General features: G+C 38.2%; 1 protein-coding gene and 1 long non-coding RNA gene across 3 annotated transcripts; one reads left to right on the forward strand and one right to left on the reverse strand.

The window, feature by feature from the left end:
- Nucleotides 1–10,596: 10,596 nt before the first annotated feature.
- Nucleotides 10,597–14,432, reverse strand: six2a (SIX homeobox 2a). The gene is made up of 2 exons (XM_080868428.1): nt 13,332–14,432; nt 10,597–11,928 (listed from the first exon to the last, which is right to left on the reverse strand). The coding sequence occupies exons 1-2, from the start codon at nt 13,889–13,891 to the stop codon at nt 11,616–11,618; spliced, it is 873 nt and encodes a 290-aa protein (XP_080724554.1). The 5' UTR covers nt 13,892–14,432; the 3' UTR covers nt 10,597–11,615.
- Nucleotides 14,433–15,207: 775 nt separating this feature from the next.
- On the forward strand, nt 15,208–59,885 carry LOC308387999. 2 transcript variants are annotated; one of them, XR_013970024.1, is made up of 6 exons: nt 15,208–15,347; nt 25,608–25,779; nt 30,555–30,666; nt 32,501–32,643; nt 52,085–52,304; nt 55,927–59,885. It is a non-coding gene; the product is annotated as an uncharacterized lncRNA (long non-coding RNA). The 2 variants fall into 2 exon arrangements; XR_013970025.1 differs by lacking the exon at nt 30,555–30,666.
- The last annotated feature ends 1,063 nt before the right edge of the window (nt 59,886–60,948 follow it).

A 60,948-nucleotide genomic window follows, 5' to 3' on the forward strand; every position in this document is an offset into this window, starting at 1 on the left:
ATCATCTAAGAGAGCATTTAGTTAAGATGTTCGTGTAACATGAACCTTGGTTGTTAATAACTGGCTCATGTGGTAGAGGCCCTCAGCTGAAGCTGGCTGTTTTGTTTAACCACTTTTTCTATTTTTAATAACTTCCTGTACAGGACTCGGTTGTGGAGCACCTTTAAAGCGCCCTTTTTAAAAACGGCCTCTGTCCTGAGGTGGCCTCCAAAACACATGCATTATTGATGCATACACCGGCCTTGTCCTCTGCACTCCCTTCACTCAGTCCAGTTCATCAAGCAACAGCAGCTGCATAGCTCCCATAAGAGACAGAGAGGAGAAAGAAAACATGGCCAAGTGTTCAGAGCTCAGAGACCTAATGTACGTCTGTGGAGGTGGATGAAGCAGGAGCAGTTACAGTTCGAAACAGCAAAAACCCTTCACAAGTTCACATTTTTAAGGAAATTCAGTGATTTTGGTTCAGCTAAAGAATGAACCAAAATCATTCATTCAAAAAACTATTTAAACTGACTGGGTATTGATCTGTCAACAGATATAGCAATATGCTCTCTTCTTTACTCCATCATCAAATATTTACCTTTAGTTTCCGTATCTTCTCTCTGACTGCTTTTATGCACACACACACACACACACACACACACACACACACACACACACACACACACACACACACACACACACACACACACATTTGCAAACAGCATCAGAACTGAACGTGAACAGTTGGAGAAAATCGAGTGAGGCCAAAGGGAGAGGCTGAGAGCCATGTAAATGGTCAATTGGCTTAACCCAGTGGTGTCTGTTCTTGGTGTGACAGTGTCAGTGGGCGATGCGCAAATGTGCACTCTTCTGATTTCCCTGATGTAATCCTCTCTAGCATATTGGTTACCCCCCAGGGAGGAGAGATGAGTGAGATGTTTGATAGTGTTTGCTCTGGGATTAAGATAGCACTTCCTCACATTCATTCATTCATTCATTCAAATGTGAATGAGTGAGAAAAATATATATATATATACACACCATCTTCTATGAGTGCATCAGCGTCTTGTAACTTTATATACTTGCTAGCTGTCTCATTATGTTATACTGCCATCTAGTGATTCATCCACCAGAAAAAACATTCGTGGAGTGAAAACTCTAAACTGCTTCCATTTGCATTACTGGGAACATTCATGAAGTTGCCTGGAGGGATTCTTTGCCTGGGAATAGCTTTATAAGGCAGCTGCATGATCTTTTCTACTTCAGCATGCAACACTGGCGCATGTCTTGTAGCAGTCAGATTTCCATTCAGCTGACTATCATACCCCTGACAAAAACGAACAAACAGGAAAAATACTTCCGAAAACATTTAAAGTGTTATATGTTTATTTTGTCACATAAACTGTTCTTTCCTTTGGTTGTGTGTAAGGAAGTGGAAGTGTATTTTTTTTTTTTTATCTTAAGATCAAATTGCCATGAAACCAGATTTTATTATGGGCGTTAATGTATTGGCAGGATGGGTTCAATCAATATATTTTGCAAATAGCAATATTAGAGTCAGTTTGTGATCTTATAAAGCCAAAGTTTATGGCCGTTGCTGCAATTGTTAATTGGCATCCATGTACCATGTAATCACATGGTAATATCTACAGTAGGATGTCCTGTTTCCCTTTCCTGGTTTGAGTTTAAATGGACCTGTGGGAATAAGATAGGAATGAGATGCTCCAGATTAGCTGTTGTATGGATAGGAGTCATTATGCAGAAAATGAATTGCTACGAGATGCCAACTTTAACCACAAGGTGTCATCATGAGCTCACTCCTTTTATTCATGAGATGACAATTGTAGATAAACCATGGGATGGAAACAAAAGGTATTAAATGATCCAGCATACTTTCACTAAAAATGTATCACATGTAAAGCTTTCCACCATCGAACTTTATGCATTTACTTTAAAGCACATGCAGCATTTCTTGCGGCCTATTCAAGCTGCTAATGGCATTCATGGCTTCCAGATCCATTCCAGTAGTTACACGTGTGTGTGTGTCAAGTCAAGTGTGCAATAAATTACAAATGATGTATACAGAAGCTTTAAGGTCACTGACACATACCCCCCATCTACGTCTACCTCTTATTGTGTAGTGAAATTATACCCGTGGCATGTTTTCTGCATTTCGCACTACAAAATTGCTTTGGCTGAAACCCAGGGACGTTTGATGTGCAGCGGAGGAGCTAATCAAGCAGCAAGTTAACGGCAACAAAGCAAAAACGACTTCAAGCAGCTGCCACTGCTGTGGGTGAGGGAAAAAATCACAACAAGATGAGTCCACAGCTCGGGGACCAGTCTAGTGTAAGTTATTAGGAAGAACTGGGCAGATGGGGAAGAGAGTGGAGAGATGAGAAACAAGGGGAAGGCTGGATAGAGAATCAGAAAGCTGTAGTTCTATGTCTTCCTCCGTTTTTTGTACAGACATGTGGGTTTGAAAACCATTGTTCTACCAGTCAAAATGTGCCTGTCATTGTGAAGCATCACCCCTTACTATTACATTGCCCATGTTTCAAAATAACTCTAAGTTATCACAAAACAGTGTATCTCTGTGCAGCAGTAAGACACCACGCCCATGAGCTCAATCTGTTTAACTTAACCTAAAAGTAAACGTCATACTTGGGCTCTAGTTACATATTTAGCCGCATAGCATGCTTGAAAATATATTTTAAAAAAGTTCAATATAGCCACAAACAAACATATTATTGAAATGTGTAGTTAACTACAGGTATCATTGTAAAACTACTGTTGGTCATTCATGCTGTCTTACTCATGTTTGTCTTAATGTTTGCTCATGCAACTTTTGGTTTCCTGTGTGTTTGACAGTTATGCAAAATAGGACAAACGATACTTACTTTTCCTAGTCTGTGCAAACACAGATGGGTGCATGAATGATTTCACCTGTCGACCTTGATGAAGACGTGTCATTGTTTTCACAGTTTTCACCTAACTGTTAGTTATTATTATATAGGTACTTTGTTAGAAGTACCCAGTACTCCTCATTTTGCTGTTATGCTTTTACCTGCTTATTGCGCTTCAGCCCATCTGCTGGAGTATCCAGTTTGCGCACTGGTTTTATGGTCTATTATGTTGATCAGTATGCGGTTACACATACTGATCGCTAGGTGGCAGCAGCGGTCATGATTTCCAGGCCTTTTGCTCCAGTCGTTTCCCCTAAATTTTGAAGAGAGTCAAATAGTTACCCTTCATCACTTCTGTTCTGAGGTTTTGTTACTCTTCCGACAAATCTGCACAGTACTGAGTGGAGTGAATCCGTGGCAATGAGTGTTTTAGTGAAACTTTGAGAAGCTCTCCTTCTCTGGTGCATGGAAAGCATATTAGAAGCAACAAGCTGTCTTTTGTTTTTTCTTGTTTCTCTCTTCTTTGTAACCATGCTTAAGTTTGTGGTTACATTTACAGAAATGATATGAAGTAAGAGCAACTAATATTAAAACTATAACCTGCAAATTACATGCTATAATGTACTGTGCACCATTACTCATATGCAAATTGTTTTTAGCAGTTTCTGAAAAGTTCCTTCATATTTCTGCACAGTGCCAACATCAAAGCATGTTCATGCATACTGTAAGGTGAGTCAACAGTCTGGCAGGTTGAACCCGTTACTGCGTTTCATTGGAAACAGACAAACCTGCACTGTACACACTTAGACATACAGGTCTAGTGTGCACAATCAACACTAATACTGACTGACCGAAATTAGAAGGAAGTTCCTGCTCCTGACTTGGAACAGACAGACTCTGAGCAGGATGTGAATAAGTTGCACAACCTTTAATCCCTTAAAGCAACAAATAGTTTTTTGAACAAAGCATAACATTGTTCCTGTGTCAAGACCCATCTTCACTTCTTTCACTCACTCATTTTTGTGTTAGTTGTCATCCTTTTCTGTGCAATATTCAGGAAAACATGATTCAAATTACAGCAAATTGGGCAATGTACAAAATTCAGTTAAAATACACCAACAAAAAGAAAACTAACAATAATTTTTACTTTTAAAAATTGGAGAGAGTGCCAGACTATCTTGTCAGGCAGATTATCTTATATGTGCAACCCACATTCATGCTGGTAAAGTTCAAAGCTACCGAAGTCAGATCATTTATTTAAGTTGATACAAAGTTCTCTCAGAATGGCAGTTGTCTTACGGTTAGCTGTCAGATGAGACTGAATACACTAGAATAATATGCAGAATTTGTCCTATACTGATGTCTTGGCCATTCATAACAGTTACATAAAGTAACGTATGCAAAGCAATGTATAAGAAAGTCTTCAACTTTGTACCATTAAAATTTAGTGATCATGTGCATCATAATGATAAGAACGGCTATCTAAAGTCAGAGTGTACTAATGGACTCGGCAGCATAGCCTGCATCTACCCACAGAAGTTCTCATCTCACAAATGTAAATGTATTTTAAATTTAAATGAATAATGAATAAAAGTACCATTTAATTATTACTGGACTAAAAAAGACACACACAGGTTTGATCATAATACAAGCTGGTTACTACTAACAAAACAGAAAAGCTGGGCTGTGATTAATGAACTTGTTTTACTATAATTTATCTGTGTCACCGTGCACTGCTAGCTGATATAACATCAAGTAAAAAGGCTAGATAGGCTGAACGTAAAACACAGCACACTATGAAAATCTTGTGCATGATTTAACCTGCCCTTTGGCGTTCAGAGTGAACACCCAGTGAAAGCATAAAGAATGGTGCTGTTAATCTTTTAGCTGGACAGATTTAATGGAATGGTGTCAAGTGACAATAGCTGGAAAAACTATCGGAGTGAACCTAATGCGATCAGAATAGCCTGTGTCTGTCCTCTATCTTGGAATTTACAGTAGGGGCAAAAAGCCCAGGTGAGCCTTCTTTAACCCTGTAGTGTGCACACTCATATACATTAGTACTACAACCGTTTCCTCCGTCTCAGTGAAACAAAGAGACTGAAACCTCCTAAAATAAGTTCTTTTAGTTTTCAAACCAACTCTTTAAATCATGTCCTCTGTGCATAACTGGTTTATGACATATTACTTAATGCATTAGTGGTGACTCGTGTGTAATTGCACAATAATCAACAACATAATTAACAACATAGTGAAATATTGCCTATATGCTTTCTTAGAAATCTACATTAAACAGGAATCCTGTAGTGCTTTAAAACCCATTGTACTGTATATCTTTTGGAAGTGCTGAAAAGGGGATTTAAGGTATAGTGTTCCTGTTTTCACTTTGTACCGTTTAATTGTGTGTTACTGAAGTGAAAAAGTGTAGTGGTTTCCTCTAACTGAACTTTATTTCCTGATATGCCTCTCCTTGTCTCAGGTCTCAGGATGGAAGTCAGGACTCGGTCTGCCAGGTGACCTTTTACTTGAGCAAAAGGCACCCGCAGTGTGCTTATGTGTGTGTGAGAGCGTGTGTTTTGTAATAGTACACGTCCAGCACACAGGGAGTGCATTAATGCTCGTACTCCCCTCGCCATGTCTCTCTCTTTCTCGTTTTTGACCGTAACTAAACACCGCGCACCCCGCCGCCCCCCTCCTCCTCCTCACTCGCCAGACCCCCTACAGTTTTATCCTGTTTTATGGGACACACCTGATACACCAAAAATGCATAATGGCCGAGGAGAAGGTGAAATCAATGGGTTCATCAATAATGTTAACACTGCGATTGAGCTCAAAGTGCTGTAAACTAAAAGAGAAAAATAGCTAAACAAAACATAAAGATGCATTCTAAAACAAAGTATATCAAATGGTCTCACTCTATCAATGTTGATGGTTTTTTTTACTAGTATTTATTCAGTATTCAGCATTTATTCCAAAGTCCAAATATGCTTTTCAGTATTTTAGAAGTTATAGTTTCACAACACAAAATAATTTATTCAGCCAAACTAATTATAATCCCAAATATGTATTGCATTTTTTTGCTCCTACATATTAATCATTACCAACATCAGAAATAGTTAGAATCTTTGCATTTTGATTTTGTTGCAACTAGCTATGTTTATTTTGGGTAAGCAATGAAGAAGGAGGACGTTTTTATACAAACCACCACCACACTGACGATGAACTTTAATCTCTGTGTCCGACCTGGGCAAGTATTCTAAAAAAAATTTATGCCAGTAAGTATCTCAGATTCTATCAATATCAATGTTATAGTTAAAAGAAGGCCAAAACTTCCCTCATTCATAAAACATTGGAGATTTATTTTAAATATAATACCAGTTACGCAATTTAAAAATATTTTCATAAAATAACAAAGATTTCTTTGAGAATGATTTATGTTGACATCCATATCATTTTTAAATGCATACAAATAATATTCAGGCCATGCATTATATTTATACTTAAAAACACAAAATCGTTTGGTAAAACTTATCAAAGGTGAAGGATAATGTTTCTATTTTTCATTTTTTTTTCCAGCTTCTCCTCTTCCTGACAGTGACACATGTTTGCATTCATTTTTTAAAGGTGGTTTTCAAATTATGAAAGAGGAATTTCATTCTGAAATATGTTCTTCCCATTTCACGTGACTCTTTTGTGTGCACTGATGAACAGTCTGATGTCAACTATAACAAGAAGAGAGGGAAGAGTATGTCCTCTTCGCTAACTATTAACTGAGTCTGACAGTTTAGATCCAGTAAAGTTACTTTCGGCTCTTGTCCTATTCAGAAAGAGCCACCTCAGCAGGTAGTGCAGTATATTTTATTTGACAGATTTTTACTTAGGATGTCCTTCCTGATGTAACCACCGAGGGATTTGTGTCTCCTCAGGATCAATAAAGGGATCATTTACTTGTTAGATGTGAACCATATGGTGTACACTATGTATCCACTAAAAATATATATACTAAACTCAATCAAAAAGACTAGACCCTGAAAAGAATTCAGACCTGTATGCAAAATGTAATAATAACTTTTAATGATTATGACTTCATTCAAAACATATGGATGCTTAAATAAAGATTTAACTTTTTTTTTCTTGTTTCTGTGCATATGAGAAGAAAGATGTAATTGTGTATGCAATTGATATTTTTTTCTGCTGTCTGATTTAGACTCCACATTACAGTGGCAGTGTATCAGTAATGTAAAACCCAGCTGTCTAACACACTTGTTAGGACAGCTACCAACCGTTGCAGTCAACAAGTGGGGTGAATTATTAACTGGTTACATTAATGCGATCCTTTGTTTCAATATATTAGTTCTGTATTTTGTCTTCCTCATGGCCACACAAAACCTTTCAAATTGCCAACAAAATCAAAGAGTCATCATTTGCTGCACATTTTGTCCGTAATTATTTTGAGGGTCATTTTAAAAGTGCTCATGACTCAGAGGACCTGAGTCTAAGCCTATCTGCTCTGCTGAAGTTTCCTTGAGCAACAACAGTGAATCCCTTCCAGCTCTGAGGCCGCTGCCATAAAAGTTTGACCTCTGACCTCCCTGAAGGGGGTCTAAGTCAAAAGACAATTTCCCCACTGGGGCCAATAACGTGTCACATTATAACCACCGTTTCTGTAGCTGACATTTCTATTAAGTGTGTTAACATCACTTAACAAAAGGTTCCGGATTAAATGTGTATTGAAAGAAACCTTTTATATTCAGATTTGGTGAAGTATGTGGATTAAATAGGTTTGATTAACTCATCCACAGAGAAGAGACAGAAATGCGGAACAAAAATCTAAATCTTAAAGCTTCTGTTTTTATAGTAACAAAATACATTTTCGCAGTATTTAATTATAACTCATACAATAATAATTCAGCGGTTTTATCTTCTCAATAGTTTGCTAATACACGAGCAGAACATCTTTATCGCGTGTTTATCTGAAGGATATTTCATTACAAAATCTCAGTCGATGATGAAAGAAATCGTCACTCAAAGTCCTAAATGACGACAGCGTTTCTTCTCAGATTGCTGAAAATGTAATGGAAATGTATCCTCCTAATCTGCACTATAAAATAATAGATAAACATAAAAATCTACACGTGGAGATGATAGATTTTTAATGAAACTCTTAGGTACTTTAAAGAGTGTGACAGCATCAATAACAATCAGTGCTTATAGATTAATAGGGTAACGCGTTGTTTTTTGCGCCGTTACTTGTTTTTGTGATATTATGAGTAAAGGACGGCTCGAATACAGAGCTGATAAATCAATCTTTAGAAAGAGAAAATAACTTTTTCAATTTTAGTTTAACAGCTGAGAAACTTTCAAATCAGACTGTTTCATTCGAAAATTGAAAAAAAAAATCAGTGCTGTTTTATGTCGCACAGTTAGTGAAAGTTGTGGAAAAGAGTCCAAAAGTATATAAACATATAAACAATGATTATAATAAATAAATAATCACTACTAAGTATTTAATGTTTAATACAAAGTCTGATGTTTTTAACACCAAAGAGTCCGTATTTTGGCTTTTCTGTTTTTGCTTCTTGTTTTAATCGAGAAAACCAAACAGAATGAATAAAAATCACCACCCTACCATTCACTAAATCGGGCAAAACGCGTGTGTAAAATGCCTTTTGCGCTAATGACAGTGCGGAGATGCAATAATAACAGCTAAAACTGATCTTAGGTCAGAACCGCTCTGCTTAGTACATGCATTTTGCTGTGAAATTGCATGGATGTGATCTTTACGAGGCCAGGACTCAGCATTCTCTCCTGATTGTTTCAGGATTTTGGTCTTGGGGCAAAGTGGCATTCGCTTCTATTTTACGGCGTTGTTTACATGGTGAATTGACAGGCGATTAAATACCCTACAGATGAAGAAACCAGGACAAGATACATCTGTCGAACAGTTTTTCCTCCCTCATCTGTTGCTTTGGTGGGTCTTTACCCCCATAAGCCAGCCTAGCAGAATCACGTCAGTGCGCCTCGTTAGGCGTTTTCTTCAATGCTGGCAGATTTTTCATCTTCTGTTTAAAAAAAACCAAAAAAAACATCCAAACAAAAAAAAAAAAGTTTAATAGCCTCCACTTTCCGGGCACACATGGCGCACTTATAATACCAGTTCAAGTTCACATTTCAAGCCTTATGGGAAACAAGAGAGTGAAAGAACGAGGAGACGAAAATCACAGCTCTTTGTAGGGTTGTAGGGTTGGTTTGGTGAAAGGCCAAACATTCAGTGTTATGTCTCCTCAAAAGCCGCTGTTTTGGGCTTGTTGTGAATAGACCCATGTGTACTTAAATCCTTGTTAATTACAACCTGTGGGCTTTGTGTTGAATATGTAATTGACCTTCAGGCGCAGGAAGCTGTTCCCAGGAAGCTGTGACCGATATTTCACATCTACAGACAGTTCGCGCACTCTCTGAGAGCACTTCTCATATTTGCACTCCCATTAGAGCCACCTGGGTCTACAGGATAACTTATTAACGAATAAAAGAGTGTTTCGCCCTTGTTTCAAATATTAAAAAAAATGTTTGCAACCCATTAACATGTGAACCAAAACACCCACTTAACAATTAACTATATGCTGGCATCGTTTTTTGTTTTTAAAATGCGAGTAATATTGTAAAATAATATTATAGTATATCATGCATAATGTGTAACATTTATCAATATAAACATGCAATATGTAAGAAAATTATGAAACTATAAGCTACTGTTATATTCTGATATGAAGATACAGAAGACACCAGAAAATACACCGAGCACGCGCCGGCCTGTCGAAACCTGAAATAGGGGAGGTACTAAAGCCTTATGATGGAAATATGAAAGGCAGAAAAGATGTTTTTTTAGGTTTATTCTGCACGAACTGATCAGGCAGCAGAGGGGAGGAGGGGGAGGGAGGGAGGCTGGAGGTGTTGCGCGGCTGAAGCTGTTCAAACAAAGTGTCTTCTTTCAGCGGTCGTTTCCAGTTCTGTTTTTTTCCTACTCCAAACACTACGGTACTTTTGTTCTCCCGGACTGAGCGCGGAAAGATAAGGTGTCATCACTCGAACGTCAGGGTTCCCAGTTGGAGAAGCACTGCTAAATTTCGCCCAGCTTTGCCTGCCATGGCCACATGCCACATGCTTCGAGTGATGTTTTTACAAAACATTGGACTGCGTGCGGAGCTTTTCTTAAAAAGAAACAAAAAATCGGCAATAATCACTTGGATGAACTTTGACCTCATGTCCTTAAAATTGAAAAACCTATCTATCTATCTATCTATCTATCTGTCTGTCTTCTTGCAGGAGATATATGTGTCAGAGGCTAACAGCTTTTGATTTTCAGTAATATCTGATCATGTATTTTCCTAACGTTGGGAAGTGGTGGCTCAGAGCACATTTAAAAAGCCTGAGGAAATAAGGCTGAATACATGGTTTGTGCGTTGTTCTGCATTTAAAATGACATAAATGAGCTGAAGGGAAAAATATCTAAGTATCCTCAACTGAAACTACAAATGATCATAAATCCTAAATACTATCGTTCAAGCAATATTTCTGTAACACTGTAAATATCGACGTTTACGTGCAGATTCTCTAAAATACGTTTTATATATTTTGTCCTCCAGCTTATATGGTTTTATAATATTATAAGGAGGTGACCCGTAAGAGACAAAAAAAAATGCCAAGAAAATGTCAAGAATCATTCAGAATCAAAGAAATTCTCGACTTTATTCCACGTGTTTCTTTTTTTTTTTTTTTATTGTAAAGGGTATATGAAACTATAGGTGAATCGTTTTATGTTTCATCATTTATCGCAGAGTTTACATGCAGTCTCTCCCCAAATTAAAATGCAAATAATTATAACAATAATATCAAGGGGTTAGAATATTTTATCTTATCACAGCCCCTATGAGACACGTTTAACTGGCATACTCCATCAGCCCACCCTCCCCCAGACAAACAAACAAACAAACAAACAAACAAACAAACAAACAAACAAACAAACAAACAAACAAACAAACAAAAATAACCGTTTATGGCTCTCTTTAAAAACCCCATGTAAACAGAAAGGCGATGGGTACACGTAACTTTGTGCCCATAGAGTCTGGTGATAAAGGTTAATCTAAACCCCTAAAATAACAACTGTAGGCTAATAGTAACAAGAATTAAGACACTTTATTGTTATTGTTTTCAACAATATAACATATTACGTTTTTACATTCCGGTAAAGTTTTCTTTCTTTCTTCCTTCTTTTCTTCTGTTCTTTCTTTTTATCAATTTTTTATCCCCAGCCCTGCAGCAAAACAAGCCATCTCAAAAAACTACTACTTTTACTTACTTTTTCCAAATTATATTTTCCTCAAGCGAATTAACGGGGGGGAAAAGTTCGGTAGGGTCCTGTTTAAGTATATTTGGAAAGTTCTTAAGTGCTCTGCTCTGAACTCTTGATTCTAGAAAATCCCCGAAACAAGGGCTCGTTCAGTTTGGGGATAAGAGGAGGTGTTGCGCTCACTGGCAGGTTTTCCTCTCTCCACTTGTTGAAAAAGATTTTAAAGGTTGAATATGAGACTAAATGATTTGTTACGGTGGCTGTTTTCGCAGTGTTCCAGTCTGTCTGCCTTGCACCGTGCCGCAAGTGCTTGAAGCTTAACTCACACCACCTCGTAAATTATTTTCCCCAAAAAATGGCGCTCCATTCAGTGACGGCTTTTAAGAGCCGAGGTCCACTAGATTAGAAGACATAGGGTTCAGTATGGTGTCATGATGCAATGAGTGGTGATGGTGCATCGAGTCTGGGCCGCTGGGTACCGGGATTGCGCTGGGTCCCGGCGGGGGCGCAAGGCCATGCAGGGACGGTAAACCGGGGTTTACGCCGAGGAGCTGAGCCGGACTCGGAGACGTATGATCCGGAGTCCCAGAAGGTGTTTTATCGTCGTCCGAGCTCCCCAAAATAGTTTTATTTCCATTAATAGAAGAAGTCAATGGGTTGTGACTGTTGCCGTTGGAGTTCTCGTTGTTTTCTCTGCGAACAGAAACCAAAGTCACACATCAGTTTGGTACAAATGCGGAATTACAGCACATCTGCGAAAAAGTGCATAACAACCAGGAAGATTTAGGTGAACTGAAATTTTCATATCTCGGAGTAAAACCTACAGGAACAAAGACACCAGCTAATTGTAGCTTAACATGTTTAAGATTGCATTAAAAATATGAACATGAACACACACTTGAATTAAAGTGGCACACACAATTCTGTTGTGTTTACTAGAATATTTATTGGGTTGTGACACTTTTACAACAGCCATAATAATCTCATTAATGTATCAGTTCTTAGTCTGGTTATTTATTAATGTTCACACGAGAATACGTTGAGGCACGTGTGCCCAGATGCAATCACTTAGCCAGCAAAAATAATTAGAGGGTCAATTCACTACAGAAGCGCTATATTAAATATCAGTAGTAGAGAGTGACTGGAAGATAATAAATCCATCTGACTACTGAACTTGCATGAAACTTTTAGAGCAAGTTAATTTAACCATAGTGACCCGTGGAGAAGCTCAACCTGAGGAAGTCCTCGGCCACTCGAGGAGAGCTTGTCCACAGCTCTAAATAAATGACAGGCCTAATCATTCTGAAACGCGTGCGTACTGCGTATGGCATAGTTCATAGGTTTGCTGTGAGGCTTTTCTCAGTGGGAAGACATGATTTACGTGGAGCTTTCAGCCCAAATTAGTGGCCAGGGGGTGAAAGAAGACACCGACCCAGTGAACACCTGACAAAAACACATCTCCCGCACCTCTCTACATGCCTGGCTGTATAATTTCCAAACTCTGAAATGTGCAAACGACTCATAATGAAATGTCAGCCTGGCTGATATGAAGACCAGACAACAAGCCACATCAATTACACCGCAAAACATCTTTCATACGTGTTCTGATATGTTTCCTTGCATATACCATGTGTTCATCCAGTGTCTGTGATTCACAGTAGTCTGCATATATTTCTTCTCTGATCTTAACGTGAAAGTCAAGTTTCATGTTATAATCAGTGTGGTTACTAAAACATAAAAGTGGGGTAAAAGCAACTTTTATAACCTTGTAATTTACCTGACAACACGTCTTTCATTTCGTGCGTTTCAACTTTTAATAGGGGCTTATACAGTTATCACAGAAATACACACAGTGTAACTTTAATTTGTGGCGATTGAATAAGATCTGAGAATATGTCCATGCTATCTACGTTAAATAAATTTCCAGATGTAGGTCAGAAATTTATTTTTGCATACAGAGTCAGCAGTGGCAGTCCGTGACTCAGCAACAGTTTGGAACTACCTCCTATGTTTTGCTTGATGTGACAATGATAAAAAAAAATAAGATAATCTAATCTGAGATTAGCGTCTGTTTTAAGAAGTAAATATACTCCTACCTTTCCTTTGCCTCAGCCGCTCGATCTCTCTGCCGTCGGTTTTTGAACCAGTTGCTGACTTGCGTGGTCGTGAGTCCCGTGGCCTCGGCCAGCTCTCTTTTCTCCCGTGGGGATGGATAAGGGTTGTGGGTGTACCACTCTCGGAGGATACTCCTGCTCTTCTCTTTGAAGCAATAGCTCGTCTCCTCTCCGTCCCAGATAGAGCGGGGCAGGGGGAACTTTCTCCGGACGCGGTACTTCCCTACGGCGCCGAGCGGACGGCCTCTCAGCTTCTCTGCCTCGATGTAGTGCGCTTTGAGCCACAGCTGTTGCAGCTTCGGGTGGTTGTGCGGCGAAAACTGGTGGCTCTCCAGGATCTTGTAGAGCTCTCGGAAGTTCCCCCGATGAAAAGCAACTACGGCTTTCGCTTTGAGAACACTCTCATTTTTGTGGAGGTGCTCGCACGCCGGGAGGGACCACAGAAAGCGCCCAAGACGCTCGATGTTCCCCCCTTGCTGGAGGACTTCGCAGACACAAGCCACTTGTTCTTGCGTAAAACCAAACGTCGGAAGCATGGACATGGCGACAAGTAAACCAATACAGATTATATTGTACCTTACTTCCACGTCTCTCCTCTCAGTGTCTCATTAAATCAAAACGCATTAAGTCCATAAGCGTCAAAAAGTCCCCAAAAGAGTTACCTAAAACGTAAAAGTGCCCAAGGTTAGGCAAAGTCCAACTGCGTATTATGGAATAAGCTCAAGTCCGTTCAGCCATGCGAAACCCCAGGCGACTATTCTCCATAAAGTTGCTAAGAAAGAAAGTTGCTACTCCTTCCACCGTCCTCCACCTTTTCTATGCCGTTTCAACATAAACTACTCCCGGAGACCGGGCTCGCTGGCTCGTTTTAATAATATTATTCTAAGCTGGCAAGACAAGCGATTATATGAACTCTGATTGGTCGGTTATCTGACCCACGGATGGTGAGGATAAGACAATAGCCTTAGTCAAATTATTTGCCATGGTTACGCTGTCACTCAAAGTAACCCGATATGCTTTGAGGTGGCTCCCTGGCAAAATCAACCTGATTGTTCCCTTCACGACCAGCCCGCCTACCAATAGAAGAATTGCTCAGATTTTTCCTTCTAAAACACTTTTTTCTTCCCCTTCACGTTGACAGACACCTCAGGCAGCCAAAGAGCGTAAAGCTGTGAGGAGCGTGGATGAGAAGAGCGGCGTTGATCCCACAGCCCGGGGAAGGATGGCGCCAGAGTGCACGGAGCCTGCTGCAGTTTGTCTTCATGTCCCTGGCAGCTCTCACAAATCAATCAAGATCTCCTTAATGCTTGGAACTTTAAAGTTAGTGTCTTCATTATTCCAAAGACGTGAAATAACTGTCAACAAGTGACAGATTGTTAGACGGGTTTGAAAAAAAATGCTGCCACTTTTTTATAAAGTATATTTTTCTTCGAGTAAACGAAAAAATATAAATATGACCAAAAGTGAGTCAGACTATTTCTGCTTCCGAGGATTGAAACGAGACTTAAACTCTAAGGTGCTGATGTGGGAGTGCAGTGAACCATCACCCGATTTGTTAATTATAATATTCACAAACCGGTATTCTATAGAGAGGTATTTAAAATAACAAAAAGACGTTAGAATAAAGTTTAAAAAGTTATTTGTTAAACAAGTAGACTTTGTCATACTCTCAAATACGTCGTATCAGTTTTAGACCTAAATAAACGTGAAATTTCTATATTAATAGCAACTAAAGAAATCTTTTAATTGTTTTGCGAAGTATGTGTTGAGCTGAACTGGATTATGCATGTGATGACAAAGATTATGAATATCTAAATGAGTGGCGAGGAAGCAGCTGCAGGAGCGCACAGATTGGCAAACAATCTCAAGGTGTGCAGCCGCTTCATGGGGAAATAAGGTGGTCGTGTGCGCAGTGGAGTGTGCGGGACAAAGAGCGGAGAAGAAGGAAAGTCTGGCAGGCGACATCGAAGAAGAAAAACGGCTTCAATCAGCACACCGGTGAGACAAATATTTTCGTCCGTATTTCAGTCATCTGACTCACGAGGTTTAGCGCATCAGCGAGTAAATTATCTCAAGGACTGACATATGAGATCTGAAGACAAGACCTAAGTAATCATTTTAATATGACGATTACATTTTTTTTTTGAGAGTATGGCTGTAAGGAGGGGAGCTTATGTGAAAGTGAAAGGTGTTTAAGGGTAAAAGGAGAGGAGGCTTTATAGTTAATTGAGGAGAAGTGAGTGATGTGAGGTACTTGTTGAAATGGTAGGGCGACCTAAAAGAAACCGGGAGCAGCCCGATGTGCGCAAAAACTCAGGTTTGTAGTTGGACTCAGGTACACGAGGGAATGCGTGCGTGTTACTGACTGCTGAACCAAAGATTGACCAGTTGGTAGATTTCTATCGCCTCACCATGGGACCGCTTCATTAGAGATACGATTGTCAAGTACACCCACACTCGGTGTCACATCACTTCACACACACACACACACACACACACACACACACACACACACACACACACACACACACACACACACACACACACACACACACACCATCATCATCCTCATGTCCTCATCATATATTATCAGTGTAGAACTAAAAAGCTCGGAGAGATTATTATTATTATTATTATTATTATTATTATTATTATTATTATTATTATTATTATTATATGTTGTTGTTAATATGATTTAATAGGAGCAGTTTCGTCATAGGCTTACTTGAATTTTAGAATTTTGGAAAGGTTGCAAATAAATTACAGCAGCTACCTTAAATCGCAGGCATGTAAAATTAAAATGGTATTGTCGGTCGAAATCATTTAAGTAAGTTACCCAATCCACAGTCCACCATCCATCCAATCCATTGTCAATATTTCTCGCTAAGGCAGTGAGGCATCGCAGTCGCTGCTGTTTTTCTGTTATTTTCTCTTTTTTTTAAATTAAATTAATAAATTATTAAATTAATAGTGTAATTGTGAAATTGGTTCATCACCACAGACGAAGGCTCCTGTAAGAGAAACCTCATTCCTGTTTCCGCCCTGTGTCCTCCCTCAGTTTAATAAATTGACTTTGGTTTCGCCTGAAGCCCAGTTCTCAGAGTATTACGGCATTAGGCTGACTGACGGTAATCGTCAGGGGACCGGCACCGACCTGGCTCGCCTGGATAGTGAGAAAATTAAAAGGGCAATTTAAACTTATAATAATAATAATAATAATAATAATAATAATAATAATAATAATAATAATAAGATAAGATAAGATACGATAAGATAAGATAAAACTTTATTAATCCCTCGGGTGGGTTCCTCTGGGAAATTCGGTTTCCAAAAGCACAGCACCGATAATAATAATAATAATAATAATAATAATAATAGTTTACATATATTATATTTAAATTATAATTATATTTATATATATATTTTAACTTCACCCTGCGCTTGCACTTTTAATTCAGACTATTAATAAAAATCATTGTGAGGCCTGTAAACAAAATTTGACTGATATGAAATTTTAAACCGATTTCAGATAAAGCTTATCATCTCAACTCATCTAACGCAAACACCCAAATGCCCCGTAATCGAGTTTGATGATCGAGGTTCTCCCAGTGGCGAATGTGCTGCTGCGATTACACCGGCAGCAATCCAAAGAAGTTACTCTGTACACTCAAATATTTGTGATGAGGCTAAATAATTTGTTCGCTTGTCCTTACAGACTGATGATGCTCCCTATTGAACTCTTTTTATTTTCTCTTTCTCTCGCTTTTTTTTTTTTTTTTTTTTTGCTCAAATGTCTTGATCTCAGCTTAAACTTCAGCACTGAAGATTTAACGAGAATAAGGTCTGAGGCTACATGTGAGCACCTGTTCAGTTCAGTTCATCATAAGTCTTTGTGTTACTCTCATATGATCATACCTTCTTACAGGTATTCAGTCTAATTTCCCATCTCTGTCAAAATAAGTTTACATGGTATCAGATCTTTGACATAAAATTCTTTCAGATAATCTAACTGTCCCACTTGTGTTTTTGACATGCTCCTGCTCACACTGATATTTGTTATTTTTGAAAATGCCTGTTACATCTTATTCACTGTGCATTTGATAGGTTAACGATTAGAAATGTCCATAGCCAAATCAGAGTAGAGTTAAACAAGCACTGACAATATGACTGCATATACAAAGTATCTTCATCGCAGTGGGATTGGCCAGGTCAGATCTGTGTCTATATATTGGCAGTGACAGGGGTCCAATGTCTGGCTCTTGGCAGTGTTTGTAAACCACTTGTTTCCAGGGATCAGTTTGATCAGAAGGATCTGTTTCTGAAATGGTAATTATTACAGCTGCTGATGAATAGAGATCATGTTTCTCCTAATAGCCAACCCCCTATTTTCACAGCCTCCCACTGCTCACCTCAGCCACTCTCCACCACGACCTCCTCTAATTGAGCTGATTATTGCAAGATGTATGCATGTGTGTGTGTGCGTGTGTTGTATAGACTGTGTTAACGTATACAGGAATAGGATGTGGCTTGGATTGGGTAAGACTGCTGCTGAATACACTGACCTGAGACAAGCACAACACAAGCTTGATAAGTATCAGTTTTTTGGGAAAGACATCCAAATGTTAGATAGAGGGAAAGAAATTATTAAAGCCAGAACCTCTGTGTCTATACTGGTTAAGGGGATGTGAATGAGGGCCTATCCAATAATTGGTTGTTTACATCTATCTTGTTACCCTAGAGGCTAGGGCTATCCTATAGCACAAGGAGGAGATTTCACTAAACCACACATGCAAGCAACAAGGAGGGGGTCGTCATTGAGGGGCGGGGCAGAGAGGGGTGGGTGAATTTGCTTGTGTGGGGTTCCTGTGTTCATCTCATGAAAGGCTCTGACCGGTTGGCAGGTTCATCAGATTGGACGGTTTACATTTCAGGCCCTCCCTGCACTATACGGGCCTGGCAATTTAAATGGCAGTTAAAAGGTGAGTCAAGCATCACCTTCAGTTGATATTCATCACAGAGTGCACACACACATAGCAGCATAAACAAAATCAGATAGGAAAGATTTTCTCAAGCACCTTCTTTTTTTACTTGAAGCGCAAGCTATAGTAGGCCTCTATGAATTTATTATGACAGCAGTATAAATAACTATAAATGTTAACTAAAAGCAAAAGATTCGGTCTTAATTATTTTGCTTTGTTTAGGTTGTAAAAGCTTTTGAGACATCAAGGTATTATTGTAATCAACCATGGGCTAAAAAATGCTTTGAGTATTCAACAAGTCTGCCATATTGTCAATTGATTACCTTCCTGGATCTCACATAAAATAATCAAGAGGTCGTACTCAACCAAGATAGTTCGTGAAAAACAAAACAAAACAAAACAAAACAAAACAAAACAAAACAAAAATTCCTACAATTAAAATCATTCTGTGCCTCATACAGTTTGATGTACCATATTAATCACCTAACACCCCACTGTCCCCTCACCACCACCACACTGCTCTGTAACATGCCTATACCAAAACTGGAGCTGGTCTGAATACTGGAGCAAATCGCTACAAGTGTGTGTTTTTCTGCAAAGCTGGTTAACAGAGTTTGTATATATGCATCTGTTTTGTGTGTGTCTGTGTGTGAGAGAAAGAGAGTTGGTTGCTGCTGAAAGTAATTTATTCGATCAATCACTCCATTTGATTCCTGTTTATTTTCAGGAGTTGCATGGTCACTTCAGCCACACACTGAGCTCTTTATGCACTGCCAAGGCTTTTCCCCTCAACCAATAAGACTGTATTTGGCTATAATTTGGAGAGGAGAGCGGTTCCAGCACTTCTCAGATATTTCATGGTTCCCTGCCTTTATGGTGAAATCCCCTCAGATCTGTTTCTTGTCAAACTGGCAGTGTGCAGACATGCAGGTATACCAGCTTCATACATACACTGATTTATATCAGCGCTGTGGGCTTGTTTTAAATGACTGCAAACACGCTCCTGTGTGGAACTAATAGTTATCATCATACATAATTTGGAAAATAGGGCAAAGTATGCAGCCTCGTCTTTTAAAGGCATTACTATGAAGTAAGGATTTTATTTCTTTTCTTGTTTTTATTTTGCCTACATTGGATAAGACTAATAAAAAAGCCTTTTTAGAGTAAACTTTTTGTTTAATCTTAAAACCTACAGTTGATATGAACTTTCATGCATAGTTGGTGCATCTTGTGATGCTGGTTGTTAACAATAAATTGCAAACCTAGCAAGAAATTAACTCGCTCCTTTGCAGTATTTTGTTACACCAAGCAACTAAGAAACCACCATGGGACCAATATGTAGGATCAGATAAACTTTGGTCTGCTCTGCATCAAAGTAGACAGAATGCTGGGCGGTATAATTGGATCATGATAACCAAATGCTTCTGATCATGTAATATTTGCAGCAGAACACAAATACCTCTTTTGCCAAGAAATAGGAGGGAAGATTTTGCTCCACCCCTAAAATAAATATAAAGGGGACTTGAATGTGATACCACAAATGTTATTTCAGTGTGAATAAGGTCAGAGCTTATTTTGGAAACTGGAAGCAGTAACACACAAAACAACATTTCAAATTACCCACAGAAATCTCTATAGCTCTCTGCAGGTTTTACAGTCCTGTCTGCTTGTTAAGTCTTTCAGTAAAGATAGCTTGGATGGCCAGGTTTCTATTTTTGTTCAAGAAAATATGTGAATTCATAAACTGAGTTTTCTCTTTGGGTTGAACCTGGGAGACTGTAAGATTCCTGTGTGAATCTTTGAGTTCTTACAATTGTATTTAAGCTTTCTACTTATGGCGAAAGTCTGCAGAATTTCCTTAATGTTTTTTCCTCATGCAACATTCTTCCTTTTTTTACAGTGCTGGAACTCGTATGTCAGGAAAGAATTTATTAAAAGCAACTGGAGTAATTAGCAATGTGCTAATGCTTGAATTTGTATCCATTCCTGTATGTAGGGTTTTTTACAGCACTTCGTGGTTTTAGTTGAAACACAAGGCCTGACCCCATGTCACTGGCCATATGGGCAGTAAATACTTCCATGATAGAGTCAGTGGTTGTACTGATACTGTACCAGAGAGAAATGTCTTGTTATATCACGCCACACTGTGTATTTTATTGCATGGAGATGATAGACAATGACTTTTTAATGTGATTGGTGCTTTGTTTAACTGTGTTCTGATACACTGGCTTGAAAAGTTTACTTATTTTATTTTTTCTACAAACCTCAGTTGCATTTGCGCTTAGATACTAAATGCTAATGCCAGCATTGCAACATTCTCGAAGAAGCAAATCCATCATTGTCTTGTTTAGCAGGATTAATGCTAATAATCGTATACAATCTGGTGCCACTCAATAGCCCATAATTTTCACAGTTCGTATTTTAACATTTGTTGTGGGAAATGCACAACTTGAGGATAAATTTCATTTCAAAAAGTACTTAATTTCATTGAGATTTCAAATAAGTCACAAAAAACACAAGTGCTGGGTTACCTAAAATGAATGGGGCTATTTTTAAGGTCCTTAGCCACACCTGTTCATTTCCTTCTAAAGATTCGAAAGATAAGCAAAGTCAATAGGACTTATCCTCTGGGCACAGTAAATCTGCCAAGTTTCATGGAAATCTATCCAGTATACCTTGAGACTTTTATCTCTACATACCAAATCTGTAAGAGACAGACAGAGAAATACCTAAAGTCAAGTCAGTTTCACCTTCTCGACACCATGGATAGCTGTAACAAATGAAAAAAAGTTGGCAATTCAGTGACTGAGATATTTCATTTTGAACCAAAGTGATGTACTAAATAACCATAACAACATTCCCAAGAGCAATGCTGTAACCATGGATAATGATAATAAGAATGCAAACATGCACAAAGAAAGATAAATTCTCTCAGACATCTGGTTGTTGTTTTCACAAAACACAAACCTCATTTGGGGACTTATTCATGGTGTCATCACTGGTCAGATCACCCCAGAAAGAGAAGCGTATCCTTTGGATAACATTGTGGTGCTGTTGCCTTGTCTTTGCAGTGTAGTTTTTTTATCTTTTTTTCATGCATTCAGTAAATCTGAATCCTTCAAAAGAGCCCATTAAATGTGTCTACTTTCATCATCTAAATGACTTCTCGGACTATGATTCAAGCCATCCATCAAACCTTTTGTTGCATTCTGCTCACTATTGAGGATAACATGAGATATTGTGGAGATGAAGGCAAGTGTTTACTTTGTAAATAGAAGTGTGCACAGTGTGCCACTCATTTGTTTTTATATGGAAGCATTAGATTTCGTGATAGCTTTTTAATCCTGCCTGCGGGGTACATTAAATGCCTGCAAACCTTCGTCCAGGAAACTAACAATTATACTCAATTGGAGCATATGGAAACCGCAGCTATTCAAAAAAAAAGAAAGAAAAGAAAAGATGGGGCCTAAGCTGAGGAACTGCCTCATACATCATTACACAATATTGCTTATAGTGTTCCTGTTTATGCCCCTAATTCAACGTCTTACTTTCTAAAACTTTAGTTCAAATTAAATCTGGATTTGCACAGCTGTAACATTATTAGATTTCTCAGTTCAAAAATGTCTCTTGAATCGGTGCATACAATATAGGTACTAAAAGCAAAGACTTATATTCTGAATTATCTTCATATGTATTTTCTCTCTGGACCATAAACTTTTCAGCTCCTTTAAGTCTACAATCTGCTAAAGATGTTTTTAATGGCATTTGCAATTCTTCAAAAATCACAGTCTTAGAATATTGTACTGTGTTTAGGGGCTATAGCTGTGTGGGACTAGATCAGATTTAAGCCATTTCTTTACATAATCTTTCGACTTAAATGTTCATTTGCAAATATATATTTCTAAACATACAGTTTTACATTCCCTGTATTATCTGCAGCCTTAGCAAAATTACGGCTAGATGAAGATCTTCCTGTTCTTCCTGTTCTGTGTTTTGAGGCCAATGTCACTGTGACCTTCTCACCCTGATTTCTATATAGTAGCCACACCTCATACTTCCTGGATGAAAAAACAACAAAGCAGTAAATACAGCGCGGCGGCTGAGCAGCAGGCTGAGTTCACTCAGACGCTCACTACTCGCTAACTGAATCTGACTCCAACTGCCACTCACACAAAACTTATTTAAGTATCTTGTTCTTTAGTGATTTCTCGGAGGTGAGGGAACTGCCCGCTGAACTGAGAGTTTATTTTGTGGGCCAACTCTTTTCGCCACCATAAGCCACTGCAGTATGTTTAGATTTGCCCCAAAATCAAACTTTAGGTAAATTCTTCCGTAGCTCAGAGGAGAAAAGAGGCCATTACTGTATTTGAGTTTGCTATACACCAACCTACTGTGAAGCTATTTAGGATTTCATGATCAGGTTGCTTATTCTTATTACTAATGGTTTCCATATATTAGTCAATACAGTAGAGCTCATGACTTAAGTACACGTACGACTAAGTTGCCATTAGTGGATCTGCACGTTTTTTTCATCGAGTGTATTATTCTCTGACGTGCCTCTACAGACCACCCCGATAAAGAGCGAGACGAGCAGATAATGATACAGAACACGAGCTACGACGTATATCAGCTCTGGAGGTCCGTTCTAGTGAAGATGCGGCTGCTGGACGGTGAAGGGATGATGAGCTTTCACATAAGCAAGAGGGGGATTACTGTCAATTGCTCCTAAATTGCAATAATACCCGCTGCGGGGCCACCCACGCATGTGCTGAGAGACAAGTGATAAATTGCTACATATGTCCATTCCACAGTGGCAACTACTGATACCAGCACACTGCCCTCAACAATCTCCATTCCTTAATGCTGCCTGTCGTACGGAAACAAGCTTTTACTGTAAGAGGTATTAAAAATCTAAAATTTAAACTTGGTTATGCGGGTTCAAAATATTGGGCTGTCTCGTTTCCTTAATATGTATGGCAGGCTAAATATTTTTGTGAAAATCATAAAAATATCTCTAAATAATTAAGATCTGAGAAGTAGTTGAAAGTGCGCCTTTTACATTCACCTTAAAAATCCAGTTAAAGTTTAAACAGGATATATAAACAGCACAGGACCCCATTTTAAAGAATTCCTCCACATAAGGAAATTCTTTGCCGCTCAAGATAAACATGGCCTATCGTGTTTTGAAACTAAAACCTTCTGTGTGTTCTCATGAAGGAATAAATGGTAATTATTTCAGATCAAATCATTCCTCTGCCAAAGAGCCAAGCAGATGGCTAATCCAGTCTCAATATCTAATCAGAGCAGTCATCCTAATGACAGTATAATTTCATAAGAGGCCTTTGTCTCAGAATATTCAGGAGCAGCATGGGGAGATCGGAGATATTCATCATCAGCACAGATTGGAAACAGGCTCTAATAAATGACACATTTGCTTCCTGCCTGTCTGTGTAAGAGGAATGGTAGAATGCAGTGAATGTGGTACAGTGGGCTTGATTGTGTTGGTGTGTGTGTGGAGAGGCGGTGGCATGGTTGGAGTGTGTGGGTGGTGGACAGCTGCTGCACGGCTCTCCGTGTGCTTTTCTGAATATGCACGTGTATGTGTGATATGTGTACTGGTGTGTGTGCGTGGATGTAAAGGATGTGTGTGTCTGCCTGTGTTGTGTGTGTCCTTCAGAGTTTGGTTTAACTAATAGACGAGGCATTAATGTAGAATTTACACCTTGAGGTCAGGGCAGCAAAAACCTAATGAGTGCATGCCATGCAGCTGGTGTCTCAAACGTGTGCGTCTTTTCTTGCAGTTGTGTTTTAGTGCACTTTGATCATTTTCACATTTGTTTTTCTAGAGCAACAATGATGAATGTCTAATTCAAGCAAAAAAAAAAAAAAGGAATAAAGAGAAATGACAGCTATAAAATCACATGTGGCAGTAAAATCCAGTCCTGTTCCCGAGTGTGCATCGCATGGAGACATCCACCTGTGAAAAGACATATTATTTACAGCACAGCGGGAAGTCACAGCAGCCCAGCATGGACAGATAAAAAATATATACACGCATGAAGGCAGGATATTCTTTTAGCCAGCTCAATGCTCTGTGCTGTTTATCATGTCGAGTCTCAGCTCGATATTTCCGGCAAACTGCATGAAGCCTGACGTTGTGCTTCTACCTGGGGAAGGAGTGTCCTGGGGTGAGGAAGCGATTGCGACACACACACTCACACAAACACTTGTACACAAACACTAATACACAGTGAACTGGGGCCTGACTTCCTTACTCGTTCGCGCGTTATAGACGAGCAGACGTTAAATTCATTCACCTCCACACGCACACACAAGCACAGATGCGAGCTCCAGGTTTGCATTAGGATGACAGAGGGTGGAGGCGGAGTCATATTTACATCAGCCAGTGTAATATTATCAATAAAAGCCAAGAGGACAGCAGCTTGCCATAACTCACTTAGGCAGGGAGTAACACAGCTGCTCAGAGTTCATCTTCCTCTGACTCAACAGAGGGGATGAAAAGTTACAGCGGTGACAAAGAAGCAGTGGGGAAGGAAAAAGCAACGACACAGAAAGGATAGATTAAGAGAGTGTGTGATACTAATTTACAGACTGATATCCAACCTAAAGCTATTTTACCAAGTTGGAAAATAATAATAACTAATTGATTTGTGTGTACTGTTATTAGTTCAGGAAAAATGAAAGGCCTACAAATGCCTTGTTTTCGCTAAACGCTGATTTAAAAACATAATAAAACAGACAAAAATAAACAAGAGGAAATCAGAGCTATAAAACGATCTGTTGTAGGTGATCAACTGATTGTCAGTCTAAGTCCAGACTAACCTTGCAATCAACTTTTTCCGCTTTTGGTTTCAATCTTTGGTGATGTAGTTCATGGCTACATTATTATGCCATATTGTTGCTCAGCACAAGTTACTTGTCCAAATAATTTCACACATTGCTGTGAGAATACTGTAGCAAACATACATCATGCAGTTTGGAGCACAGGTGATTCCACTAAACATTAGTTTGATCACATATCGTATTTGCCATAAACATAACAATATGTAAGGATTTCACACACACTATATCACCCAATCATCCATCTAATTTAAAAGGGTGTTCATTTTAAAGCTTGTCAAAAAACATCTGATTGCATGAAGAAACTGATTTTTTAAGTCAAGGACTGCGGTGAGCTGTTAACTTCAATGCAAGTCAGTATGAGTTCACTCTCATGCATGCTGCTAACTTTTTTTCTTTCTTTTTTATGTGAAATTAGGTGTCACGTCTCATTTTGGAAAGCTGCTCCTCAAAAACTTCATCACTGGCCTCCTAAGATCCACTGCGGACGCTGGCTGACCTCAGCGAGTGACCTCTCCAATCATAGATCAAAGCCGTCTGCTTCCCAGCTAGTCGGGTTAATCAGAGGACCACCCTGAAGAGCCAATCAGGTAACATCTTACTGGACTTTAAGGAATTATGCTGCATTTGACAGGCATACGTACATTTCCTTCAGTGATGTACTGGAGCACATGTTTGAGGTTTATAGGTTTTTTTCTAAGCATGTCAGTGAATCTGTTTTGGGGATCAAGTGCTTTGTTTTCAATTACATCAGTCATAAGTCCTTTTAATTTGCTTACATTAGGCTTTGAAAGACAAGGGCATGCACACAAAAGAAGAGTATGTGACCCAACTGTAGCAGAAGAAAAATAATTAGAGGCTCATACATAAAGTAAATAACTCTAGAGGGCTAAAGCCTCATATTGTAAAATCACAAATTGCTTTTTGTTTTACTACTTAGAGTAGTTTCAACAACATTATTGAAATACAAATTTACAGTCTGAAAATAATGTCCAAGAACAAATATTCCAGTCAAAATGGAGCCCGAATAGTGTGAGTGAAATGTGTGTAAGTGTCCATGCAAGTGGTTGTGTGTGTTGTGATGCTAAGAATGGAGCACTTGTATCACTTGCCCCTGTTTCAGGGGAAGTGACATGAGATACTTAAAGACCAAAATTGCCTCACTTAGCCAAACAAACTGGCTCTCCTGACACACACACACACACACACACACACACGCACACACAGACACACACACACACATACACACACACACTTCAACACACCAACACAATCTTACATGCACACACACATCTAGAGCTCTCTAATGGCCAATAAACTCAGGATGTTCGTTCCTCCTCTCAGGCTCACAAAAACGAACAGCAAAATTATGAGAGTAAACGGATTCCACTGTAGCTCTGCCTAATGACCACACACACACAAAAACACGTACACACAGTTTGTGTGTGTGTGCGTGGGTCAGTGAAGGCTGAGGCAGATAGGATGTACATAATAACCCTAACATGGCTTTTATAAGCCTTCAGCTCTTTTGAAACGACCTCGACTGGGAGAGAACCCAGGCCTGCATATAAAAATACTGAACATACTAGAACATGACTTTGAAGTTCCTTCTGCTTGACATCAACAAAAGAGATACCCATGGACACATGTGTCCAAGCTATTATAGCTAACAGGAATACCTTTTGAGGTAACACTTGATCACAACCTCTGCTTATAAAGTCCAGATAATAGTTAATTGTACTTTAATAAATTTTTATTTTGCTTCTTTTTGAATGATTTTTATTTATATCATTAGTTTATAATGCATGTTTATCTATATCATCAGTTTGTGTAATAAAATAATAATTTATGGATTATAATGTTTTATTACCACAGCTATAACAAATACACTTTACTAGTATCAACATTTTATATTCTCAGTTATGCGTTTTTAATGATCACCACATGTTATTACCATTTAATAGCAAATATTTCATTACTGATCAGCGAGCCAGTTCTCATACCTAGAGCTTCAAATACTGCCAGTACTGCCTGTAATTTAGCATTGGTTCTGCGACATGGCAATAGCCAGACTAGTGTTATTTCCAGCTGACAGTATTTTTATCCAAATCACAATCTTTTCCTACGCCTAAACAAACGTGGTCTCAAAACCTCACGGAACCTCGAGTAAAAGTAAACAAAAGTGAGGGAAATAAAAAAATAAACAACAATCTACATGTGATTCACCCCAAACTTCTTTTTACAGATGTAAACACAAGTGACAACTTTGTAACATTCTAATAACCAGTTGATAAAATTATTATCACTTCATTATTTGTTAACAGTAACAACTATTAAATACAGTTTAATTATGAATTTAACAATTTAGGAATTAAGGTCATTTCAAAGTGTTTCCATTCAGGCTGGAAGTGATAACGAACGACAAAATGTTAAAGTCTTAAAGAACTCAGAAACTCAAACATCTTACTAAAAGTCATGAAACAGACGATTGTAAATGGCATACCAACACATATCTACCCTACTAAAGTCTGCACATAAATAACAGTATAAATGTTATAGAGAAGTACAAAAAATACACCCATGGAGTTTTGATACTGAGAAACAGACATCACTCCCAACAATTTACAGGGCATTTCCTTCCTTGTGTTAATACTCCCACCTCTCCCATTTGCAAATTATTGTCCAGTCTCAGCTGGTAAATTCCCTTTACCTCCAAAGGACAACTTTTTTTGCTCTAATCTCACCACAAATTTAAAGAATTCTGTCATTTTATATGGATGGGGAAAACATGGAATGGGTCATACACACTGGAATTGTGTGCATCTCTGTGTGTGCGTGAGTGAGTGTAAGACTGAGACAGAATTCAAGCACCACCCCCCAATACTTCTAATGGTTTCTTTCAGGACCATATGTCCTTTGCGTCAGCACAGCAACAGTACGGCCTCTACAATTACAGTCGGCTTCGGTGTGAAAGACAGACATGTTGTATAATAGGAGGTGGGAGGTGGAAGGTGGAGGGCATTAAGTTATGTGTGTAGAGCAGGAGGGAGCTGCAGAGCATTTTTGAAGAAGCAGATCTCCCTGTATTGCCTTACCATCAATAAATCTTGGAGCTCGCTATAGTGCTGACATAAATTAGCCTCCACCTACCCATCTAAAACCTAACTACTACCTAACCCCCCCCCCCAACCACCACCACACACAGGCACACAGACACACAACTAAAACACCACCTCCTACTACACAAACCCTGTTTGAAACTTTCTTGAAGCTTTCTTCTTGCACGCACATGCAAAACTCACAGCAGCAGAGACACCCACGGAGTTTGGGGTAATTAGTAGTATTTCTCGGTGGTGAGTGCATTTCCTCCTCAGGGTCACTGATAGCAAAACGCTTGTTAAACTTTATATTCCCTGATGGGGTGAGAAAGAGTGAAACAGAAGGAGAGTACACTCTCATTAACACAGTCCTCTGTGTGTGTGTGTGTGTGTGTGTGTGTGTGTGTGTGTGTGTGTGTGTGTGTGTGTGTGTGTGTGTGTGTGTGTGTGTGTGTGTGTGTGCATGTGTGTGAGTTTGAGCGTGCATCTGCAGCTGTCTGGCTGATGTCTCCATGCTTATAACAGGTCTTATAATGGTGAAAGATACTCATTAAGGTAAATTATCAAAGTCAGATTTCATTAAAGCAACAAGCAAACACAAAATAAATTATTCAAAGGATTTGTCTCAATTCTTAAATATATATATCGATAATTATTTACAAAGTTGTTTGGAAAAATAGATGGGAAAAAGCTATACAATTATTTAAGCCCTATATTTTAATTTTAAACAGTAGAAACACAAAATATTAAATGCTGAAACTGAGAAATGTTTTTCTTTAAAAGGCAAGGATATAATCATTAATTTAATGAACAACCTTTCAAATAGTTGTGCCGGACAACAACAGAAAATATTAGAGAAGTGGAGTCTCTTAAAACGTTGTGGAAGGATTACCACTTTTTGGGAGACTGTAAGAATTCACAAAGTCAACATTCAGATTTTTGTGATTTTATCATTATCAGTAAATATTATCATTAAAGTATTGTTATCCCAGAGAAGACTCTATACAAGCTGAAAACTAATACAGAATGGCTGCATGGCCCTCAGGCACCATTGTATTTGAAACAGACTACAGTGGAAATTATTGCATAGGCTCAGGACCTGTTTTAAAAACCACTGTCAGTGAATACAGTTTATTTCTGCATCTACAAATGTAAGTCAAAACTCTATCATACAAAGACAAAACTAAACTGGTACAAACAAGATCCAGAAACATTGCTGCCTTCTCTGGGCCCAAGCTTATTTTGCATGGACTGAGGCAGAGTGGAAACTGTCCTGTGGTCTTATGAATCAAAATTCTTTTCTAGACACCTCATCCTCCAGACTAACGTGGAGAGAAGAACCATCTGGCTTGTTATTAGCACACAATTTAAAAAGCCAGAATCTGTGATTGTATGAGGGTGCATTAATGCTCATGGCATAGGTAACCTGCACATCTACGAAGGCGCCATTAATGCTGAGGAATATAAACAGGTTCTGGAGCTATATATCACTGAGAGAAGAACTGGTTTATTTTACCAAGATAATGCTCATTCTAAATATATTACAGCAGCATGGCCCAGCAGGAAAAGGTCCAAATGCTAAACTGGCCTGCCTAAACTGGTCCAGAATTGTACCCCATTGAAAATGATTTGTGCATTATGAAAACAGATGACAAAGGAGGAGATGATAAACCGTTGGGCGACTGAAATGTTGCATCAGGCTGTTTGCAAACATTTTAACAGCTCTTGCAGTGTTATTTAAAGAAACAATGGAAGAAATCAGTGCAAAACATGCAGATGCCAAATTCAACATTAACATTTTTTACCTTTTTTATATTGTCTTTATACTACATTTAATTGTGTAAAGGCTTGAAATTGTTTACAAATTATTGCACCGGTTTATTGTCATTTAATAAATTTTGTTATATTGTAGCAAAGTCAAAGAAATACACATATAATAATTCTGTAATGACTATAATAAATCTGCCTATAAGTGTTACAAAAAGAAGGAATTTGAAAGACATAAAAATGAATAAATTATTCCCAGAGTGAGTACCTCTGTGTACACTGGCTAACTCCATCAATATCGAACAATTTTTGTGTTTTGCAAAAGAAGGATGTGGGAAATTTTAATGGACTCAGCAAAAAAGAAGCTGCACTGAGGCACTTTGACATTTTAAAACACACACACTTTTGGGGAATTAAAGAGATTCTATAGATAGGTCTGAAAGCTTATCCTGTGCACCTCAGCAAATTCTAAAGCTCTTTTTCTTATGTGATCATTTTAGGTAATTTAATAAATTCCCAGAGCTCTGGGTGGAATTAGAAGAAGCTAGACTTTGGTCAGAGGAGAGCTTTTAAGAAAGCTGGGATCGTACATCAGAGGCCCAGCAGTCGATGGTAATATAATGAACGTTTACATTTACCTGCTTCTCACCTTTCCTGTTGGTATATACCCACAATCTAAACTGCACTTGTCAAAGCATCAGTCCAGTTTGTTTTCATAAATATGCTGTATCTCTTTTTTTCCATCTCTCTCCTCCATGCTCCTGCTCGAAAAATTAGATATTTGGTGTTTTAGTGAAGGGCTTGAGGTGTGGTTAGCGTACACACGCGTGTGTGTGTGTGCAAGCACGTTGGGGTTGGGGTTGCAGAGAGCTGCTCACGATGCCAGAACTAGCACTTCTGGTTGGGAAAAAAGGAGTCTGAGTTTTCGTCAGACGTGTAGGGAAGACAGACAGGGCGAGGGAAAGGCTTTTTGAAAGTGCAGTCCAAAAGCAACAGAAAACACTCCCTCTTGACCATGTGGTCAAAAATGGGTGTAGAGGGAGAGGCGGCATCTGGCGTGATGCCTGGAATGAAAAGAAGCAAATATACCCTCCTCGTCCTGCAGTGTGCACCTTATATTGCCAGCTGCAAACCGTGTGTAGACGAAGAGAGACAGGAAGGTAGAGGGAGAAACAGGTAGAGTCAAGAGCAAGACGCAGACAGACAGATAAAAAGCGGATCAGCAAGAAAGACAGACAGACAGACAGAGAGACAGATTCACATATAAAAGCGCCAGGTAGGAGTATACTGAGAAGCGTGGAGGCATATCATGAACAAGGTCAGAAAGACATCGCTTGGCAGAACAGGAAATGATACAGGATATATCTTCTCTCTCTCACTCGCTCTCTGTGCTCTCCAAGGCCTGTGCTGTAAGTGACAGCGCTGCAGAGGGAAGTTGACATTGCTGAAGTATGAATTTCACCCATTTGTGTTTTGCGGAAAACACGGAATCGAGGCTGTCTGTCTGGATCAGGGGCTAGGCCCTTGACCTTTTAATGACCCCTTCTGAGCAGACGGCAGGATTTTATTGGCCAGTCAGATTCAATTTATTAAACACTATGCAACTCTATTTGAAACTTCTTAGTTATTCTTTCCAAATGTGGTTGTGATATCCATTTGGAAATGGATGTGAAAGATGTTCAGCGTCTTTTATGACCACTTTTGGACCTCTTACTTTACTTTACGTGCTTTGCTTACTGCTTTTTTAGATAAACCAGCGTGGTCATGTATTTAAAAATAAAGGATATTTTTAAATACTGTATATATCATTAATCAGCCTGAAATGCTTTTTTAAGCCCAGCACAAATCCAGCACGTGGCCAGAGAGTCAAAACAGAGCAAAGGGGAGATTACTTGGAAATAATTGGAAATAAATCAATACAAGAGCAAGCTTCACATCAATGTTTTTTAACCATGCGAGGCAAAAACTGCTCTAAATATTACGTTGAAATAAATGACTCATGCAGCAGAACCCAGGCAATAAGAGGCCTTAATCTGGAGCCCAAATAAAAAGCACTAACATATCTGCATACACATGTATATTGACACACATGCACGGGCAGAACAGTGGGTAATACAATACACACAGCTATGGAGTGGTGGGGTAAAGTGAGACCTTCCTGTAATCAAAAGAAACGGTGTGCTATAATAAAGCCCATTTTGAAACGGTCTATGGCCTGAGGGATCAATCCTTCTGTTGGAATGAGGAAGAGAAAATGGACACTAAGCTGTGTCTCACAAAAAGAACAGAATAGAATAAAGTAGAATAGAGCGCTACAGAAGTGGATGATTGTACCGTCTTAATAACACTATGTTTTGTTGACTTGAGATCTCGTTTCTGTTCTTCCTTTGTCCTCTTTTACCTTCTTCCCTCTTCTTTTGTGGCATCTTCTCTCCTGATGTTGCAGGTTGCACTTCGTTTGCGAGTCTCTTGGGCGACATCCATCAGCTGAATGGATAGAGGCTGTGCAACAGCAGCGCTACAGCAAAAAGAGGGCAGAGGGTATTACCTTTCCAAAAACCACAGAAACACCAGTCTGGAATCAATCTGGTATCACACTACTAGTTCTAAAACACACACAAAAACACACATTTTAATCTTTAACCCTGGTGAGTTTGCTCGCTGCAATTTTTCATCTGCGTGAGTTTATGCGTTGTAGTATCGTGTCAGGCCCGGGATATGGTTCTCTGCTATATCTTTGACTTCACCTGCTGCTGAAGCTCTTTACCAGAGCACTGAGAGTTAACTGCTGCCATAAATAGTCAAAGGAGTGTGTGCAGTGATCTGCGGGGCAGTACAGGGCAAAGATATATCTGACAGGAAAAGAGCAAATCATCTCTCCTTGCTACCTGCTGTAAAAAATCCAGTTTCAATGCTTCAGATCAGCCTTCAGATCAGAGACCAGTTGATTTTGAAGAAATCCAAAAAAAAGGAAAGCATGAGGTGTCTCTGGCATACTTAATTTGATTTGTAAGGCTCTGTCTCAAAAATAGATCACACATGGGCAGAGCGTTTACACAGGCAAGTTCATCATTACATTACATACTCTGAAAGCTGTACTATTTTCCACCTTTGCTGCTGTGGAATTTTACATCAATTTCAATTTAGGATTTCTTCTGTATCTCTCTTTTTTTAATTTGTCTTTGATGTGGCAGCTGGTCAGTTATTGGATATAATATCACCATTAGCTATACTAGAAGGACAAAAATATTATTTTTAGAAGGCTAACTGTTTTATTTATTATGTGTTTCATCAAGCCATATGAAAAATATATTTTAAGCAAAGTCATGTTTACTGTATTTAACAGCTTTCATGATGAATGCTGATCATTTTTGTTGGCAAACCTCCATAAAGCTCATAAGCAGGAATTATTTCCTAATTTGAACATGCTCTATTGAGTATTGGGTGAGACTCTGGGGCCGTAACACTCCAATAAATGAACAGACAGTGTATTGTTCCTCTGTGGCTCTTTGCTGCCTTTCCTGCTTAATTAAAGGTTAATTGCATAGAATAAGTCCGCATTTCTATTTCCATCGATGCAAAGCTGAGTTTGTGAGAGGGCGGCAAGGATATCTGGAATTTATCAACTTTACCTAACTCAGTGTGTGAGCAGGCACAAAACATGTGGGAGAGGGTATATGTGTCACACAGCATATGCACACGGCACACAAGGCACACAGACACACACAGAAAAATTCAGAACTCCCTCTGCCATTTTTAATCAAGAATTTGATCCCTCATTCCATCTGGGTGTTCTGACTTGGTGGGCTGCAGTGTGCACACAAGAACACATGCATACATGAAGCAGCTAAACACACACAGAGATACACATATATGTACATGGAGATGCAAACACTGATAGATAATCTGTGGGGTGGCTAAAGCGGGGACCACCAACTGCATGCTGAGAATTTTGCCTGAGCCATCAAGCAGCAGATGGTACTAGTCTATTATTCGACATGGTTTGCACACACGGAAAGATAAACGCATGCATATAAAGTTGCTTAGAAGCAATGTAATTAGCAAGTATTGGAAGAGCATGCACGAAGAGCTCTAGTATATTTCAGTGCAACTTCAATATGATCTCCCTGTTTCGTGTCTTTGTTCTGTTTGGGCTGATTTAGTGAGTAAATCCTTGTCCTTCTGTCAGAGGCCTCCTTATCCTTTCGTGATCACCTGTGCTCATTTAGCAAATAGGCTCTTGTGTGTTGCATGTGCATGTACGAGGACACAGGTTAAAAAGATAACATTTGGTGGACCACCTGCCAGGAAGCTCAGTTTGCTAAATACAAAGTCTCATCTTACCCAATACTGTGAGTGTGTGCATCGAGGGTTTACAGTTGACATGAATGGCTGAAGAGCAAAAGTGTTTGATTACTGATAAATGTTATGGAACAAGAACTACGTAAAGAAGATGAAGTGCAAATGACACATGCTGTGACTTTTTAGCAGTAGAGCTGACATTTGAGCACAAATCAAAACCAGACACAAAACCATGCAATTTCCATGCACAAGCCCTGTCATCACTTCAGTAAGATGTTTTTCCATACTGCTATAAACCCTAATTGTTACTGTAACTTCAACTATTAAAAAAAACAAACTTAAATCATCACTTTATAGCGACCACGTTATTAACTGATTTGAATTCTTAAATGAGGCCTATGGCAGGATCACTCAACCACTTATCACCTTTGCTTATCATTAGTGCAGTGCCGCAAGGCAAGTGTTACTACTAAAATGGCCATTAACAAGTTCTGCTACCAGCTCTTTGCCCCATAACCTGGAGTGTCTACATCATTAGGTCTAACTGGCTTCACTGATCATAACTCACAGGGAGGTTCACGTGCAGAAAAAAAGATGGAGACAGGTACAGATGGAAAAGGGGAGAATTAAAATGCTCAGTCTTCTATTGCTAAATGGACTGGTTCTCATAGTCAACTTGCCTCATTTACTTTCCTTCTAGGCTCTTTCTAACTAACATTCACACACATTCGTCCATCAGAGAGCAACTTGGGGTTAGCATCTTGTTCAAGGATATTTGGCATGCACTGGAGCAGACAGGGAACGAACCACCAACTGTCTGATTAGTAGGTGACCTGCACTACCGCCTGAGCTACAGCCATTCCATGTGTGCATATGTGCATTACTGATGAAGAGTTAAAGACATTAAGGATGGAATTAACAAATTTTTTGCTTTGGCGCAAATGTGTAAGGGTGTGGCAACATGTACGCTCTGTATTTGTGGGTCCACATGACTTAGAACCAGAGGAATTTTAATTGTCTGAAACAAAGGAGGATTTAATTTTTTCCCAGTACATCTATCTTTCACTCCTTCGCTCTCCTTTGCTTCTTTTTTTTCACCGTCCTTTCTTCCATGAAACAATAAAATCGTCTGGCCTCTAAGTTATGGAGAGCTTTTGAAGTGGCTAGAGGAGCCAGTAAATTTAGTGGGCACCTTTGGGAGTCGGTTCAGTGGTGCAGTGGCTGTACCTATATTTCATGTGTTCATGTGCTCGTGCCTATGTGTGTGTGTCTATGTGTATGTTTGAAAGTGTATGCGTGCTCACATGAGTCACGGCTGTGCCTGCGTTTCTGTGTGTGACACAAATGTGCTTAGATTTGGTGTGTGCACTTGAATATGTGTGTGTGTGTATGTGTTCATGTGGCTCTCTATTTCATAGTCATGCTGATTTGTAGCCGTCTACATCACGTTTCCCAGGACACCATAAATCTCACTGGGCAAACTGCATTGGAGATAGTGTGTGTGAGTGAGTGAATAAAATAGCATGAGGTCTATGTATTGTGTGATCATGGGCACACCACTGACCATCTGTGCCTGTAGTATTTGCTATATAGTGATAGTTGGCCTTTAATAGAGGTTACTCAGTAAAATTGATTGGTAGCAGATGCATTCAATTGGTGAAGAGAATAAATGAAACCTAGACTGAACAAATGGGGAAAATGCATTTCTCTGTCTACCTTCTTATTTCTTTACTTTGGCATTTGCATCTCTGTTTTACAAGAAAGTGAGTTAAAACAACAGTGCAAGGAAAGGCAAACTATTTAAACATATATTTTGCATTTTCCACATTTTTGTGACATTACCTACATACTAAAGTGTTCACAGGACATATGTGGACAAGTATATAAAAGTGAAAGAATAGGTTGTTGGACAAAGCTCACTGAATTCAAGTATGGTAGCAATGGAATGCAACCATTCAAATTTCTTGTCTCCTACATATACCATGATCGGTTGTAAGGGATATTATTGCAAAGTTGAAGTGTTTGGGAACCACAGCCACGAGGAGCAGATCATGTAAAGTTACAGAGCGGGGTCACCGAGTGCTGAAGCGCATAGTGCGTTAAAGTTGCCAACATTTTGCAGACTCAATAACTGCAGAACTCCAAACCTCCTCTGGCATTAACATCAGCACAAAACTTCCCCGCTAGCAGCTTCATGGCATGGATTTCTATTGCTGACCAGCTCCTGTAATTGTGATGTGTAGGTGGACCAATACCTTTGTCCAGTGTTTCAACTACTATTTAATGCTAATGAGAAAAACAGCTGAGCTTTTGCAATATACTGAAGTACTGATGCGTGGTATCCCTCCCGTTGTTTGTTGCATCCCCAATACAGTGAATTTATGATAATGTATAAAAAAACTGTTTACTACAAGATACTACTAGAAAACATAGGTTTATGAAAACAGAATAGAAGATGTGGACACATAAATATGATATTTAGTGGTAAAAAGTGTGTTTATGTTGCTTTTTCTCCTCTGCTCCTTGTTGTGTCTTTCCACTCCTCTCTATGCTTCTCTCTCTCTCTCTCTCTGTCTTTGCTCTCTCAGTTTTCCTAGACACCTGTGCAGGTCTAATGTTTCAGCCGAGTCCCTGAAAAATAAATGCGGCGCTCCAATCTCTTAATCCACTCGGCTCCATGTAACCACGTCACATGACACCACGATGGACGCCACCGTCTTGATGCCTAGACAACACTGGAGGGAGTGATTGTTTTGTGCGTGTACATGTGAGTTTGTATGTCGAGTCTTTTAGGAAACAGGGCCAAGGAAGAAAGAATTCAAGGATACAGTATGGAATTGCTTCCCTGACAGTTTTAGCTGTATATTAGGTTTGTGTTTGCATTCTAATACTGTATATAGGTGTGTCTTTTTCATGTGTGTGGTTTAGGGATTGCATACTTTATGGCAGAAAATAGGTAAAGTTGGAAGACCAATCTTTTCTCATTTAAATCAAGGTCCATGTGTATGTTTGTAAGTGTGTGTGTATGCGTGTATGTGTGTTTTGGGATGATACCCAATCCACAGCAATCAGTCTGACCTCCACTCTGGAGTGAACTGCTCTCAATGATTAATGGATCTGCCTCCGTGCTTGGTTGCCAAGGCAACCCGAAACCGGATAGCCCTCAGGAATTCGCTAGCTCGCCCTCAAACTTACGTTGTGTGTGTATGTGTGTTGCTAGGCTGTGGGTGGGAGACAGAGTGAGGCTAACAGTGACTCTTTGGAAAGATGGAGTTGGCTATGGTGAAGGTGGGAAAGGAGGTCCAGTTCAGTCAATAAAAGAGGGTGATTTCCATTCTGCATTTTTCAACGCGTTATTGTTTTCTTAAATTTATATTACACATTTTAATGTACTGTCAACCGTTCAGTCTTAAACATTTGTGTCCAAAGCAAGTATTATTTTAGGCCAGAGATACCATAGTATGTAAAATTACACCATTGTTATGGGCCACCTCTGTGTCGGTATGTGGTTTAAATTACAAGGACCATTATTCACTTTCAGTGATCTGTAGTTTCGGCCAAATAGTTATTTATACAACTAAAGGTTCGTGACAGTAATTAAGATTCGTGCATAATTATTTCCATTTGCGTGTGTACATTACTATTTACTATGCTATGTGAGTAGAAGGTTGGGCAATGCCCTTAGTCCATTTGAAACTAGTGATGAGTAAATCCATGTTAACAAGATGGCAGCTCTTAAGTTGAAGTGCTGCTGCCCAGCTTGTGGATTGTATGCTTGACAGACCAACTTAACACTACAGTGTTATTTTCAAAGGGCCTCTTAACACTTTATTGATCTGGAGACCATGGGGCCTCATTAGATGAAGGCTCTGGGTTAGCGCAGTATGCATGCAGTGTGTAGTGGTGCTTTCATTACTGATGGACTAATGATATACATCTATATATATATGCATTTCTTTTTGGTGAGGAAATAACCAGTTTCAGCAACAAGGAAACGCTTTTTTTGTCATCTTACATTGTACTGTGGTCAATTGTTGTTGTTTTTTTAAACTATAGACTCAGTATCTTTAGCGTATCTGCCCTGATTAACACATTTACCTTCCAATGAAAGATCCCTGGTTCAGGAGAAGCCACAAAGCCAGTTCCCCCCACAAACTCGCACAACTTAAAGTCTTCAAACACTAATCACAAACACTGTTGTGTGTTGAGGCACAGATCAATAAACAATGAGGTAAAAAAAAATCAAAAATTAAATAATTATTATTAAATAAATAGAATAACAAGATCAAATTCAAGATCAAGTGTTTTAAAACCAGTAATCATAGAAAAATAATCTAAATAACCCCTGTCTGAAAGGTTTTCAGTATCTATTGGTTCTACACTGTGGTGCAAGGTAGCCGCAACCTGAACTCACATGACAAAATGTGGTCAGGACGGTTGATGGCTGATGGCTTTTTGCTTTCTTTATCACCTGATTTTCCCTCATGCTGGTGTACTACTAGTGCCAGTCCTAAGGTCAATTAATAGGAGGGTTGTGTCCAGAAGGACAAATAAAACATGCAAATCCATCTGGTGTGACAACCATTTAGGAATGTAGGAAAGTAAGGAAGGAGCCAAATGTATCTTTTTCTGCGCTACAGTGTTACATGTATGTTTTCACATAGAAGTAGAACATAATAAAGAGTTTACCATAAGTGCATCCAATGCATTTGTTCAGATGGGTGTCTTGAATCTCTGGCATTGTGTTAGCTGAATGATAACTCTCTGGCATACACATATCGCAGATTTAAATTTTCTGCCCTGTCTTTACTCCATTAGACTTAATGGAGGAACCAGGTTATCAAATTCAGGATTAAATTCTGACAAATCTAGTGATGCATCTGTGAGCTTTATGAGTTTCAAGGCAATCAACATTTGGTGTCTGTTACATAGCTCTAAGCATATCAGACTGCTGGTGGATTTAGTTGTGTGTCATCAGCATAGCAATGAAAGCTGTTCTTGTTTCATGAGGAAGTTACTTTATGTCAACATATGATATATGAGACCCCACCAACGTTTGTAACTATAGACAGTATAAAAGATGGACTTAGCCACCGAGACATTTTTGTGAAGCTCCATAACAAGCCCAGCACCATTTTGGTATTTTGAAAATGGATGTGATGAGCGAGGGGTGAAACTGCACACTCATCGGCAAACAACCACAATATAATTCTCTATATGGAGTGAATGTTGTATTGACTGGCAAATTTATATGGTGTCAGCAACAAACTTTCATTTTGCTGGTTCACCTATTTTCCTACCCTCACATATGTTCATGAGATATGGGCAATAACCAAAGAATTCAGACAAGTGCCTGAGTTTCTTCTCTAGGGTGGCTGGGCTCAGCCTTAGAGATAGAGTGAGGAGCTAGAAGTAGAGCTGCTGCTCTTCCGTGTTTAAAGGAAAGGTTGTGCATCTGGTTTGGATGCATCCTGGTTGCTTCCCTTTACCTGAAAGTAGATCCAGAACCTGCTGGAGAGATTATATACCTTGTCTGGCCTGGGAACATTTCATGATCCCCCAGGAGTACCTTAAATGTGTTTCTGATCAGTAGAATAACTAGAATAACCTGCTTAGCCTGTTGCCACTCAAAGTCATCAGGAAAGCGTTTATGAAGGTCACAGTGAAAACATGCAGATACAGAAAAAAACAATTTAAGACAGAGCATTACTTTTTATTTCACTGAGACAGTAAATTTTAGGAATGCTATTTGCATATATTTGTTTGAGAGATAAGAACGGAACCTCTTGCATTGCATGCAAAATATAATGCTAAGCAATAATTATTGGTCAGTCTCACTAAAACAGTCACAAAGCTATAACTTAGAGACTGTCCAAAAATACTGTGTAATGTGGCCTTGTCTGTGTATCGTTCATATGTAATCTTTGAGAATTGGGATGTGATCTTTGAAGATCTAAACTTATCCCATCCATCCATCCATCCATCCATCTTCTGTTTATCTGTCTTAAAGAGAATATGATAAAATGCCAAAAATGCTAAATGTTTGATCGATCTCTTATAGAGTAAAATGGAAGATCTACTTGACATGAGGAGTGGTTATAGTGATAGAGTTTCTCCAGGAATGCTTGGAGAGAGAGAACTTCATAATAGCACTGTAGAATTGTAGGTTGGCAATCTTAAGTAACAAAACTGTGGTATTCTAAGTTACTCTTTTAGTTTTATAGTTGTAACATTGTTGAAAAGATTTCATACATCTGAGAATAACATGTTAATAAACTTTTTTTTTTTTTTAATTTAATCTTCTTTTGAATGAAAATGTGGACTGTAATTTCTTGTAATAAAACAGGTGGTGTGAGCAATTTTTGGTGAAATTAATTTTTTGGCTAAGAAAAAGACACTTCACAATAACAAATAAGTCAGGTAATTTACATGATAATACGTCTGCTAAAATAAACATTGTCTACATTGTCTACAATGTTTATTTTACACAGATCATATATCTATGGATATGAATTTCATGGGATTTCAAAGTGTATCTACTTCTCAAAGATCCCACAAGTTATTAATAAAAATCCGCAAACTCAGTAAAGCTGTTAAGTTAGAAAAGGTTGAATTCATTTAAAGGTTTTTAAAGTAATTTAGAGTCCAAAACAATTTTCTGATAAATATTTTGTTTTTACCGACTATACTCATTGCACACTTAAAATTCTTCATGTTTTCATGTACACATGTGTGTTTGTATGTTACTGTCTAGGTTTATGTGTGCATAAGCTGAGTGACAGACGCAGTGGGGGTATCTGTGGCAGTGTGTCAGGGATGTAAACCCAGACTGACCTGGTCTTCTATTACCCTCCAGCTCTGTCAGCACACAAACATACACCTGCAGAGAGACATGTTAAAAAGAATAAAAATAAAAGCATGTTATGCTTTTATTTTTCTGTTACTGATGAAGCTTCCTGTGCACTCACACTAAGACTGGTAGATCGCTGCTACTTCACCAAGATGATGCTGGTGTGATTATAATTAAGATAAAAAAAAGCAGCGGACACGGATCGTTTATCAGGGTTTTAACCAGGGAAGTATTATCAGAAAGATTTATATTTTATTGGCATTTTCAAGCACTTCTGAATGCAGGAATAGAAAAACAGACATTTAGCTCTAGAAGTATAATTAATTCCCAGTCTTTAAGTGTACAGTGGATTGTAAGGGTTACTAAAAACTGTTAGCATTTTCTTGTATTAAAACTAAAAATATTTGCTTACTGCACGATCTCATCGGTCCTATTAGACAAAATTTGAGTACTTGTGGGTAGATTACAATACCTTATGATCTAGATCTTACCTTGTGATCTCTGATTTGGAGTGTTTTAGTTAGATGGATACTCCTGTAGTCATCGATGCAACTATGTCACCCTGGTAGCAAAGTAAAAACATCAAATGAGTCTATGGTGTTTCCTCTCTTAGAACAAACTTGATGTTATCCTTACTTTCCTTAAGAAACTCAAACTTAAGAAAATCCTTCCAGGACTCAAACAGCCCTGAAAGTGTTTTTCTGAATGGAATCAGACACTAAAGACAAGTTGCAATTTAAATCCCAGCTTCTGATTATTGTTATTATTATTAAGATATATATATATATATTTTAATCTAAAGTGAGAAACTAATCACAGTACCATCAAACACAAAATTTGTACCTTCAGTAGAGAATCTGGTAACAGCCAGAAATCCAAAAACGACTGTCGTGAAAGTTAATTTAGTCACATGTACTTACATAAAAGTGATGTTTATTATTAAATGCTAAAAAATATACTTGTTTGATTTTTGAGAGTGTTAGAATAAATGTAATTGTACCTATTTGTTGGTAAACATATTTGCAATAATTATATTACAGTTATACCTTTTTTCTACTCTCAAATTATTTATACCTTTAAAAAAAAACTCATAATTCTCAGGTTTTCATATTCCAGCTGTAAAATGTAATTTTGAACATGAAATATTATCCAATTTAATAAACTATTTTAGGTTTCATAGATAAAGTCTTTTTTGTCTATAAACTGAGTGGATGTTAATACATTAACTTTACACAGTCCATAAACACAGTAACAGTGTTGGAGACAACTAATACATTCAGTGCCTCCATAATGTGGCTGTGGCTCACAAGCGAGTTAAAAGTGCTTAGACGCAGAAAAAAATGAATGTGTGTGTGAATAGGTGAATGAAGATTATAATAAGAAAGTGCTTTGAGTCCTCAAGTAAAGCTGAAAGGAACTAGATAAGTATCGGTCTATTTACCTTAAACTTAGTGACGTAAGTCATTAATCTAGGAGGTTATACAGACCTACATGTGCACACATGATTTGCAATGCCATTCGTTTAGGTGCGGTGAACAGGCAATCTTAATCCACTTATCCAAACTGTTTAGCTTCTGACGCTTCTGATATATATGCAAATCATATGTATAATGTATGTAAAATCACGAGTTGTAAAACAAATCTTTAAATGTTAATGGTAACTGAGTAAAGGGCTTTTGAAAGTACACACACATAATAAAACACAATACTTTGATAATACTTTGGGGTGGGATAAATGAACAAAAATGAAATCAAAATGTTTTTGTCTTTAAATATTTAAATACACAGTTTAATCAGAATTTATACAAACAGGAGCTTCTGGCAGAAGAAGTGTAAGTAGGCAGAAGAAAATGAACTCTACACTGAGCACTGCCAGATATACAGTGGTAAATATATGTGTAAGTGTGTGTGTGTGTTAATTTGATGTGTCTATAAACAAACTGAAGTCAAAGAAAGTTTAAGTGGACAAACTGTACAGCAATCAAAAGCAGTTATGGAACATCTGTCATGTCTTTTCATCTGAAATAGTCAAGGTGGGGAAAAAAAGAATCTACATGAACAGTCCAGTGACTGTTGCTTGTGTGCATACTTGAATCAAATTAAAATGAAGGTCTGGTAGCTTTTCCCCAAACAGTCTCTGTATTTGCGAGCATCTGACTTGGTAAGAACAAGACACAACAAACATTAGGTGAGCAAGGCGAAAGAATAAGAATCGTGCGAATATTTACCGTCACTAAATACATGTCTTACGGATCTTTATAAGAAAATGAAAAAAAGGGGAAAATTTGCTTTGGTTTTAGGTTATGCGGGCCAAACGACAGAACACCATTATGTGACCCTTCTCTAGAATTAAAGTGCGTTGGGTTATCTGTCACAGTTCACTTCTACTGCATGGCAATGAACCTGAGCCAATCAATGATTAGACCGGTCATATGTTGATGAATACCAGAGAGGCATTCAGTTCAGTGGTATTAGGTTTAACTCTATCTGTCAGCCTATCTTTCACACTCTTCACCCTGATGCGCGGTTTAAATTAGTCATAATCATAACACTCTTAGGTCTACATTTTTTTTAAAGTTTTTATAAAGGTATGGAACATTTTTCCCCACTCTCCTATAGCCTCCCAGTGCTGTCTCACCCCAGTTCAATGTTTAGTGTATCTATGTGATGGTACTTTGACCTAGTTTATAAAATAGTACAAAAGAATTAGGAAAAGTATAATTAACTTTTCTGAAAATTGCTCCTCACTGATGTAACCAATAGTTTGCTCAAGTTTGATAAAACTTTACTAAAAATGATATTCTCCAGCTGTTTTAAGAAGAAATTATTATACTTTTAATACTGATTTTTGATACAGATGGATCATTGCTAAATAAATGTCTATTTGAAAGGACAATTTCGGTAAATACAGCAACAAAGGCAACAGTCCCAGTTTACTAAACCTTATGTATAGAACTGTGTGAGTGTATAAAGACATATGCATAAGCTTTAGTTTGATTGCACTGACACGTCCTCCTTTAAACATATGGGAAACCATGGGTTAATATCTCTGCATAAACACACATGTATATTCTCACATGTGTGTGCCTGACAAAATGAAAGGCGGCGAGTGGAGAAGGGTTCAGTACGGGCCAGACCTCTAGCCCTAATCAGGTTACATGATTAATGAGGGGGGGAAATGGGCTCATGTTGTATTAAGAAAATGTGTGTTTGAACCCAAAGCAGCGGGTATCAGCAGCCTAATGCATCAGCCATCGACTGGACACCTGAGATCCACGGTCTGCTGTGCTGTTAGCTCGGTCCCAGTGGAGAGACGCTGCATTGATTCTCCTAAAACTCCCTCACTTTCCTCCTGTTTCTCTTTTTATCCTGTTCTTCTTCTATCATTTATGTCCTTCTTTGTCTTTCTTGGATTAAGTTCACACCTCCTTTGTTTTCATTTAATTATCACTTTTTTCCTTCTTCACTTTTTAGTCTCTGCTATTTCAGTTGCTTCATCTGTCTTCCTCTTCTTTCCTTACTGCCTTTCTCCACTTCACTAACAGCTTTACTAGGTTTGCACACACCGCACAATAGCATCAGTGTTTTCTGTGTCTGTTTTTTGCCTCTGAATGATTTAGGTTCATTTCTGGCATGGACCGATGACCAACACTCAGCCCTCGCAACCCAAACACTGAAGTCATTTAATCTGTGCGACTTGCTGCACCACAAGCTTGTCTGATATATTAGCTATGCTGCATGCCTCATCCAATAAGGATTAGGTCCACTCAGTAAGTGTGTGAAATACACCGTAAGGGCAAAAACAACAGGTCGACTTGAAAAAATATATATATACTGAACAGTTTTGTATCAAAAAAAGATTTACTTTGAAACAGGGCAGCAGTTTTACCTCAGCAAATAGCAAAATTACATTTAGTCTGCTACTGGTTGGTGACAGTGGCCATTGTATTAATGCTGGAAGCCAATTAGACAGATTTTTGATGATGGCGGTATCTTGCATTCTCTGGGGAGGTGAGTTGTTATGTGCACAGTAGCTGTAGCACATACACAGGAGCTGATGAGTGATTAGTCTGGATTTAAACACAAACACAGCTAAACCGTAGCTCTTCTCATTTTACCCTAAAACAATATTCAGCTTTCTGTCTTATCAACAGCTTCAACTGTGGCACACTAAATTGTAGAGTTACATTAATAATCAATAGAAAATATTATTATGCAGTTTTTCAGGCATGGCTGTATTTAAGTGGCTGCTGAGTTTATTAGAGAGTGGGAACGTGGCTGTGGTTAGGATAAGGCTGAAGGGTCAAGAGGTCAACAGTAGCATAAAGTGTTGTTTTGGCAGCATGAGGTGTTTTCCCAAAGTGAAAAGTAATAATGTTTAGCAATATAAACAGTGGAGGAACATGGTCTGAAATCGGGATGCAAAGATGTTACGCTGACAAAGTCGACTTTTTTTCTCTTTGCGGTGTAATTTTCTCAGTTTACTCCCTGGGTCATTTTCTTGGTGAATATGCCATATTTATGAATAATCAAAGAACAGTCTGTTTGCTCTCCTCAACTGAACCATCAGATCCAATGAGAAAAGTTTACTCTGAAAAGTTCAGTTACTGAGTCTAACAAAGGAGAAGTATAACGCGTTCATTAAAACAAAATAACCCCGGGCTCAGAGAATCAAAGCAATAAAGCAAACTGGATAAATAAATACATGAATGAAATGAAGATCATGGAATCGAGTCAGAGAAATGTTGAGGAGACCGCAAGAAACCCTTGAGATATGGAAACAAACCTGCAATATATAGACAAACGATTAGCGTACCATGTCATCAGTAAAGATGATTCATTGTTGTAGCGTTGCATCCTGAAGTGCACACATGTGTGCGCACATGCACAGTATATGTAAACAAGCATACAAACACAAGAGCAGAGTACAAGCCCAAACGGTCCAAGCACACAGACACATGCAGACTCCCACTATGGATTCTGTGAAGACAGCAGGGAAAATATCTGTGTTTTGAAAGTATTACCAGTCATATTTTCAAATTTCTTTCCCCCTGCTGTTATAATTTTCTTCCCTGTCAAACAAATCAAAACGCCAAGACCAAACGGAGGCTGAAGGAGCAGCTCAGATTTTCCACTGTCAGGTTCACAAATGCGTTTCTCTTACAAACAGGCTCTGTGCGAGGAGACATGACCTGTGTGTGTGTGTTTGTGGATCTGTGCGCTGTGTGTGTGTTAAGAGTGCCCTTGTGTTGATTTTCATGTCCGCGAAAACAGTACAGTTCATTCTGTTTAAACTGCATCTAAAACGCGTAAATATTACTCTTGCAAATAATCATCAAAGCATTATTTCGTAATTTAAAACTAATAATAATTTGATTTGGAAAGACAAATCACAAACACAACAAATTAAACAATTTACCTATTTCAACATATACTCTTTCAATGTAATGACATTTATTAAGCTGTTATTAGCTATTGTCAACATGTCATCGATAATACTGAGTTTAACAAGCTATGACTGATGCACAGTTTAATCCTGTGGGAGCCTTTGTATGATGTGGTAGAAATGTAGTTTAGACTTCATGACAAGTGATTGTGTCTGGGCCCCAGATGTTAAACCACTTCAATACCGAACCGGATCAGTTTTTATTCTGAAGTGCATTTTTCAGCCCGTTCGGTTACGTCAAGTAAATAATTTGAGTAAAATATTCAAGATACAGTTTATATAAATGTAAACAGAATGGAAAAAGTGAGTTATCCTGTAAATTACAACAATTGTAATTCACGTTAATGCAAGCGAAACTAAATCTATACTGCATTCATGCCTCTCTCCACAGCGTGTAGAGTAAAAACTCTGGATGATGAAGCAACAGTGCATTTCATTTCCCAAACAGGATGGCCGGGGTGATCTGCTGCCTTCTGGTTACATTTCCCCTCAGAGCGTCATCCGTCATCGGAGGGTCAGGGGTCGGGAGATTCATCAAAACAGTTTGTGCAGTGTGAGGTACACAAAGGAGCCTCTCAGGATTAGAGATGGCTTGCTGTGTTTATGGCTGTCTACATTAGGGTCTATCCCGTCATCACCCTACCCGGCTTGGTGTGAAGTCATCATCCATTCTGATGGGTTGACATGAAAAACCATCATATACACAACTCTCTTATTGCATTCCCTGTTTCTGCTGCTCTGCAAATATGAGAGTAGGAAATATTAATCGAGATCAAAATGATAGTTTCCAATGCCTTCATGGAATTTAATAGATGGAGGTTCAACCTGTGGCAAAAAATTATAGAAGCCTAGTGCGCATTCCTAAAAAGATGAACTAAAAAAAAGTTATTATTCTACAAAGCTCATGCATATCTTTTAAACTCCCTGAAGCAACATTTTTCCTTCTGTTTATAAGACTTTAAAGCTCTTTCAACTCCTCTGTCATTGGAAAAAGTACCAAAAAAAAAAAAGAAATTTACAGCTAAATATTTCTATTTGGGCTTTTCTGACATGATGAAATCGCCATAAACAAATGTTCAAATCCCACTTTAATACCATCAGCGGTTTAGGTTGTGTATTTCCTGTGGAATCAAAGGTAACGTGGCAGTGTTGCTCTTGTTTTCTTCTTTGGCCGAGATATGTAGTCACATGGCATTTATAAACACAGTACAACTGATGCCTATTATGTTTGACATGTGTTGATTGCTGGACAGCTAGCGTGGGAGAAGAACTCGCCGGAAGCATTTGAGTGTCCTATTTTTGCACATTATTTTATTTAACATGGTGTCTTTCCGAGTCTGTGCCAGAACGAGAGTTGCCAAAGCTATCTCCATGATAAATCTGGGACTTTGACACATATGCTGCCCAGCAGAGAAAAATCTTACATTGACAAAATGGAGTCCATATATCTCTCTGCCTAAAGAGCGTGCTGGCTCCATTAGCTGGTGTTTGGACACCTGCAGGGGCTCGGGACTCAACGAGGAGGGCTGTCAACGAGGGGCTTTGGTAAATCGAGAGATTATCCAAACAGTGGGACACTGGCTAATAAAAACAAGCCCCCCATTCACTGCATTAGTGCTGCATTAGCGCAGAGGGTATGGAGAATGGGGACCTGTGGGTCTGAGAGATGCACAGTCCAAAGCTGTTAAAGGGCTCTTCTGTAAATAATTAGTGATTTATTGCAGGTTGTATTTATTAGATTAGTGATTGGAGTGTTTCCTTGTTTGAAGGAAGTTCTGACATATATGTAGTTCTGACATATACATTTTTACTTTGTATTTAAATATTGGAAGGATGACATCATGCACTGTAGGTGAATTTAATAAACGCAAGATTAATTAATTTATTTAAGCAATTCTAAAATGGCTCATTAATAGTTAGAAAAGTGTAATGTGTATCTAGTACAATAAAGAACTTGCCAAATTAAATATTTACCACTTTTAAAAATGTCATTTATATCCCACAACATGGTTACAGAAGCTTGAAAAATATTTTTTTCAGACATGAAACCATTAGGATCGAGGTGCTTTAGATCATCATGTAATAAGAGGTGTAGTAAATATATATTATACAAATGCATGCGGTATTTTAAATAGTCACAAAATATTTCTATGTAGAATACAGAGGTGAAAGTGTAACTAGCTTGTTTAGTAGTCAGCAGAGTTTTCAGAGTGAGCATAACGTTCATCAGGAAGGCTTGAGAGTACAGTAAGCACAGTATATTCTCTGCAGCCGTACAGCAGCTTCACTCAGGGTGTGTACACCGGTCATGGGCATAAACTTCAGTTTCTGGCCATGACATTTATTAACTCCTACAAATACGACAGCTGGTGCTTTTTTCTCTCAAGGCACGGAAAATGAAATCATCTAATTTCCTTTGCATAACCTTAGTTTTTTGTGAAGTTCCTCGGGGTGAATTAACGGAAAAGTTTCAATGCATTAAATCATTTATTTACACAGTAAAATGCCCGTTTCCAGCAGTGACCAACACAGCGTAGGTGCTTTAACACACTGTAATCCATTTATACAGTCAGTTAATACATGGGCAAGGGGTTAAGGGTTTAATTTAAAGCAAATTAGATTGGTTAAAATAAATCAGCTTCATGTTTCTGACCATGTAGAGTTCTCACTTTCCTCATATTTAACTTTTATTTCTTTGGAGAACTTGTGCATAATATGAATTTTCTCTATAACACATACATAAATTATATCAATGTATTTGTTTATTTCAAGAATTGCAAATAATAACTTTGCATATATTGTATGAGAAGTTTTAATGCTAATAACTGTTAGCGAGACACTGTAATGCCATTAGGGTATAATTGCTGGTCTCTGAGGTGGTAAGGACACTGCTGGCAATAACTCTCGCAGAGAGGGAATTTGCCTTTTATTAAAAACTGCTTTGGTGACTGGGAGTAAATTCATTTTCTGACTCTATTAGCACAGCAGATTGGGAATAAACTACTAAGGAGGAGCCACAAAATGCCTCAGGAAAATGTATTTGTGCATGCGAGTCTTGCTTTTTATCATAGCTCACAAATAAGTCTTCTCAGATTGACTGGTGTCATTTTCCTCAGCAGTGGCTTTCCTTTCACTGCAATGTGAAACCAGATAGCTTTTGTTTTGTGTTTTTTAAAGCTGAGATGATGACTGCAATATTTTCTTTTTCATTTTTATTTATTTAAACCAAATTCTAATCCTAATACGGGAGGTTTTAAAAGAAAGCTTAGTAAAAGGAAGGCGTCACCAAATTTCCGTATATAACGGTGTGACCTTCGATGATCCTTTATTATACACACATACATATACAGTCATTTAAATTGAGGGAAGCAGACAGACCTCGGCTCATCTTCTCCATCCTCCCATCCTGCTTGGATTAACACAAAGCTCATTTCAGCTTCCGTCCAACCACTCATCTCCCACCACTTTAGTGAGTTCTCTCCATCCACCAGCCTGTTTTTCCTTCAACCCATAATAATCCTCCCAAAAGCCTCTCTGTGTCTGTTTCCCAAGTCTTAGAGCAGAAACACAATGGCAGCGCAGCAGGATGTACAGGCGAGCAGAGGAGATCAGTCAGTTTGATAAATGCGGACACATCTGCGGGAGATTTTCACTGTAGATAAAATGAACTCTTACTGTTTTAAGCTGTTTTTTCTTTTCTTCCACATTTCCTGCCGCTGTGTGTTAAATATGTATCTGAACCAAGTTATTTTTTTGATGGTGTTGGGAATCGGGGTTGTTTGAGAATTACTAAACCTCCAAAATATTAAGAGAGAAACACATAGACAGGCCACAGTCTTGTTTCAGTCTTCCAGGAAACTGTGTTAAAGGCACTAACAGTGACCAGAATCAGTGGCTTCTAAAAACACGGATCTAGGAACTGAAACTTAGAGCACACTGCACTTCAACAACAGTTCCAGGTAGATGCCAACAAACTAAAAGCTAGACCTTTAACAAAACACTTCTTGCATTGAGATTGTTTTGTTATGGCTCTTGGAACTACTAAAGGTTACCCAGCCGTTTAACACAGACAACAGTCTACAATTCTTATCTCTAAAACATACGCCAGCTGCAAATGTGATATGGGAAAGAGGCATTACCATGCTTAATTTAACCTCATCAACGTGTCTGCTCTTTTTTTCCTCCCCCCCATCATTCCCTGTGACTGTACTGCGGAGGTGAATAATTTGTCAGTAATGCTGTGACAGTGGAGGTAGGAGCCTACTGGGGTTTAGGGACCAGACTGTGTGGTCCTATCGGGTTGCAGTATTGACCCGAAGTCTGACTTGTGAGATCAGAACGAGAACGAAATCCATAAAATGAAGGAAAAGCAGTCTCTGTGTGAGGGCAGAAATCTAAAAACATGAATCAATATATAAAAATCCTCAGCTATATTTGAGTGAATACAAAACAACAACATGTTACCTAATCAATTAATAAGAAGCAATAATTTGTTATTTCTAAATCTGTGTGCAACATGAGTCTGTTGAAGAAAAACAAACACCTAACAATTCTCAGATTACAATTTTTTGGTACTAGCAATTATTCTATCATAAATACTTCTGCATTATATGAAATCGAGACCACTTCTAACAGTTTTAAATGCTCTTCTTACAAAGGGAAGCTGGCAATAAACAAGACAGTTGGGCATTAATATTCATCAGCCAAATGAAAAGCCACTGAATCAGATTAAAAGTTCATCATTGTCCTGAAGGGATACTTCTTCGGAAGTAAATACAAAATGTAGACATCCTCCATATCCAACTGATATTCCAATTGCAATAAATTCCTTTTGATATTTTTAGGGTGATATATATTCTTAGTGTAATGCCATCAAATAGGTTTTATTATTTAGCTGAAAACAGAACTTGTTTCCACAACTTCACATTTAGTTTCAGAAGAGTTGGTGTATGTCTGATAGATGTATAGCACTGTAGCCCGATGTCCTTTAGATTTTTTTATAACTGCTGCAAGAATGTGGTGCAAAATAGGTGATCACACACAATGAAACACGTACACATAACTTCTAACCTATGTGCAAAATACCTAGCGTGACAGAATTCTGGTTTCGTCAAAGTGGTGATGGACTCGCTCTGTTTTTCTGTAGACACTTGCTATCATTTGTGAGAGTCGAACTACACGTGCGAGGGACAGGTGACAGATTATATCTACTTGCTCCTTCCATTTCTTCAAATTCAGACTGTTTCTGATGTCTACTCGGGCAGGTTTTCCCCCTGCACTGGGTAAGCTCTTCTGGCTCATGTCAAAGTAGAGTTTCTGCAATATAATGTTTTACATTTTCGTTCGGAGACTTTAAATTGCCTCAAAAGGTTAAAAAAATTCAAAAAATGATTTCTACCTCACGTTTTTTTTTCTTCCTTTTTTGTGTTCAGGGGACAGGACTTTGTAAGGCGACTACTTTCCACATCGGGGGGCCAATCAGGAACAGATGGAAAAGGTGATGACCCCCCCCGGCATGCGAGAGCAACAGCGAAACTGCCACTCAAAATCCCAGCATGTGGACATGTGTGAGTGGAGATTTGTGTGTCAGAGGACGATGGGAGGTTGTGTTATGGCTCTGAGGGTGCTACAGCAAGAGGGGTCCCCATACGAGTGAGTGACACTCCTCTAACATCTGTTCCATGGAAAACACACGCTCTCTTCCTCACTCTCAGTTCTCCGCTAACGATCTCCTTGGCTCGGTCTCTGTTGTTTCACTGTGTCTCGTCTACACACACACACAGACACACACACACACAGAGTTAGATGATCTTTTCATTTTACAGTAAAGCCGAGAGGAATGGAGAAATTAGATTAGGGCAGAATAAGATACTCCATTTATGATGTGGCTCTTTGCAGGGTTCTCTGCATGGTTGACAGAGGAGGTTGCAGACGGCACTGATGCCTTCACCCTTTTCTTCTCCTTGCTCCCTCGCTGTTGTGTCCCCCCACCCCACCCACCTCCAGTTCCTTGCTTGGCGATCAGGTTTCTCTCCGTCCATCAGTGCAGAGGGAGAGGAGAAAAAAGGGGAGGAGGTGGGCTGTTCTGATCAATGGCAGGAAACCAGACGATGGGAAGGGAAGACGTGAAACAGATAGGCCCCATAACCTACCTACCTACCAGAATACCGCAATCACATCTCTCTCTCCATCTTTTTCTTGCTCCCTTCTGTGTTCCTATCTGTAATACACAAAAACGCACACCCACGCACACCCACGTAGCCCTGTGGAAAAACAGCCAAGACACTACACATACAAACATGCATCTGACCACAAACATGCTGCAAAAAAAAAAGAAACACACAGCAGCACGTAGCTTTAGACTGATATGCCAACATACATACACACACACACACAACAGGGTGAACGGCTTATATTTACCTGTGCCTTATGGGAACATTACTAATAATATACACAATTTGAATATACTTTACTTCCAGCCGTATGCAAATCTCAAACATATTGCTTACTTTCTCCAGGGGCCCATAAATTCCCACACACGGGCATGTGAGAGGCACACAAACACACACACAAACCCCAGTGAAGATATGTGTAATCAGGACAGAGAGACGGAGTGGCTGTCTGGTTCGACTTTATTAATTTGTGGTATTTTTATTACCGTTTATTGCCATCATTTTTATGGTGGACAACACCGCTGCTCACTCCTCGAGGCGCTCATTAGCTGAATAAGTATTTGACAGTTATTTAATTATGCAGTATTAGATCCTTACAGAGTTATGAAACCAACACTGATAATACAATGAGAATAATGGAGACTTTTATTATGTACCTATAATGCAACACTCATGCTACACATCTCACGGCTTCTTATGGCAAGGAATTAATGAAATTACATTTTAACAGATTTAATGTGAGATACAAGTTCAACTGTGATGCATTGAGTGAATTCCTGTATGTATACGTGAGTAAATGTATGTGTTTTTGATCTTTTTAGTGCAGACTGCTGAGCTTTCTTGCCACTACATCTAACTCTTAACTCCTGTCAAAACACAGAGCTTTAAATTGAATTAAGACCGCATGCTGCAGTCCCTGCTATGATCCCCCCAACTGGCGCTTTTAACACCATACACTTCTGCAGAACACACACACATATTGATTCAGACCTTTTACATGAATGTATACATAGGCATTGACACTAACACCAATATTAAATGTATACATATATTTGAATCAGTAATAACGAATGATTTTTGAGTGCTATATGTTGAGGCCAGATAAGCCTCAAAACTCGGTAACTGTAAAGACTTTATTTCAGTGTTCATAATCATGCCGATAGTTCTTGTCAGCTACAGTCCCAGGATTTTCAGTGCCCTTTTTAAGTGGTTAGTTAAATTGACCGGGACTCTCCCCCCTCCCAAAATATAGAAATAAAATAAAATTATTGAATAGTCTTGATCTTATTTTTTTTCAATTGACATATTTTGGTATGAAACCTTACCATATATCTAAAATACAAATTTTATTGCCATATTATCATCAATATATTCCAATGATTTTATATATGTATTCAAGAGAAAATCAAAGTATTAGTGTCAAATCAAAGTCGGGGTGCATTTTATTTTAATTACAGCTTAAATCATCTCACAGGCAACTAAAACCAATTCCTAATATGCAATAAGTAAAAGAATACCCCAAAAATGAAACGGCATACATATCAGGCAATAATTCACCACCACCCCCACTCAAAGCTCGTCTGTCTGCGTCTGTGTTTTGTCCACTGCAGTTTAGTTTATGTAACAAAAGTGCCGATGCTCTGTGTTTTATCCAAAGATTATACTCCAATTTGTTCTATGTGTTGGTGGCAGTTCAAGTTGCTCTATTAGAAATCATGCTAAAGCAATATTGTCTAAGTGAGATGGTCATTAATCATCAGGCTGACAAGAGCTCTGGACATTGTTGACGAGTAATGAGTGTGTTACTAACCTTTAATACATTTGGGCTGCTGTTAGTCAGCTGGATAATTAGTACACACTGACGATGGTACACACTGACGATGGTACAAATGTATTCTGTGTGCCATCAATTCTGGTGATTATGTGTCATTACTGAATTGAGGGGTGGAATAAAAGGCAGGAGTTTTGTTTCAGTTTTACAGTGTAGACATTTGTTGGCTTCCACGTCTTCTGAGCAGATTTTGTACCAGCAGCTACTTTCCCCCCATTAATTTCCTGTTAAATTTAAACATTGCTTGTTTAAAGAAAACACTCACTGCAACATTTTACTTTTAAAATACTTTGGGAAAAAATAGTAACGTGAGAATACATTCTCACTCAACATTGTTTTATTACTCAGTACGTTATTTATGAAGGTTTGTATCAGCTACATAAATTTATGAATGAGCTGTTCTGGTCTGGCTCCCACAAATGAGACTTAAGTGGCGTGTGGGACATAACCTTTGCTTGGGGACCGTGCAGAAGGTTACTGCAGTGCGTGTGTGTGTATTTATGTGCACAGTGAGTATTGAGCAAAGGCCACTGCAATGCAACCCAACACCATCTCTTTGTCTGAGCCCCACAGGCTGCTAACCAGAGTGCCTCACTTTTTTCCACATTCAGCTCTTTAATAGTGTATACAATGTAAGTTTTAAATGGCCATAGCCTGGTAAAATTACATGAGCTTCATTTGCTTCTTTATGGTGGATAATTAAATAAAATCTAATTCGATTTTTATTCCTATCATTTAATTTAAATGTTTATATATTAATTTATCCGATGAGTTAATAGTAAATCTCGCTCAAAGTCAATTCAATGTTAATGCAAAGCAGAGCTTAAGGTGCTAAATATATTTTATCACTAACAATAAAATTCACAGGTTTAATGAGCTATACACAGTCCGTGAAAATAACAGGATATAAAGGTTAAGACCAGGAAACCTCTCACCTGTTTTGGTTTCTGCTCTGACATTTACAACGATTTTTAAACCACCTGTTGCTTGAGAGCAAAACAATAACAAAGTTATGAAATCAATAAATATAAATGGGGTGACGCACTGACACTGAAAGAATTGAAATACTGATAGTATGCCTTTTAATTTTCCCACACCGTAGCCAGGTTTGATTTACAATATTCGCCATAAAACATTGGTGTGCGCGGCCACTAGTGTGTATGCACATGTGTTTCTATCCCTTTAGAGACATGATAATTGTTTGTTGTGATATTGTAATGAAACCCTCAGGCCCTCTTGAGCTAATCAGCCTCTCTCTCTCTCTTTGCAGATAGATCAGTTGTCAAGGCCGTGGGCAGGACAGCGCGGTGAAGCACAGCGTCTGCCTTTTGGCCTTCGGCTTGCGTGGCACACATTTCCTGCCATTCTTGCCTAACACATCAGCATGCAGTCTGCTTATCAATCAGTCAGTCAGCTCCTTCATTCCAACCCCCAGCTGCTGTTTCTTGTCGCGCTGGAGGTGATGATACATGCGCAACATTTTAGGGCAATGCAGCTCAACTTTGCTGCCAACAGTTATACCGATGATATCTGAAGGGATTTAAAAAATGATGTGCATGTCGGTTGGAGTAAAAATTGCAACTTGGAATGTACATTAACTCTAGTTAACACTTTTTTAATATACACCTCTGTGTGGTATTTTGGTGTAAAGAAAAACCAAAACAATTATGAATCGAAGCAATAAATGATTATTTATTTTTTAATTCAAACAAACAGCTTCGGTTTTTCATGTTGTGACAGAAAAAAAGCCAGAAAATGGGTAAAAAAGTTGAACACAAATTATTAAATATTGACAATAAGAGTTACAGTGTTTCTAATATAACAAATTAAAAATTGAGTTTCACATTATATATTTGTTTGAAGGCCATTTTGATCTTTCTTTTCTTTCTTCCTATCAGTACCAGAGTATACAAAACAAATGGAATTTTCTTTTTTTTCCATTAAAAAAAAGAAAATTCCATGAAAAACGTCCATCCACCCATTCTCTTCCGCTTATCCTTATCAGGGTCTCGTTATAGGTTATAAGTTATACGCTGTTGTTCATATCTATGCACAAACTAACCTTTTGTTATTTTCAGGAAATGACTGCTTGTCCAGGATGCTGGAGGCATCCCTCGCAAATTTTACATATTTAGTACATTTGTTTTTGCTTCTGCATTTGTTTGCATGCAACAGTTTTTTATAGAGTATAATGGAGACATTCAGTTTTATATGTCTGCCACAGACTACGTGCCTGATCTTGAACAGACAAACAAAAATGAAACTGTGACAACACAACGACAATAAGAGATAAAACTCTTAAAACACCTTTTACATGTTTAATGCAATCAGAGTATATAAATGTACATATGTAAATAATATACTAGAATGAACATGAAGTCTGGATGGAAAACCTTTAACATTTGATCTTCATGGAATGGCAGAGGGGCCTTGTTGACTACCACCGTGATCAACTGGATGAATGGATGTTAACTCAATTGAACAGAACAAAGCCTAACCAATCAGTGAACACTAATCCTGAGCTAATGTTCTGCTGCCATGCTGGCTACAGTAGCACTCAATACTGACACTGCTTTTATATTATTGTTATTGATTAATTAATTGTGAAATATCATAATTTAGCACTGATTTGACATCAACTAAGGGGAAATATTGCAGTGGTTGTCTTTTTTCTGATTCTGTTGAGTGAGGTTTTCTGATCAGTCTAGCTTATTACTGTGCAGAACTATATAGCCTTTTCTGCAGAGTTATTGTTTAATTTTGTGTGAATTTAGAACTTTAAAATTATATGACCTTGCCAGCAGTAATAAGTGTTCACCACTTGTCCTTGATATCAAGCTGATGTGTCATAATAAATGTCTCAATATTTTATACATTTTGTCTGCTTCCTGAATACAAGCCTGGTCATGTAATACTCCAAACCGAGACAATGGTAATGGCAATATGGGCACCGGTGAAAGGAAATGTTTTGAGTTGAATGATCCAGACTCAGAAAAGATGTGTGCATTAGCACTGAAGATCATATATAGGCTGGGGTTAGTAGATAGAGTATTTTACTGTAAATACTACTAATTTAAACTTTGTTCATTGGTACATATGTTATACCAACATTCAGCTCAAAATAAATGAATTTTATTGGAAATGGACCAATTTTTTTAAGTCTAATTACAGCTGCAACCATATGGATCACCATAGGCTTTAACATTTGAGTGTGTGAGTGTGTGAATGTGTGTGTGAATGGGTGGATGACTGGATATGTAAAGTGCTTTGGGGTCCTTAGGGACTAGTAAAGCGCTATATAAATACAGGCCATTTACCATTACCATTTATATGGACAAAATTACTTGGTCACACCTTTGAATTATCTAGGTGTTTTCAGTTCAATTCCATTGCCACATTTGCATAAAGTAAAAGCCACACAGTCTGCTTTAACAAACATTTGTAAAAGAATGGATGATACTCAAAAAGGATGCCACTGGTACACCAACTACGTTTGTATAATCTTTTCCCTTCTAGATATTTCATGATGAACTGTAAGTGGTATTATTGGAAAGTGGAAGCATTTAGGAACCACAGGAACTCACAAAGTGACAGACCATGTGATGTTTTACAGTGTGGGACTTCGTGACATGGGTTTCCATGGTAGAGCAGTTCTTGTAGATGTCATGTGTAGGTTGCCCTGTGCTTTTGTTCACAAACTCTGTTTTTTTGTTGTTGTTTTTTTTACAAAATTTAACCAGATTAAACTTTGACGCCTTTGATGACTGTTTACAATATTTTCTTACATATATTAGAAAAATAAATATTTATTTCATTAAACATGAGCCTGCTGTTGTTGGCTGAAGGTTTAAAACTTCCCTTTATAATTAAATAAAAATTTTTAGACACTATTTTGGAGGTAAAAGCAAACATTTTAGCACCCATGTTGAAGATGAACTCGTACACTCTTAGTTCAGTGTGTTAGCTTATTTGATAGTCGATTCAATATTTTTTAATCAACTACTAAACACCATAGCCCCACAGCTGAGGTTGAAGAGTCATTAGTTTTGCAGGTGTTTAGTCATAAATCAAATGTTGACCTGAGGGTACTGCTAAAAGTATTGCAGTTTATCTTCTGGTAATAATGACTGTCTCTAGAAAACTTTTGTCATTAGTTTGAACACTTAGTTATAACCCTCCTGAAAGGAATCCAAGCATGTTTTAATGCTCTCTCTGTGTTTGTCAGGAGTGAGCCATGTCTGCAGTTTCAGCTCAAGTCACTGCACGAAAAAAGCAAAAGTTGTAAAGAAGAGAACAGAGTAAAACATTATCATGTTAAAACAGCACAAAAGAATAACAGAAACAAAAGAAGAAATAAGATAAAGACTGATTTCATGATAATAATCTTACTGGGGTGACTCACCTGCTCTCGGCTGTAAATTTTGGCAATCTTTTTTCGTGAAGTGGTCATGGATTAATTCCTCCAGCCAGTTAAGCATTCTTAAGCCGATGCCGATTTCATCTCATTTTTCTGCAACTTATTATACACATTTATCCATTTGTTCTCATCTCTGAAAATAGAAGGCTGCAGATGACTCAAGGCTTTCACGCTGTGCTGCCACATGTCTACTCCACGGATGACAGTTCCTGACATGTACATCTGAGAATCTAAGATTTGATCCTTTGCTCTCTGAAGATTCGTGAACCTTGGAAGAATTCTATCTGCCGCATTCCTGATCGGGGCTTCGGCTACATGCTAGATAGGGCGTAAACAGCAATTTGTTATAAAGATATACCAAGTATGTCTTCAGGAAGAACCAGCAGGCTTAGAGCTGCAATAGTATGGAGGTCAGAAAGTTTGGTTTGTTGTTGTTTAATTCCAAAACAATTGTTTATTTTTGGGACTACTGTGTGTAATATGATTTTAATCTAAGAGTCTCATGAATTATCTATTTTCTTGCAGTATTTACATTACATTAATCTGTCCTTTAAAACTGTTTATTATGTAAATTCTTATGTATTTTGTGATTTTAAATAAGGTGTTTAGGTGCATTTTTTATTGTTTCACATATTTTAGTATATATGACACTGAAATTTCTTTTTGACATCAATTTCTATAAATCAAATGGAAACATTTTTTAATTCTAGAGGTTTTAGTGCTTTCAGTATGACATAAATCACAAATTGTCAAATGTAGTAAGATCATTCCCTGTTCAGATCAGTAAACCTGCCTATATAAAATTCATAAACATTCAGTTATTGTATTCTAGATATTGAAATTAATCGAATTTAAAATTTCCAGTTGATTTTTACTTAGTAATTGTTAACCCTTTAAAAAATTATGACATATGACAGCCATTACTCTCATATTGTACAATATAAAAAAAAATTAGAAGCTATTTTTGTAAAGAATGAACTAAGCTGTAAAAGTGAAATTACATTTCAGATGTGCTTAACAAAGGAGATCATTTTTACTGTTTGGTGGTGATACAAACACTCATAGTTCTGCCATTTTGTACCACATGGATCTTTGAAGGGAGCATGCATCTTTACAGAACTGTATTTAGCAAAAAATAATAATTCCTAAATAAGATCAAGTAGTAAAATAATTAATATTCATTAATCACAACACTTAAAAGATACACTCTAGTTAGTGTAAAGCTCAAATTCTCTGAGCTCATTGTAGTGCAAGATAATTTAAACTATAACATAAAACAAACAGAATGATGTGTATGGTATCATAATGATATCAAATGCAAGTGAGCAAGACATCAATATTTCTAATATGGTTCAGCTATATGAAAATTAGACTAGAAAGACAGAAAAGCGGAAAGAAGGTTGTGTGAGGACTATCCTGGAGCCTTTAGAGTTATTTAATGAGCAAAGGGTGTTGGCCACACTGTTGACCAAAATAGACAACACCTTGCTTTCCTCGTCATGACGTACTGCTCAAACAGCAGAGGGTTTTCAGCAGCAGGCTCCTTCAAAACTATTGTAATAAGGACCCATATAGGAAATCACTCAGTTAAAGTATTGAATCACTCCCCTCTGCACGGGGAGAGGACACTTATCCTCCTTATTTGGACACTCTACTTTATTACACAGTAGTTATATATATATATATATATATATATATATATATATATATATATATATATATATATATATATATATATATATATATATATATATATATATATATATATAACTACTGCTATATATATACTATATATATATATATATATATATATATATAGATAGATAGATAGATAGATAGATAGATAGATAGATAGATAGATAGATAGATAGATAG

Source organism: Rhamphochromis sp. 'chilingali' (genome assembly GCF_963969265.1).
Source record: "Rhamphochromis sp. 'chilingali' genome assembly, chromosome: 20".
NCBI classification, from domain to species: domain Eukaryota; kingdom Metazoa; phylum Chordata; class Actinopteri; order Cichliformes; family Cichlidae; genus Rhamphochromis; species Rhamphochromis sp. 'chilingali'.

Excerpts from the sequence above, each read along its gene's own strand:
- six2a (XM_080868428.1), bottom strand. The coding sequence starts at position 13,891 with ATGTCCATGCTTCCGACGTTTGGTTTTACGCAAGAACAAGTGGCTTGT. Across the intron at positions 11,929-13,331 it reads GCGGCTGAGGCAAAGGAAAG|AGAAAACAACGAGAACTCCA; the intron begins GTAGGAGTATAT and ends TTCTGTTCGCAG.